Source organism: Sturnus vulgaris, chromosome 3 (genome assembly GCF_052056855.1).
Source record: "Sturnus vulgaris isolate bStuVul1 chromosome 3, bStuVul1.hap1, whole genome shotgun sequence".
Taxonomy (NCBI): domain Eukaryota; kingdom Metazoa; phylum Chordata; class Aves; order Passeriformes; family Sturnidae; genus Sturnus; species Sturnus vulgaris.
Window position 1 is genome coordinate 103,786,668 of NC_142245.1, and position 72,089 is coordinate 103,858,756.

The 72,089-nt window shown below is 36.8% G+C and overlaps 2 long non-coding RNA genes across 2 annotated transcripts; one reads left to right on the forward strand and one right to left on the reverse strand.

Annotated features, from left to right (window-relative positions):
- Positions 1-3,900: 3,900 nt before the first annotated feature.
- On the reverse strand, positions 3,901-12,531 carry LOC148224512 (uncharacterized). Its single transcript, XR_015802745.1, has 3 exons — positions 9,290-12,531; positions 6,710-6,852; positions 3,901-4,626 (listed from the first exon to the last, which is right to left on the reverse strand). It is a non-coding gene; the product is annotated as an uncharacterized LOC148224512 (long non-coding RNA).
- Positions 12,532-28,793: 16,262 nt separating this feature from the next.
- Positions 28,794-46,505, forward strand: LOC148224513 (uncharacterized). The gene is made up of 2 exons (XR_015802916.1): positions 28,794-29,156; positions 43,846-46,505. It is a non-coding gene; the product is annotated as an uncharacterized LOC148224513 (long non-coding RNA).
- Positions 46,506-72,089: the final 25,584 nt, after the last annotated feature.

Consider the following 72,089-nt stretch of genomic DNA (forward strand, 5'->3'; position numbering starts at 1 on the left):
TTTTTTCCAGGATTTTGGCAGCAAATATTTTTCAATTTTGCACCTTCATCTGAAATAGATTTTCATGCTCCAGCATTCCAAACGGACATGGAATTAATTACTACTTGACAAACCTCCTGCTCTTTCACTGTCCTAGAGCTAATCAGCAATTTCTGCCAACTCATTTCTGGTCACTTTAAAAGAAAGATTGGTTATTTGCTGGGAGACAGCTCAAACACTGGGATTTCTGAGTTTGTTTCCCTATTGGTGTGATTGATGATATTGATCCTAAAGGCGACATACTCAGACTCCCAGACATCTTTAAAGGGAGGGTGGAAACATCATTTGAGAATGCATGTGCTGTTTCCAGCTCGTCTGGCTCTTCTGCACTATTTCCCTTCAGTCTGAGGGGAGACTTCTTGGATTTGTGACAATGCAAAGGTAAACTGTCTCTCAAAAAGTAAAATCAATTACTCTTGGGATTCTCATTGTCAATATTATAGAAGACAGTAACTTCAGCTAATTTTTTTCCCTTTTATTTTTAAATTTTTCTTTCCCTTTAGCATCAGCTTACCTTTTCCAAATATTGTTTAATCCAGAAGACTAAAGCAAGAAATAGAGGTGAAATACTTGAAACATGCCAGATGAGATGAAATTCTTCTCCAGTATATCACCATATGCTTGTGCACTCTCAGGTACCACAAAAAAAAGAATGTGTGCTGGCAAAACATATGTTTTAAAGTGCTAAGATAATCAGTGTATGTAGTTCAGTAGGGTTAGGTATATTCAAAGACATTTATCAAACACATGACAAAACTCACACTAAAACCAGATTTACCCAGGAAGAAATGCAAATTACTGCCACTCCATCTAAAGATATGTGATAAAGTTCAACATCTGGCATTCTAAATAATTTTGCAGATAATACTGTAGGGGACGATTTCTTCTAGATTCAGTTGGTAATTCATAATTTTCTGGGGGTAGAAAAGTGTAGTTAATAGTGGGGTTTTTTGTTGTTTTGGTTTGGTTTTGTTTGTTTGGGTTTTTTTGTTTTTTAATATGGATATTTTGAAAACATTTGAAATAGGAAATTAACAGGTGATGAGTTTGGGATGATTTCTCTACTTCTAGAGCAGTAAAAATATCTTAAAAGCCTGCTGCACCAAAACCAACGTTGTTAATATGACCCTGTCATTTTTACATGTGTACTGTCAAATTTACTTTATCAGTCAAAATGCCCACTTATCCTTCAATGATATTATATTGAATATTTATTCATAAAACTAGCCTGAAACCCAAAACCTGCTCATATTATGTCAGGAAAGATAGTAGTTCTGATTTATGAATAGCTAATTTTTCACTTGTTAGAAGTACGCAATATATTTTGTTTGCAGCCCAAAGTTGTTTTCATATGGAAGTTAAGCCATATTACTCCATCACATGTGCATTTATTCCATTACCTGTTTGTTTATTCATGGAGTATTTATCATTAAATCTAGAATAAAACCTCAGAAATACTTTGATAGTCTCAAGAAAGTTCAAGCATAACCAAAGTCATGGGACAATGATTTCAGCAAGAAACACTCTAAAACAAATTATTTTGATTGAAAACTTTCAAGTGTTGAGGTATCTGCCATATCCCATGACACTTATTCCAATTAGGTTACCAATGAGTTATTACAGTAAATAATTATTCTGTTTGCTACTCACTGAATGCTCTTCCTAAAAATAAGCACAACACACACAATGTTATAAAAAATAATGTACAATTGATTGACCAAATAAAACCAGACGTTTCTACACAAAGCAAGCCAAAACAAGAAAAGACCCCTTTTATAAATTTTAATTCTTCTCAGAGAGAAAAAGGGTCACAGATTACATATAAGACTGTAATATATTTTTTTAAATTATACTTAGAATGCTCTAAGATGGAGAAAAAGAGTCCAAGCTTCCACCAGCTTGTTGGATGATTTTGTAAAAAAAAAATTACCTGTCTCCACTTACTCATGTGAAATGACATCTATGTTAAAAAGAGGCTTTCTCGGTGAAAATGAAAAAGACAGAGAGATCTTTAGAAAATGTTAAAAAATTTAAAAATGCACAGTTGATAACTTGCAAAATATAAGCAAGTCGTGCTTGAAGTTAACTGTGTATGCTCACAATAACTCACAGTGGTTTTCATATTTTCAAGAGAAATATAAAGAGTGAAATATGTTTTTCATCCTCTGATATTATTACTTTCTGTCTCAGTATATCTCAACTGATATACTGCTAGACTTCCACACCTGAAAGTTAAGACTCAGGAGAAACAATTTTTAATTCAAAGTTCCTGAGATCTGTATGGAAAATTTCAGAATATCTCAAATGCCAGATAAGTTAACTGCTTCCTTCCATGTCAAATGCCTCTGTTTGACTAGAGTCCCTCCTTGAGGCCTGACATATTTTTATTTTCAGACTCAGTGGATGAATGATCAATGTTGTTGATCAAATCTATGAGTTCCAAACAAAAGCATGCACGGGCTTTCAAGTACTGGCATAAAAACATGTAGGGTGCAAGGCTGCCTTCACATGAATTGGAAGTTCATTCTTCCTGTGTCCTATCCTGTCTGTGATGCCCAGTGAAACAGAAGTGAAGCTGCTACACATGACTTCAGCCAAGCTGCACCCCAATCCCCAGAGGCTTCTTTGTCTCATTTCTGAAAAAAGTGATGAACAAAACCTGCAGATGAGGGAGTTCACAGTGTATCATGGGCAAAAGGTGAACATATTTGTGACTGGTTCACATTCATATCTGCATTCTTGAACCAAGCAGTTACAAGGATTCCAGTCAGATCCATCTTTTTCCCTGCTTCAGGGACCTTAGTGACAAGTTTCATGTGGAAGTTTGACAGTCTGGCCATTTATGGGATAGAGTGCTGCATTTCAGTGGGTTTCTTTAAAGCCCATACTGAATTGCAAGGATTCCCTTGAAAAATGCTACAGGTTTCCAATAAGATTTATTCTTGCTCAGGTGCTTCTCCAAAACTGTTTCTTTTCAGAAGTTCAGTGTTGGTGTTATAATTTCTGAACATGGATCCTGCAGTTCTTGTGTTGAAATGAGATATCATGGTCTCCTACAGGTATTTACATGGACCTTACCCTTACAATTAGCTCTCATTTTTCTCCAGGGCAAAGGGCAATGAAGACTAAAATAATTGCTAACTTCAGAAAAGGTAAATTTTTTGCTCTGCTCCATAGCCTTTGTCAAAAAAAGGGGAAACTTTGAAAGGTTATTTTTGTAAATTTCTTCTCCCACAGAGTGGAAGTCTCGAACAGCCTCTTGAGGGTTAATAGATGCAAATGATTTCTCAAAGGACAGCTACTGAGGTTTGATTTGCAAGAAACTGAATGTGTTTGCACCTTGAAAGGCTGAAACAAGAGTTGTTGGTCAGTGAATCCAGGGCAGTGGAGCTTCTCCTGGTCAGGTTTGATGTGTCCCAGGTTTCATGGGAAAGGCAGTTGTGCAAGAGGTGCTCCCTTGGCAAGGTGAGGAAGAGGAGGGAGCGGGTGCTTGTGTAGGATTGTGGAGATATTGGGCAAAGGCCATGTAGGAGTCCCTCATGGGAGAGGCTTGTTTCTAAACTGCTGAATCCAGGATTTAATTCTAACGGAGCCCAGAGGAATAGACAGAAACATTATTAACTGTCTCTATCCATACTCAGAGGGATTCTGTGCCTCTTTCACAAGAGCTAGAATAATACAAGTTGCCATAAACCCATCAGAAATAGCAAAAGCATAAAAGAAAACAAGTCCAGTATGTGCATGAAAAGTGGTGCCATCATCGTAATGCTGAGGCAAGGAAGATGAGATTCAGCAATAAAAATTTCTAGAGCAGTTTTTATTAGTTTTAGATATATATTTATTTTTATTGACTGTGTGAGAATAAAATTTCTCCGAGACATACAGTATACAGAATTCACAAATCCTCGTGCAGAGAGTTCTGCCTACAAAAACATTACACTAATGAAAGGAAGTCCTCAGAGAGAAGCTGTTTAAATAATTAAAATATCTGACATGGTTAAGAAATTACTTCTGCTGCAACTTGCCATTTATTTTTCATCTATTCAAAGCAATAAGATATTTGCAAGAAATTACTTTGAAAAACTTAAGAGAAGAATTTATAAAAATTATCATTAGTAAGGTGATATTAAATTTATGAATAGTTCTCTTATAATTGCAATCATGGAAAAAGATAAATACTTCCAGGTGATGAAATGAGCATGGTAGATTCTCAAAATGGATGAAAGGGGACTTGATCCTGGTAAAGATATTTGACAACATTAACAGAGTCTCATTGGGTCTTTCATGTTAAGTCCATATTTTTCCTCTTGTAGCTATAGCTACAGGAAAAAACACATTATTTTTATTTAACTATGTTTGATTGGGATTTGAGGACATCAAGAAAGAATATATTTCTCTTGTAGCAATTTAATACTGCAGAGCCTGATACAGGCTAGTTCCAATATATCAGCTGGTGCTCAGAACTGGATTGAGCCTTATTAGCAGTATTGACATGTGAACCCATTGCATAACTCAGTGAGAACAGGAGAGCTGCTCAGAGCTTCTTTAGTAACCTGCACTTCTTTGCATCGTGCCCCACAAGCAGATCTGAAATGTGAAAGAAAATATGCTGTTACACTACTGCAATACTGCATTAAGTTTCTCTTATTTTGAAGTGGAGATGGCAACAAAAAAAAAATGAAGGGAAAAAATAACTTGCTGAAACTCCTTTAGTTTCTGCAAACAACGCAAAGATTTAAAACCTTCTTCCCGTTCCTACATAGGGTAAAAAAAGTCTTGTAATTGAAAATGGGAAAAAAATAGAAGGTTGAGTAAGAATATGCTCTGCACTGTTATAGGCAACTTGCAGCATAATGATGTCATTACAATTTTTTTTCTGCTGCTCCCAAAGCAAGTGTCTCTATATGGTAAAACAAAATATTTAGAAATTGAAAAGGAGACACCAAGAATCACCAAAATGACTGATTATTTTCAGCTGATGTCATGTGTGGGGTTTTTTTTTGCATTTTGCAGCACAGAAAACCTGCACTATAGACTTTTATGGTGCCTGTGTACAGCTTTGTGTTGTGCTCACTCTGGCTGTACTAAATTGTAATTAAAACCATTACAGAACTTGTACCAGAAATTCCTATCATGGAACATACTGAATACATAACTAATGAATACAGAAATACACAAAATCTGTGTAGTTTTATTTATATTTTCAAACAATTATTTTTCCACCATTTGATATACTTAATATTATTTTTTTGTTGCTACAGCAGCTCTTTTGACAGTACGGAATTTCTCACTTTCATGTGAAAGGGCCTTTCCTATATTTCTGATGGAACTAATATGAAAATCTAGTGTGCATATCTCAAGGTGACAGAAGATGACACCTAGCAAGCTCACAAATTGAGATGTTGCCTTTTCTGTTCATTAGAAAATACAGACAGTGAAATAATTTGGTTGCAGAGGTGCAATATAGTTTCCTCACAGTTTGCAAAGCTGGGAATTCATTTTGCCTAGTAATTACTGCCTAGGAGCTGGAGTCAGAAATTATCTTTTTGTTTGTTTGTTCTCATCTGTATCACTGACTCTGTTACATTAAGATAAGTAGTTTAATCTGTGTACTGTTTCTCTGTGTAAAATATTACCTTGTTTCACATCACCATAGCACAATGCAAGCATTGTCTGTAACATACTCTATATCCCTTATCTAACTGATACAGGAGAAGTACTAATGTGATATGCTAAAAAATTAATTTGTGTATTCACCTTGTTACACAAGTGAGTTCTTCAGTAACTAGTTTCTCCATTCCTTCAAGACCTGACTTTTTTTCTCTCATGAAGTATTTTGTTCTCCTTTCAGATGTTCTTTATAGTGTTAATATATTTTATAATTTGAATATTTATAATCTGTGACCAGTTTTAATATCTTAAATTAATTTATAATTTTCTGATAGTTTGTCTTTAGCTTTCAGTATTGTGTTCTCAAGATTGCAAATCATGATACATTTTCTTCTAGTAAATTTACCACAAAGTTGATCAAAAGGTTGGAGTACTTCTGCTATGGAGGCAGGCTGAGAGGGTTGAAATTGGATTTAACCATTTTTTCTCACTGAAAATAGGAAACAAAATGGATAAATTCACTGACAAAAAAATTTAAAATTAAAATGACATTTTAATTAGATACATGAGAAAAAAATATATCAAATATGGAGCTGTATAAGCTAAGAAGAATGGATAAACCCATTGTAAGATATAGCATTTTCTCCCATCACTCATTCATCAAGTTCTTTATAAAGCTAATTACTACCTAATTTATTGTAGATTGAATAGCAGGAAATCACTGCTCTCCTGTGCAACACAGCACATAATCCATTAAGGAGCACAGTAGGATAGGAGGCCAGCAGGAACCTCTCTGAGAAATAATCTTATGTCCTCGAAAGGCAGGCAGGAGGCTGAATGTTCAGAGGTCTGTCCTGGTCCAGTCACAAATTCCTGTTGCACTAATCTTAACCAAAACACATTTGTGATCCTGCAGAGCTGTAAAGAGTTCTGTGTCATTAGAGATGGACAATTTGTCCTCCTTTCCCTCATGCTGCCATTGATGATAAGCACAGACCCAGAGCCAGAATGCCACAGATGCAGAATTAAGGCAGTTTAGTTATTGAGTGGACAGATTAACCTGTCAGTCATGTTCCAGGTCGTGCTACTCAGGAGGTCTCTGTCTTCTTCCCAGATACTCATTCCCAGGAACTGTAGGAAATGAACCAATCTGAGAATCGAGAGGGGTTTTTCTTTTTTTCTTTTTCTGGCTAAGAGATTTATCTAGGACACAAACATATACCCAGTCAGCATGGTCATATAAACTTACTTTCTCTAGGAAATCAATCTCAAAATAGAAATAAACATGAAGGCTAAATTGTGTCAGTAAATGATAGAATAACTTTGATTCTCTGTCAATCAGGCTCGTGGTGATGTCAACAGAGGACAACTGTACCGAAATATTCCTACTATAGATTCAATCTGAAGGGAGGCAGAAAACTTTTTTTGATTCATGGTTGGGTTGTGTCTGTATAAGAACAGCCTCCAATATTTTCATGTATGCACTTTCTTTCCATTTCTTTTAGGGTGACTGCATAGGATAAATATTTAGCTGTAAAATTCTTGCTCCTTTTTTTAATTATAACTGTTGGAATTTGTAATAACCACTTCTTCCACTGGTGTGAGAGCCAGAGTCAAGAACTGTAACCTAGATAATAACAAATCATCTCTGTGGCCACAATTTTCACCTCTTCCCACATCTGAACCCTGGGAGACAAAGAAGAAAAAATTGCAAGGGAAAGTAAAGATTTTTGCTAAGCAGGGTATTTTCTTTTTTAAGAAAAAATTTTGGAAATTTGGTAGGGTTTTTTTTAAATTTATAAAAGAGCATGCTTCAATTCATATATTTAGCTGAATTAAGTACATTGCATAAAAATTGCTTAAAAATAACTAAAGTGTGGTGATGCTGAAAGTTTTAAATTTTTCCTCTCATACATATGATTTCTTAGCATACTATGAAATATTAAGTACACCTAATTAGACCGTGCAATCAAAATAATGATGAGACATGTATATATTATAAATTGAGTTCTGTATGTAAAGCATGTTGACATTGTTAGACACTCAAATCTAATCGTCTTCAAAGGAAGTGTTGCTGACCAATACAATAAGGCAAGATTTAAAAAAGAATGCTTAAAATTGGACTAAATTTGTAAAAGCTGCACTATGACTGTAACTGCCCTTCTTGTTTGTGAACTCTGTTCTTCCAGGGCGGTGAACCATAAAAAGAATTCATGTATTTTAACTTAGGTTAATTTGGAATATTACAAATTATATACATATGATAAAAGAGGTAATTTTTCCCATCTACTTTACTTCTGGTAGAAGACTCATCTGAAATAATTCTGCTCAGTCTGGGCACTGCACTTTTAAATAAAATTCAGGTAAAACAGGTACAATTTAGACAGCACAAGAATAACAGATGGAGAAGACACAACCCATGAGAAAATTCTGAAGGGTCTGGCTGTTGTAGATTATAAAAAAAAATCCTGAGATATCTTGTAATGCATGAAACACTTCTAGATAGACACTGATAAATATTTTTTCTCCTCAGTCACCAAAGGCAAGACACAAGGAATTTAGGTTTGATATTAGGAGACACAAAAGGAGTGCTGTCATTAGACAGGCTAAGGGTGGTGAAACAAACAGGGAACAGGTCAGATGTCTTTTCTGGGTGGATTTGGTCCTGAATGAATGAAAATATTTCTTGAGCCTTTAAAACCATCCTTTGCTGTGATTCTGGGAAGCAGCTAGTTCTTACCATTAGTGACAAGCTCCTGCTAAATTCTGGCAGATTCCATTTCCAGACTTGCTTTTCCAAAGTCTCACACTTAAAACTGCATCATGCTGATTAAAGAATAATTGTCCTCATTAGATAATCAGCCTGGTGAGCCATTTGGAACTCAATCCTGCTATTGCTAGTTAATTTTTAACTATTCACTAAGCAAGTAAAAATGGAGCAAACTAGAGCATTGACAGAGATATTAGCTTGTCTCATACAGGCACCAATATAATTTTCTTCAAAGGGAAGTGCAAGAAATCTTGCAGGGAGCTGGCATGAAAACATGCTTTCAGTCATCCTCTTCTGATTTTCTCTTAATCATTTGCAATTGAAATGTGGACATTCTCAACATTTATGCAAATCCTTAAGTTTTCTTACAAACCTTCTTAAGTCTTAGTATTATCAGCATTCATAGCAACCAGTTCTAAGTTTGATTTTTCACTGTTAGGATATATTCTTCTTACAGCTTTAAGTATTCCTGTCAGTTGTATTGAATCTCAATTTAGGTTTTTATTTCTTTGAATCATATTTGTTTTGGTTTATTTTTTTAAATTTTGAAAACAAGCAAATATAAAATCAAATCAATCAAACTTCCTATAGGTCCTTCTTTTCCTCGTCTTTCCCTGTATGAAATGAGCACCCTTCACATTTTCATTCTGTCATACAATTCATACAAATTGTCTGTTTCTGTGGTGGGTCTAACAGCTAAGCTCCCACCCAGCCACTCACTCACTCCCCCGACTTGGCAGAACAGGGGCAGACATTAAGATATTATGGACAAACGTGAGGGAGAAAACTCATGGGTTAAGATAAAGACAGGGGATTGTTTAGCAGTTACTGGCAAACGAGACTTGGGGAAAATTAACTTCATTTATTCACCATTGAAATAGATTCATTCCTTCACTCCAGACTCTCAGCCCAGACAGCACAGAGGGGATGAAGAAGAGATTATGGTCAGTTCATAGTGATTTCTCTCTGTCACTTCCCTTGTTCTGGCATGAGCTCTCTGCAGCCCTCAGTCCTGCAGGAAATCTGCTCCAGCATGAGTTTTCCATGGGCTGCAGGGAATATCTGCCCACCTCCTGGAGTGCTTTCTCCTCCTCCTTCTCTGATTTCAGTGATCTCTGTTACTTCTCACTCTTTTACCGAGTCCTCTTTTCTCTGTTGTTGGTTTTGGGGTGGTTTTGTTTCCTTTTCAAAGCCTGTTTTCACATACATCACACAGACCCCCCGACAGGCTCAGCTTTGACCTGCAGTAAGTTCCTTGACACTGGACAGCTGGATAGCTGGACATTTAGGAAACTGATCTGTGAGAAGCCATCCCTGCAGCTACTCCTCTTCCCCTGCTAAAACTTTGCCATCTACCCCATGAATGTCATCAGTTACTTTTCAGTGGGTTGCTGATTATAGACCATTTATTTTGAATGTAAATTATTTGGCATTTTACTCCCTTTTATTACAGCCACCTGAAACCTTTTTCATAGCTAGCAGGTAGAACAATTCTGAATTTCTCAGAGTAATTTAGACAATCACGTGTGGCTGGTAAATATTCCTCAAAACAAAACAGAGCTGTCCACAGACTGATAAGGGTAAACAAGCAAATTTTCAGAGAATGCAGCAAGACTGCAATGGATGTTTCCAATGCTGTTTGGAGAAAATACACTTTAGTAAGATAAGACATGAGAAGAGACATAGCAAGGATATGTAAAGTGCAAGAGAAAAAGAGTCTGATAGTCCCTTAAAGACCTAGGTACACAGAATCCCATATGCAGCCATAGCTAGGGGAATTCTGGGAAAAAATTCTAGGATGGACAAACAGGCATGAAAATAAATGAAACATAAACTCTTATCCTGAATCTGGACATCTAGTCTTCTCTACTGGCAGATAAGGAACTCCCATAACAGGAAATTATGCAAGAGATCCTCTGTGAGGATGTTTCTTCCCAAATCCATGAAAAATACTCTAGAACAGTGTACTGGAGAAAAAAGTTTATAAAACATTTTTGAGCAGTGTCAACAAAGATATTGTTGACAGAGCTAATAATATTTAATTTTTCATTAAAATATTCTCAAGTAATATCTACTAGAATCATAGCATTTTTACTCTGTATATTAAGTTTGTTTTGAATGTCTTCAGTTATCTACAAAAAATCCTGGTACTTTGAAAAAGGACTTAGTTATGTCGTTCTTGAAAAGTCACAAGATAGCATTCTGTGGCTGATGCAACTCCAGTATTTATTTTTAAACTCAGGGTTCAAAATACGTGCCTTCGAATATAATAGAAAATTATGTTCTATTTCCCCATCAAATCTAAACTCTTTTATTTCTTTTGCTACATTTATCTTAGTTCTTCTGACTAGGAATATTATCAGACATGATGTTTATGAGGTAGCATTTCATTCCCTTTTTCACATTTCACTCAGCCTGAAAACAGTATTCAGAGTTTCAGCTTTGGGCAGAAGGCTGCATTCTTTTCACTATTTCAGTCAATTAACATAATTTACAAACCAGAATCATTTTCCTATAATAATAAACTCCAGAGCACCTTCAATTCCCATTTAATTTCTCAAATTTGCTGACTGCAGCTGCCCACCTCCCCTTTCCCCGCCCCAAGCTCTATTTTGGCTTGAATGGCTTCCATAAGCAATATGATTTTTGAATTTCCTAACTAAAGGCAATTAGTTCTCTTTTGCTGTACATATAGATTAAGCAACTTAGATGCCTTTGTCACACTGATGCAGGATCAGTCAGCAGAAACCGTTCTTGAGGTAGCACAGGAACTCATCTTAAGAAACCACCTGGAAAAGGAAGAAATCCAGTGATACATTAGCACTGAAGATTTTGCCGTGAAAAAATCAGCTGAAGTGTGAAACTGCATTGAAAAATGCATTTTATGATATCAGGTTAGGAAGCAGCCAAGAGCTCCTCAAAAGATGAAAGGGAAGATGTAAGGTTTTCTTTGCATAGCATAATACCCCTGCTGCTTACATTTGCAGAAGGTTAAATTTTGTTATATATATTTTCTGGCAGGCACAGCTGCACAGAAGAAAAGTCTATAAGAGATAAATACAGAAGTGAATTTGATAAAACAGAAAACCCCAGCAAATATTTAGTTGCAGCAAAGGAGACATATAATCAGACCTCTTCCCAAGAAAAGGTCAGATACAAGATGAAGACATATGAATTTTTTACCTTTGAGAAAAATCTAATAAAACCATCTGATTCCTTATAAAGCTGCATTGTTGTTACAGCATGACAGTCCGAAAAAATACCTGAAGCAAGTCTACTGTTGTCAAGTTTTACCTTTTCCCATCACTTTTCAGAGCCTCTGCAGCAGCCATGATTATCACTGAAAACCATGAATCACATCACCTTCACATCCTCCATATGTGTAAGAGATTTTAGTCTTTACTCTTGTTTTCAAAATACTGTTTGTATGAACTGTACTTACATAAAAATTGGGAGTGGGGGTGTACCAGAAGGATGCAATTAGGATGGTATCACTGTTATTCCAAACCTGACTGTGATACAGAACACAAATACAAATTACATTTTTTTAAGAAAAAAAGCTTGCTCCAGGGCTGGCCTTTAGGAAGGTTGTGCATCTGTCATACAGGAAGAAATTAAAGGTTTCTATGCAGTGCCTCCTAACTACCAGGGCAGCAGTAGTGGAAGACCATTTCTTCCTGACATTTAGTCTCATCAAAAAGAAAGTCTGCAAAATTCTCAACATTTATCATCCTTTGACAGCATAATGAGTGAAGCTGTCATATTCATACTTCACTAACATTTGTTGCCAAGTCACAATGTTGGAAGTTATTCCACTAGGGAATGCCTCACATTTTGTGGGCTGAACTCAACCCAACAAGCTAGAGCCAAGTCTAACTATTCCTAGATTTTTAGAAGTGAATTCTACTTCTGCAAGTGTTGTCAGATGTGTGAGAAATGCAAACTAAGTAAATAATTTATCGTTTTTATTAAATGCTGTCATGTTTCTGACTGCTAAATTGCTTTTCTACGTTTCTTATATTAAGCTGAAGGGACTCTGCTAATGGAAAGCTGTCCAGAGCCAGCAACAGAAAGTTTAGGATGGGACCCTCTTTAAAAAAGAGGTGAGGGGATAAGAGTAATCCCTGATTATTTTAAAATTCTATCTTTACAATAATTATCAAACACCACCAACATGAGTAAATTTTAGCTGCATTTCTTCTCTACTATTTTGTCAGGTACTAGATGTCATAACTTGCAAAAATGTTGTAAGGGTCAATATATGGGATTGAACTAAAATTCCAATATTTTATTTAAAATGTAGACTTAAATAGCATTAAGAATCTATTTACTTATAGATTTAGATTAATTTAATTCATTATAATTAATTTATATATTATAATTAATTAATAATTTTAATTGATCATAACGATTAAAATGTTGTAATAAGAATTTAGATGGATCTCTGGCAGAGAAAAATGCTCCATTAGAAAATATAAAGCATACAAGATTATATGTGATGTCCCAAGTTCACAAACTAACAAGGATTCTGGAGAATGCTCTGCTCTGCTCTGCTGTTGCATAGGTACAGTGCATGTATTGTTGGATAGCATCTAAGGTGGCAAGGGGCATCAGCTAAATAACTCAGATGACAATCTGAGCAAATTGGAATGCCCAAGGAGATTATCTGTTTTCACTGTGAGAAATACATCTGATTTTGTATTCTAAATCTAAAATTAATAGCTTAAGAAAATGTGGGAAATTGTGTGATGTTTCAAGATGTTGATTATTGATGAATGATAAAGCTATTACAAATTTTATGAGGAAGACTTGTTTGATTGTGGAAGCATAGTTTTCTTCCTCACCCTTATGCATTTTCCACATCAAAGCCATAAAGTTTATTTTACAAAATGCTTGCAAGCTTTTGAAAAAAGTTGCTCAGCCTTAGAAAAATATATTAGGCTAAAATTATGAAAAAATATCTGGGCAAACACACCCAAATGAGGCTAATGTGATAAGCAGAGGAGTAGAGTTGCTCCTTGTATAAAGCCCTTTGTCTTCAGTGAATCATATTTTCTACCATTTATGCTTTGAGGTTTACAAGACTAATCTGATGGGCATTGTCTCTTTTGACTTCATAACAGCTTACACAATTGATATCAGTATTGGCGTTGAAAAATAGGCAGAAATCTTTATTACTGATTTTTAAAAGAACAGACCTGAAAGAATTTGCCATGCTAATTATGAACCATGATAATTTTGTGCTCAGGATTTTTTATCTGTTTCAATATTCAATCTTCATTAGCTTTCAGATGGAAACAAATTAACAAGAATAATCCTATGCTCTTTGTTTACTCACTTTTTTTAATATTTTCTGAGGAAATTTTCACACATAAAAATGGAAAGAGCGAGGCTTTTACCGAAGCTAATCTGGCTCTAACTGAGTCACAGTAGTTTTAAATGCTGCATTTTTATTAATAATGCCTCATTTTCCTTGATCTACAAAATACTCTATGCACTATTATGAGATATTGCAGTTAAATGCACTGCCATGTAACTATCTTGACCTTAATTATATGAACTCTGTTACTCCTCATGAACCAACTGCTCTCCAACACTACCACTATTTTGATTTTAATTTTTCTTAAAAATAGCTAGTAAATATTCGTTGATGTCTCTCCCCATTTACTTTAAAACCTCTGATAATTAATGAAGCACTTTAGATAGCTTCTTCTTGCACTATAAAAGCTTCTCACAGAATTTTAGGCAAAATAAAGTCACTCCTCATAGCTGCACAAGATGCTGCATTTGATGCTGTTCACAGCACTTATACCAATCCTTTTCTTCCACTTCCCTTTATTGTGACCACTCCCATCTCTTTTTAGCTTTCTTAGAAATTGTTACACAAAGCATTCTGCCAGTATTTGAAAATGTGTCTGTATATATAGACAGAGAGTGAGTGAAAGAGATCACAGAAAAATATCTTAGTAAGCATTTCAGCCTTCTTGGCATCTGTTATTTGCATTCTTTTCTTGGAAGGATAATATGTTCATCTAGCAGAACATGATTGATTAACTGAGCAGAAGGGATATTTTATGTGTGTCACTATTTGGAAATGCCATAGTCTGTATCTATTCTCCTGCTAGTTCCTTTTCTCACATGGCTTAATGCAAAATGCCATCTTTGCACTGCCCAACCATATTCTCTCAAGTTTCATCATCATTATGGAATATTACCTTTATTTCATAGGATATTTATTTCATTTCAAGTATGATTGGTTACATAACCCAAGGGAAAAAGACATACTTACCATTTTGAAAAACATCTTTGTATGAAAGGTCTTAAAACATTTTCTTATCAAGTTAGTATTCACTGGAAAAGTGAGATGAAGCTGAAGCTGATTTGTTCATCAACAAAGTCCATATAGCACACAAGTAGCAACAGTGAAAACTTCTTCAACTAAACCATGAACATTGATCAGTTTCTGTCTAAAGATGTGCTTTCTTCAGGTTTTCTGAAATCTATTGAGTATTCTGGATCTAGGATAAATTTGCTACTAGTTGTCACTCTGTTTAACTCTTCTTGTATCATTTCTTCAGAGTAACAGACTTGAAAAAAAAAAAGTATATATGGATTATGAGTTGTTAATTCCCCTGTAAAAAAAAAATCACTATCATTCCCATGTAGATATGTGCTTAATCCCAATTTATATCATTCCTTCATTGAATATACCAGTATTAATATTTATTTCCCTTTTCCAATTCCAACTTAGATAATTCAAGGTTTTAATATAGTCATGCATAAAGTAAAAATTAATATAATTATGTATTAATTATTGTAACCACACTATGAGAGTGTGGGCCTACCTGCTATCCAGAGTCAAATATACCCTCTACAAGAAAAAAAAAAAGATAAATCAATTTGTGGTTAGTGCATTTACTTTAGAATCTTTCTGATTTCACAAAGTAAATAAAAAGCTTAAATATAAAAAATTTCTAGTTCCTATATTTCTTAGTTTTATCTCTAAGAAAGCATTTATGATGGGCTTATTTCTCAAGGGAAATGATAGCAACTCAGAATAAAATCGTAGGCTGTTTTCATTTCTCAGTGTTATAAGCATTGATTGTCAAAATTACAAACTATTCATATAGTTCACTCTATAGATTCAATTTATTTCATGTGCAGAGCTTGAAAATATATTTTTTTTATCATAATTGTTAGGTAAATTGGTGGGGAATTCACTTCACCTAATGTAAGGCAAGATAATTGTCCAAATAATCATTTGGGTTCCTGCTAAAGTCAATTGGAAAAAAAGGGTAAACCAGAGGTTGATTCATCCCATCTGTCTTTCTCACATATCTTAAAAGTGGGATGAAATCCTTCACAATGTGCTTATCACTCTTGCCTGATCTGCTGCAGCACTTGCTTACATAGTGTGACTTGTGGATCACTGAAACTGAGACAAATGTTTTAAACTTTCCCTCAATATGCCAGAAAAACAATATTTATATTGTTGAATATTTATGTGCTTTTGTTTTGAAACCTCAGCCTTTCCTCTCTCTCTGCAGTTTTATTTTGTTTGAAGAATAGGCATGGAATAAAACTAAAGCAAATGAATATGTCACATGAAACTCTTTGCTTGAATTTTGTGATATCTAGACTTTTTGTGTTCTGTCCCCACCATTTTTTTGTTTTATCTTCCTGAATGCTCATAGAAACCAAGCAACAATGACAAGTTTTATATGGATAAGAATTGCTATTATTGCCAGGGGATAGTACAGGATGGGTCTAGTCCTTCATAATTTGGATCCCTTTTGCAATTCATTTTTCCAGTTGTTTAAAAAAATCCAACCCTCAACATTGAATTATTTCTGTACATAGTACAAAATATTTTCAGTCTGACTAAAGCTTATTAGACCCCAAAAACAGAGGAGTGAAAAATTTCTAAATTTGCTTTCTTTTCCATTTCTTTCTGATTGCAAGCAGGGCTTTTCACATGACACGGGACTCCATGGTGGATTCACCTTCCTGTTAGACTCGGGAGGAGGTGATGGTGAGAAACACCCAATGGCAGAGATGAGCCCTTGCCACCATGGTCCTTTTCATGCTGCTGTAACTAAGCAACAGCTCACATTCCTCCTGTCAAGAGTTTTTCAGGCTGATGTGCTATTGAGACCTAAAGAAAACAAAAGTATATGCACACATCTACTCTCAGAAAAAGTCAAATAGTTTCAACTGGAAAAATAACATTAACCACCTTATATCTTGTTAGGATTTTAAAAGATAATTGATGACTTTTATTTTGATGAAAAACCAGTTAGATGGCTGCAAACTTTGAACATGATAGAAGCAAAAAGCTTGAGACACAAGCAAAATAATAAAATATTTTCTAACAAACAAGTACCAAACACTGTCACCAAGTTGTAACCCACAGACAGAATATACCACCGTCTATCCCATGAAGGAGTCCTGCAGGCAAATCTGCATTCAGCCACAGGTGAGTAGGAACTGTAACTGATGTTACACCCACAGATGTCTCTTTAAAACACAGCTAAGAACCTCTCTTGTGTTAACAATTCATAAATAAAACTGAAAAAATAGAATTCAATAATTTTCATAATTGATAAACCCTTAAATTTTACTTCTGCTCTACTAATTAGCTGCAATTGGTACATCTTTCTCAGCTCATTCTGTGTTATTTGGTGTCTCTGTCAGTAACTTGGATTAGATTGGAAAAGCCTTTTTGGTAAAAGGTTGGAGATGACACAGAGGTTGAGGCTGTAATAAATAATGAAGATGATGGATTACTGAAGAAGCAGCACTTTGGGATCAACAGTTATATGTAATGCTTTGTTTAATATATCCAAATAGATTGTTTAAATCAAATTTGTCATCTGAAAAACCATTTAATTTAAAGGATGAAAAACCACTCTGGAAAGAAAAATGTTAGAGAACAATTTAAAAGCCCAGGAAACCTGGATTTACAGAAGATCGGTTAGGACAAAACTTTTGACTGAGAGAGTGAGCTCTCTGTAAAGTATCAGGCATTTTCCTTGATGTAGGTACCACTGGGGAAAAACAAACAACCAAACAAACAAAATAACAAAACATTTTACTTATTTCATGGGCAGCAAAAATTATAAATTATTTTGGAAGAGACCAATGGGGATGAGGTGCCAGTGTCTTCATTTGAGACACACAGACTTGCCTGAGTTTGCATCTTCAAGTAGTAACATGCAAGTTGTAGAAATGAATCTGCAGAATAATACAGCTAGTGCTGGGCACCAAACATCCACACTGCAAATGGATGAGAGTTTTATCTAACACTACTTCCAATCTGGTCCTGTTTTTTCATGCTCATAAGCAACAGGGTCAAATCACAAAGTACCCTGAAGCATGCATCATCCAGATTTGGATCCATCTAGATCCAGTCTGTGCAATTAAAGGCTGTGTTATGAGGAGAAGCCAGGAGTATTAAGTGGGGATGACTGTTGATTTCCTTCAAAACAGCACTTTGTGTCAATTAAAACATTGGTGTATCTATAGAAACAAAAACATGAAATAGCTTGATGCCTTTAGAAGCAGCCCTTGTCGACAAATCATTTGAAAGCAGGAGGTTCTAGTGTATAATTCACCAGGATAATATGTCCAGTGCCTGGAAATTAAAATTAGATATGTTTAATATGGCAACAGCTAGATAGGTACGAGATAGAAATCTGTCCATGTCACCTGTGAGTGTAAATGACATACACACTAATTGGAACGGCTTCTACAGTGGATTCTCTACCACTTAAAAAGTTTTAGCTGGGTCGTCTTAAAAAGTACTGTGACTGAATTCTCATCTCCAAAAATACAGAGGTTTACAGAAAAACAGTGACAGACAGGGCAGCCATCATAACCAAGGCTGTCACAGGAAGGTGACACTGGACCAGTGAACAAGGGCCCTGCTGCCACCTGTGCTGGAAAGTGTTTCTCTGTGTCATATCTGACATATCCTTGTGCACGTGTGCTTTTGGGAATGCCAGCTCACCTTCACTGCCGGTTGGAGCATGGAGCCTCATGTTTACAGGCTGCCAGATTCAGCAGTCCTTAACAGAAAAAAAAATTAATTAAAAAAAAAAAAAAAAAAGAAAGAAAAAAGCAGTGTTGACTTTGACCCACATTTTAAGGATATATGAAGAGAGTGCTTGTATTAATATCTTCCCTCCAATTCAGGCCTGATGTCACAGACTTCAGTAAAAAAAAACACTAAATATCAGCTGCTCAGAAATGAAGGTGGAAATTAGGATGCATAGCTTAGAATTTCCAAAGGAATCTCAGTGTAATGTGAGCTGGTGATGTTTATGCAATCAAATGCTGTAAAAAATCCTATTAATTCCTTAGCCTCCCTTCTCTCTTGCCTTCCCTCTCTTGGCCATAACCAAATAATGAATGCCTAAAACCCAATAGTTTGTTTTCAGGTGGATTACTTATTACCACAAACTCTTAGCTTGCATTTCTCTTTTTTCCTATTGGGTTCAGAACAGACATTATTATTTGCAGGTAGTTTACTCTAGTTTGTATAATAATACCAGTTCTGACTACATTTCATTTCTTGAGAAGGCTTTAAGACATTTTTTTGGTTTCCTTTTAAGCTCCCCATGAACATAACATGGCATTTTGTTAAAAATCAGTGAAAAATTTAACATCTTTCAAAAATCCAGTGAAGTAGATAAGAAATTTGTGTATTTGTCAAAGGCAAGAAATAAATTTCAATACTCAGAATGTTCAGCGTACAAAATTAACACACCATGACATTTTTAAAAATTAAAAATAAAAAAAAAAAACACAACAAAAACAAGCAAAAAAACCCAACCCAAAATGAAACAAAGAAACAAAGAAATAAACAAAGAAAACCAAGAACCCCAAAAACTGATAAAACCATTCTTCTACTTCAAGCTTTATTATGGAGCTTCATGTCCTAAAAATATATTGGGGGGGTGGCGGGGGAAGGGCTGGCTTATGTAGGTTCACGAATCATTTCTCTTGAAAGTACTTTGGTGAAGCCATTCCAACATTCTGTCACACCAATTAGTCATGTCCCATAATGCTCAGTGCATCTGCAGTAACAATGTATATATGAAATAAAGAATTTAACTTACTATTTTCATACTCCCTTTGCAGTTTTGTAGTTTATTTTCCAAATCTAAAAGTCTGTGGCACCACCTAACTTTGTTTCTATATACATCATCATGGAAGAAAAAAATAGGGAGTAACAGACAGGAGATAATCTGAGCAAACTAAAACTGAGAAATGCAATTAGAAAAAAGGAAATTAAAATTTCATGCAACATGTATCACCCAGTCTCAGAAATTCACCAGGGTACACTAGAATTGCAAACTTAAGAGTCATGACATTTATACCCTGGCCCAATTAAACATGACAAATAATAGATTGGTTAAATCTGATTAGTTGTGGTCATACCAGTTTGAAGGAATATTGGGAAACTCCCAGAAATCTATCCATCTTTTCCAGTTTTCTTCTGATTTCTGTAGTCATTTATATGGCACTTTTTCTATTTGAAGAGAAAGTTGCTTTATGTTGGAATTTTACTGAGTGTAATGTAGAGTGATTGCTTGTCAGGATTGTTGTTGGATGGTGGCACATCTCAGTTATTACTGCCATGAGGTTTGTTTTCACATTCTTTTGAGTACTTGGAATTTTCCTCAAGAGATAAAAAAATGGGCCATTATCACAGCTTCTGTTATTGCATCTGGCACTATAACTACTGAAGCATCTCCATCAAGTTTCATCCAAAAATAGCAGAAACAAGAATTATATCCAGTGGCTTTAGATGACTTTTTTTTTTTTTTGTCCTATAGTTTAGGATAGAGAGCCTGAGCTGTCAATCCAGTGCTGAAGCACTGCACATCACCCCTTGTCCAGAGGAATGGTTGTGAAAACAGTCCAGAGGAGATACCTTAAGAACAGCAACATCTTTTTATGCCATGCTCCTCTTCGGTGGCCTTTCCCTGCCACAGCCTGCACAAACATGAGAAGAATGCATGACTGTGGCTCTGGGAAGGAAACCTGTCACTTCTGCACACCCGATTTTCTGTACAGCTGTTGAATGCTGAACGTGCACTGCAAATCTGCTTCCTGAGGACACTGGATGCCTGAGGCTTGTTCTGGGGTTCTGTCTTATACATACCTTAATACTGCAGCATCTGTGAGAGTCATAGAAATACACTGCACTTCTTGAAAGCTGTCTTATTGCATATGCACAGTGAATCCACCATTTGGTAGGAAAAACATGTAATACGTCTATTATCTATATTACATCTATTTGCAATACATCTAAAAAATACATCTATTTCATGAGATAAACACAAGGCATATGAAAGCAGACACTGCTGGTTGAAATGAATAGTGTTCGAAATCATAGCTGTATTATTAAAATTTAATAATTTAGTAGGAAGCAGAAAATTCTAATTTTGATGGATTTTTTTTTCTTTTTTTTTTTTTTTTTTTTTTTTTTTTTTTGTGATGGGTTTTTTTAAAATCAATATAATCCAGAACACTGGAATTTATTCCATACTTTGGCCAAAGTTGAAGTAGTCTGCAAAGAAAATTCTGGGGAAGTTCTGACTATGATTCTGTGAAAGGGAGGTATCCTCCTCAAAATGTATCCTGGATTGTTATAGGTATGTTCACAATTTGTTTTATTGGTTTGCTCACTGTATGTCGATTTTGGTTCTGCATTTGTTGTGGCTGAAGGGCTGCCAAGGTAGGAAGGAGTCCCCTCGTTCTGCCAGTTTCATTGAGCCATGCAGACTCCACAGAGGGAGGTGTAGATTGAATTTTCCAGGAAGAAAACCTGGGAGATGAGACAATGAGGGTGGTCCTGCAGTGCAGAGAGACAATTAGAGCAAACAGGGAATCTGGAGAATAAGAAGACACTGGTAGATGCTTGAGATGAAAAGATAAAACTTTTAATCTGTGCAAAGAAGAATATGGAACTTTAATCCAGAAATAATCAGACAAACTTTGAGGGGACTTAAAGGGAGCAAGACTCAAGAGAAAAAGATACCTTAGGGGATGCAGCTGTCAAGGAAGCATGAAGTGCTCTATAAGACCAGATGTATTCTCTCACCCAGAAAATCTGAGGATTTTTCTACTTGAAAATTATCTTTTTAAAATAAATAATAAAACTTAGCTTTAATCTTGGAAAAATGTTTTTTAGTGCTTCTTCTTTTAAAAAAGAGATGCAAGCAGACTTCTCTCAATTCTCTTGGGTGTTATCACAACCACAGAAAAGTTCAACACAGTGGAAAAGCTCAGGCTGTAATTCAGCACAGCTCTGTGAGCACAAGAGGTATTCACTTGACTTTCTATAAACCATTTGCCCACTTATGTTTCCCAAGAGGCACAGCATTACAGACATTATCCTGTGTGTTCCTGCCAGTGGAAAGTACAGCTGATCAGAAGTTAACTTTCCCGAGCAGAAATGAAACCTAGGAAAAGGCTTGGGCTAGTCTTTATTCATGTTTTGGATTAAGTAATTTTGAACCCTTGAAAATAATCCATTTATTATTTTAAAAAAGCCGAAGATACAGAAATTTTGTATGCCGAATGACATGTAAGAAATAAAGGGATATAAGACAAGAGTAAAGTCCTGAAATCCCTTATTGGATGCAGAGAACTCAAATGGATTCAAACTAGACCTTTTTTGCAGCCAAAGTGACAGCTATTAACACAGTGGCAGAGGCTTCTCAGATAAGCAACTCAATTATATCAGGATTATCATAAGCCAGTCTTAATAAAACTAAAAATGAACTCATGTCAACATAAACCTGACAAAAATGTCACTAAAGATCTTCCCAATGACATTTTAATTAATATGCCAGGAAGTAAAGTCAGACTAAAAAAAATTTGTGATCAATTTTATGGAGAAATAATTGCAGCTGTTCACATGTAATCCTTTGAGTTCATAAGACAAGTAGAACAGATTAAAAGGCTGGTGATGGGATCTGTGACTGCTGGTAGACTTTTATTTACCAAGCAATCCATCCTTCATGAGTCAGCAGGCAGGTTTGATTCCAGGACAGTGAAGCAAACTTGCTCAGATGGGCTTGAATAATTTCTTCAGAGTGCTGAGGAAGCTGTGTGAGAAAACTTGGGATATCTCAAAGCAATGCAGCTACTGTACTAACAGGTCCATTTTTTCCTGGGAGATGGCAAAAGGAGCTGTTTCCTACTCATTCTTAGGGAATGTATTTTCCAGGCTATAGAGTTGTCCTCCCCACTCCCTATTCCAGATGACAGATGAACCTGGCCACTAAATCACCAAACTGAAACAGGGTTTTATGTGGATGGAAAGCCACAAGACTAGAAACATGGAGTGCTCCATATCTGTAAGACTGAGCAAGTGTTTTCAAGTAGAGATTATAAAAAAAAAAATGAAAGGAAAAAGGATAAATCTCAGTGAAGTCAATGGAATTACTTGTCCTTAAGTACTGTAAGCCACTTTAAAAATCTTCCTGTTCATGACCTAAATTTCTAAAGTTAAGTGCACAAGCTGAAGAAGGGAAGCTTTAGGGATAGTTTTGCAGCTTCAAGCTCTTAGCTAGAAATGTTATCACTTAATTTAAATGGACAGAGAAATACCCCACCTTCTCTGGTCTAACTCTGACAGACCAAGTGAAGCTTACCTGGGAGAAAATGTGTGATTTACATCTTGATCTCAAAAGAATGCTTGGGATTTATTTGATTGTTCTTCTGACATGGTTAAGTACAGAAGGATAAAATAAGTGAGCAAACTTTTTTAAGGTAGGATTTGTATAACACCAATGCATGATAGTATTAAAACTTAGTAGACAACAGTATATTTTATCTGCACTAAGTTCTCCTTGGAAAGGAAAATGAAGTAGGATGATAAAGTGCTATCCCAGAACAACTCTACTGAATTAAAACTGATAGCTATGTAACTGCTCCCTGTAATTGTTCATTTAACAGATACAGGCAATGTTTCCAGAGAAGTGTGGTTGAGAATCATAACCAAACTCCTCACAGAGCTGTTAGCTACTTGAAAAACAAATTTATTGTGGGGTGTCCCACAGACTGCTGTCAGCATCAAAACCCTCTTGAATCAAGTACTCGGAGAAATCTGTATTCTCCAGGAAGATTCCAGATTAAGAGGGTTAAATGCAGGAAGATGAGAAACTTATATCTAATTCAAGACCTTTACTTTCCCCTTATATTTTTTATTTATTCATTATTAGCAGAGAGATGCAAGATAGTGGAGGAAGTTTAAAAGAGTAGAAAAGGACCAGTGCACGGAAAAGAGGAATATCCAAGTGAAAAACCTGGGACATTATCATGGAATCACAGGCTCAGAGAATCATTTGGATTGGAAGGGATTTTAAAGGTCATCTAGCCCACCACCCTGCACTATGCCAAAATTGTCTCCATCTAGAATCAAATGGGAGAGGCAGGGCACAGCTAACCAGTGACTTACCCATTGCTTTAAATATCAACAGAATAAATTGTCCTAGGCCTATTATTTTAAAGCAACCAAAGACTTGCATCTACATGAACTATGGAGGGATATAGTAAAGGAAGGTTAGACAAATTTTTTGTAATATTTAATTTTATTTGTTCTTGCTGGGAGTTGAACCTGGAGGTGCTTAATTTCCTGATTCCTAAAGATTCATCTATTGCTACTCTTTCTTTCCAGTGGAAAATTTAGATTTTGTTTTCTTCTCTGAACAGGATCTCAGGACAGAATTTCACAGGCTAAATTTGTATTAGAGGAAATCCATATTTCTTCTTACAGTTTTATGCCATATTGCCTATTTATGAATAATTCTCACGTCCTATACTCTCAGTTTGACCACTGCTGAGTCAGTTTTCTTCCTTTTTTATATAACTCTAACCTCATTAATTAATTTGCAAAGAGAGTCAGTAAGTAGTTGGTCAATGGTGTGATGGTTTTTATTTTAGTATCATAGTTTACTCTCATGTGAGTGGCTTTAACTTAGCCATGGGAACTCTGTGCAGCTGACTCTCCCTCCTTTGCAGCTGCAGCTCAGAATTTCTGATGTTAGTGTGTAAATCACCTCACTGAAGAATGGAAACTTTTTTTTGGTGTGCTCAACATGCCAGTGATTCGTCTTCTCATGTTGTCCAATTTCACAGATAAGGTTTAATCGACTTTCTATGGTTTGTAATGACCACATTCAACAGGCCCAGGGTCCATCTGCAGAAAGCCAATTAAGAATAAAATGGTAGAGTTTGCCATGGACCACAGAAATTCCATCTGCTTTCCACTAAGTATTTAGTTTGGAAAAATATTCCTGAACAGTTTTGTAGCTGCAGTTAGTAGGCTATAGCATATTGTGTTTCTTTTCATGTGGGAAGAATTAGTTTTTCTCATAGATGTAAACCACATAACAATCCTTTTGATGGCTGGCTGCTCTCAATTTTTAGAATGACCTCATATGAAACTTCTAGTTACAATAAATTCTTGGTCTGGAATATCACATGAGAAAATGTAGAAATTATGTATTTTCTAGCACAATCAACAATATTAATATTGGCCTGAATTCTGATTGGCCTAGAACTCAATTCTGAAAAGTTATGACAGTTTTCCCTGCCTTTCATAATGTCCTAGAGATTAAAGGACTGATCCATTTTATTTAAAAATGTTTTAAGGTTACTGTAATTGAAATCACCTCTCAATGAATAAAATAATCGTGGCTAAACAGATCATATTAGCAAATAAAATCAACCTTTTTTTCAGGAAAACCATCATAGTAGTGCCAAAATTACCATCGTTGCTACCAGTTTCATTAATATTTCTGAGATATTAAATTAAAGATTTTGCAAATCGGTTGAGCTCACTACAGTTGGATGACGCCAAGATGGTCTGATATCTCTTTTAGGAAAACAATCTTAAGGAACTCATGCTCACTTTTGTGTTAAAAAAATAAAGTATATAAAATGTGTCACAAAGTTTAAGCTTTCCTATCTCCTTTTTCTCACAGAAGTATTTTATGCCTTTATGCCTGTATGCATGACAAAGTCATTTGAGGGGTCACCATCATATGTGTATTTTATGGTTAGCTGATGTTGATTTCTAAGTATGCTTGTATTTTAAAAAAGCAACATTCTCTCATATGAAAACATAATAAATAAATTATAAAATAATTACTAAAGCAACCATATGACACATCCTCTTCTGCTTCTCTTTAATTTTTTCCCATCCAAAAGATTCATCTCCTAAAGCACAGTCTTCTGACCTTTAGGAAATTAAATTAAAATGAGGAATTTCCCTCCTCCCCTCTTGAAGGATGAAAAATTTGCCCATAATATAAAGTCAAATAGATTAAAATCCTCTTTAATAAGTTATCAAAACCTCCAGAATGCTTCTGACAAAATCTCCTAAATGCCTTTTCCATCACTTGGAATTCTGTGCAATTAAAGAATACTAAAAAAGAATTAAAATTTAAAATGGATTTCTTAATGGTTACAGACCAAATCCATCATTAATATACACATCAATGCTTTTGTTTTCACCACAGACTGGTCTTTCTGACATAATTTGATGATACAAAAAAAATCTGTAATCCCACAAAGATAAATCAAACTGCATTTTAAAAATTGTTTTCACTGAATCCTGTGATCTGTCTCCTGTGACTGGCATGAGCAGTGCTGCAGCTTCCTTTTAGGCTGGTTCTCCAGAGCACATCTGCCCTCCATCACTAAACCATTCACAGCCCTCACAAAACATGTTCATGCTTCACTCTCTTGCTTTACATGCTAAGACTGGAAAAAACAAGTTAATTAATGGGCTTGATTATCCTTCTATGGATCCCATTTATGAGGATCTGGATAATTTCAAAATCTACTTTTCAAATACATTAGTACAGAAAATGTTGTCTCTGTAACTTTTGGCCGATACTCAGCTGAGCTGCTTGTGGTGACAGAGATAAAAGAATACACCTAATTAACAAAAGAAGGATCTTCAAGCTCCTCCAAGAAAATGTAATAAGAGAAAAAAATAGAAAATAAAAAAGAAGGGAATATTAGTGAAAAATACACTTAACGTACTAAAATATGTGTGCACTCTTCAACTTGCAGAAAGATGACCAGATTTTGAAGTAAGACAGTTCAGGCCACTATCTATCATTAAAGTTTCTGCAAAAAATAAGAATTGAAACAGGAATATGTTGCTGTATGCAGGAATGAAATCCCTCTTCTTTTCTACTGTTGAATGATACCTAAAGCCCACAGCAGAGATTTCTTTTACCAGCATTAAATGATATGGATTTGTGCTTTGAAATCAATAGGATGAGGAAACAGCATTGATTGTGTGGATTCACTGCCACTTGACTTCTTTTTACTCCCAAAAAGCTGTGATGGGCAGAGAGATTACCTCCAGACATATCTGTAAGACATAACCTTTCATCTACAAAGAGGGCTTCCTTAAAAGGATCCAGTGAAAACAAACCAAAATGGTACTGCTGCCTAGGGAATTAACCAATGTGTCATGTGTGAAACAGGCTCTCCTCAAAATGGAACAATACAAGAAGCATGGAGCCTGAAGTATCACTCAAAAGTCGCCTTGTGCCTCGTGGAAGGCAGCTTGAACATATGCCAATATTCCGAGTGGGATGGATACAGTTCATTCACATCCACCCTAAAAATATCATGCAGCATATTGCTGAGGAAGTAGTAGGAGAAGAGCAGGCAGAAGCAACATTCAAATCCCTGCACTGGGAACTGTTGAGAAGCTGGGAACTGAGAGGAGGTGATGAAAGTGGTGGTGTCACCTTCATCTGCTCTTGAGTAGATGAGCTTGGGGGTGGGTCCTGGTCCTGCACTGCTGCCACCTCCCCTTTCCGCAGAGGTGAGCATCACTACTGCAACTACTGGTGACCAAGGGATCCCTCAGGGGGACACACACAGAGGGTCAGATGGATGACATTTGCTCTGTGTGTCCTTAGAAGACAAAGATTATAGCAACATTAACCTTGGCAACATGGTGACATTAACCTTAGCTTACAAAAATGTCGTGTAAATCTTTTAAGCACAGTATTGAGAGGGAAAAATTTTGTTTTTTTCCTCCCAGCAGTTTTGCAACAGGTGTTGTTAGCTATGTTTTGTACAAGCATGTTTCATAAACAGGAAAATACTGGGTCCAGGAAAAGACTCTTGGCTGATTTTTTATTCTTTTTGTTCTCAAATAAGATTTATGATTTCACAGGTAACAATGCTGAACTATGGCTTGCACTCCCCCACTCCTTAATTCTGTCTTATACCTAATTTATATATGGCATTACAGGGGGATGTATTCATACACTTTTGAATATTACCATTCTGCCTCCTTTGCTTGAATCTAGATCCAGAATCTCACAAAAAACCCCAATCATTTTCCAAAACAAATAGTATTACATCCAGTTTACAAAGAGTGGGAGAAGAATTACTGGAGCTAGTTGGGACTGTATCTGTATCCCTTCTGAAGCTTGTATTTTACTGAAATAATTGGACACTTTTCTGGGTTGCAGGTCTTCTGAAGATGCTCCTGGTTGCCTATCTACAGCTTTCCCCGAAGAAAACTTCAGACCTTATGCTCAGGTGAGAGCCTCCAATTTGTTACATCCAGTTTTCAGGAATATGATGAGGTTGTGATGACCAGGAGTGCAATTGAATGTGCAGCCATATCCACACAGTGAAAATGTGTCACACAAAAAAGGACAGCATCCACAGATCTGATTAACTGCAAGCACCCTCAGGGTGGCTGAGGTATTTGATTTAGATGCATTTCTGTTATTTTCTTCATGGACAAACTGGAAAAAAGTACTGAACACCCCCAGTTGTCTTTGCCTTTCCTCTTGCTCTCTTCCAAGATATAATGTTGGGCATGGCCCGTTTGAAGTGCAAAACGTAGGACAGCTCGTTTGCTTTGACCAGCTGGAAGGAGTTCTGGCTTCCTTTGATCCTCAACTTGCCACAAGGCTTCTGAACCAGGGAATCTGCCACCAGCTCCTTAAAATTATTCTCTCTTCCATAATTATTGAGCATCTTCAAAATGCCTTTATTTGACTCTTTCATATTTTTGTATTACTAAAAATTACTGTAGATGCTTTCATATCTGTTGTGGGTTGCTTCTCCTGGCTCTCTGTTTAATCCCCACATTCCTTTTTATATGGATAAATCAGCTACCACGAGACAGATATGTTAAGCAGAGTTTTTTTATTAGAAAAATGCATTTGAGTTCTTGAATTGTGTTTCTTTTGCAGCTCTGATAAGGAAAAACACCCGCAGTGTGGTGAGAATGTGGGAAAAGCTTCATCATCTGCTATTTCTCACTCCTTTGCTGCATTTAAATTATGTAAGAGTCTGCTTCCACCTCAGTCTACTGCACCCCGCTTAGCAGCCTGCATGACTCTGCACTTAATTCTTGCAGCTACTCTAATTCCCTCTTAAAATTTTTGGCAGCTCACCCTGCTGAAAAGCGTATATCTGGAAATTGCCTTTTCTGCAGTTTCACAATATCTGTGATTATCCAATTTATGCCCGAGGATCATACTTGAATTGAATTTCCATAGCTGACTACTAGCTCCTGTCTGCACTTTCATTTCTTGTGGGTTCTTCATGAAGCAGCAAATTTTGGATACAAAACTCTGAAAAGAGATCACTGAGGAATAGCTAAACTCAAATCAACACAAGCGCAGAGTGAAAACTGGACACGAACATTCACACCAAGTCTCATAAGGTAAAAATTTCTCATACAGTTCAGTATCTTCTGCAGGAAGACATTTGAACCTTGGGGTCAAATTTTCTAGATAATTAAAAATAATGTCAGAATAAGCTTTATCAAATCAGTTTGTGAGACATTGTGTGTGCAGAAGCACATGCTACTTTCCTCATTCAGAAGAAAAAGAAACTGTCCAAAATCACCCCAATGAAATTAAACAGAGAGTTTCCCAAAGTTCAAAATAAAAAAAGACTGTATTTTAGAATATGTTAATTGCACTTCCTCCTTCTTTTGTGATTGCCACAAAAGGTATTAAGGTATTAACAAACATTTTAACATTTTCAGTTAGATACTCAACACAATTTAAGGAAAAAGTTTGAATGTTGAAGATTTTTTGCAGTATGGGAAGATAATAAGGAAGCTTTTCTTGTGCTATTCCAAATTGGTTTGTCCTTTCATAAAGAATCCTGCATTTGCTATCACAAGTTTTCAACAGCATGTTATGTTTGCTGTCCTAGTAGTCGAGACAACTTCAGACAGTGGATTAGTATCTTTTTGCCTTGTTTTTTTAATTTGCAAAGACTTTCCAGTCCTGCTGAAATTCAGCAAAAGACTTTTATTGCTTAGGATCATAATGATTAATTATTATTGTCTTCTCTGGAAGTACCCAGCTCATGGTTCAAGACTAAAGTTAGTTGTGACAATTTCTTCTTGATCTGGAATCATGATGGGGTATAAGAAAAAGAGATCCAAAAAAAATAACCAACTTCCTTATTTTTTAACCCCAATCTTGCCCGAGATTCCATGTTCAAGCAGAAGGAAAGGAACCATTTCTGACAAATTCTTGCACCAGCTGTGAAGAAGAAAGAATTTATTGGGAAACATATACTCTTATCTCGAAGGCTGCTGCACATCTTGCAATGTGCTAAGCACCTTCAGTTCCCATAGAAACAAACTGGGATCAAAGGACACCCAGCACCTCGCTGGCGCAGACTGTTGGCTGCCGACCAGGCTGGATGTTAATGTGCAGGTGTGCTACACCACAAACTGCTTTCAGGAGAGCTGTAAGTTTTCCATTACATAGACAAGACTGAGGACTTTTCAAGGACACAGTGGTTTAAAACTTTTGAAATCTGTAGGGCTGAAATAGCCTCTCAGATGTATGTTCAGCTCACAATAAAATGATAAAGGAGCAGCGCTGCTAGTGTGGATACCTTTGCTGCACCTATTGAAAGGAGCTCTCTCTTTTTGGAGAGGGTTTTTTTTTGCAGCAGTGTTTTACATACTGGCCACGAAGAACACTGCACCAGTCTGCAGAGCTATCAGAATCACAGGGAATATTTTAGCACTATGAAGCCAGTAACAATAGTAGTGGGATGCAGACTTCATTCAGTCCTCTGTAGCATCATTTCCCATATCATGTTGTTGCAAGATAAAAAATACGGAGTGTAAAATCAAACAGAAAAGCACCCCTAACGTCTAATCCCTGCTCAGGAATTATATCACAAATTATTCAAGAAATTTTGCAATATGAGGCCGAAGTACCCCGAAGGTGCCAACAGAGAGTGGCTGACAGAGTCCAGCTATCCCTCATATACTGATGCACACAGATGCACCCATTCTTGCTGTTCTACTTGTTCTTTATTTGCTGTGGTGTAAGTCATCCAATCCAAATTTATGCCCTCTAGAGAGTCTTTTCAATGTGATTTTTGAGGATGTTAAACACCAGTAACTCCCAGCCATCCCAGTAGAACTTTAGGCACTTTATAGCCCTTTCAGTGATATTTTTCTGATAATATCTAGGCAGTTGCAGTATGGAGGCTCACAGCTGAATAAGTCACTATATAAAGGAGAAGAAATAAGCTGCAGAAGGGGAAATTCATTCTACTGTGAAACTGATATTAAAATCAGTGAGGAAAATTGTACAATATAATAAAACCAAACCAAACAATAATAGAATAAAACAACTCCCTCCAAAAACAACAATAAAAACAATCCAAAAGCAAAAAAAAAAAAAAAAAAAAAAAAAAAAAAACCACCCAAAACCCACCGAAACACCTCCTCATCTCCATTTCTTCTCATTGAATACAAAAGGTATCCAAGTGGTCAACAAAGCTGTAGGTGAGTACCTACAAATTTTCTGAGATTACATGAATCCCACTTCACAGATGTCTGAGACAGGGCATCCAAAGCCATCTGACACTTCATAGCATGCCCACCCTTGTCTGTTTTTGGTGTGACACATTTTGGTGACCCACGGGTGTGCTCCTCAGCAGGAGCTGCTGCCTGGTGGAAGATCTGTGGCGTTCCCGAGGGAGGCAGCTCCTGCATCCAGCGGCTGCCGCAGTCGCTGCATCAGCAGCTGCTGCTCCCTGCAGGAAGGTGTTTGCTCTCTTACAGACACTCTGCCCTGCAGCAAAAGAAGCAAGCTGCTCTGTCCTAGGGAATATTTGCTCTGTTTCCTCCTGTATGAGGTAAAAGGACCCAAACCTCACTCAGTTCTGCAAATGGGAGGAAGATGCTCTTTGCATGGGGCAGCTGGTCTCTTTGGAAGGCAGGGGTTTCCAGGTCTCATATATTTCTTGCTTTTCTTCCCCTACTTTGAGTGCTGTTTGTCTGCCTTGACAGACATTACACTGCTAGCAGGGCACTCTGATTTTTGGTATAATACAGCCATGGAATAATTTAGGTTGAAAAGAACCCTCAAGGGTTACCCACTCCTTGAAGCAGAGCTAGCTAGATCAGCTTTTTCAGGTCTGTGTTTCACAGAGTGCTGAACATTTCCCAGGATGGTTCTTTCCACACATTCTCTTAGGGTCCACAATTTGACCCCTTTCAAGGTAAAAATATTTTTCCTTTTGTCTAACAGAAAATAATGTGTCTTTGTGTCCTCCCAGCACGTAGCTGCAGAGAGGACTAAGGTCTCTCCTGAGCCTTCTCTTCTCCAGGGAGAACTGACCCAGCTCTTCAGCCTCTCCCTGTACATCGTGTGCTCTGTCCCTCTCCCTGGTCAGCATGGTGGCCTCCACTGCACACATTGCAGTATATCAATATCTTGTACTGGAGAGCCTAAATCTAATATCAGTACTCCAAATTTGCCTCAGCACTGCCAAATAGAGAGGGGAAAGCTGATCTTCCTGGACCTGCTGGCTCTATGGGATTTTTTTAGTTTGGTGTGCAAATGAAAGCCAAGTCACTCTTTACCAAAAAAGTGTCCTTTATAACTTCAAGGTGATGATAAAGCTGATGATAGTCTTCACTTCTAGGGCTCACATTGTTTTCAGCTTCAGTACCAGGGATTTCACACTTTGGTGTTAATCCCAGAATGGCAGAATGTGCTGAGTTGGAAGAAACCCTGAAGGATCATTGAATCCAGCTCCTGGCCCTGCACAACATTGTCCCCAAGAGTCACACCATGTGCTCAACAGATTTTTCTAATTCATTCCTCTGCCTATGCTGTCACACATCCAGCTCTCACACAGCTATCTTCCCTTTATTCTTTTTGTCTTATCCCTTCCGTCTTGAGTACCTCTAAACTGTTAATTTCCTGAATCATGCAGCATCCCCCCCCCCCCCCCCCAAATAAATAAGAACAGTGGAATAGCTGTATTGTAAATAAAGGTTTTATGAGATTTTCTCATTTTCTCATGCTGGGTTTCATGAATAAAATTCAATTTTAATTAAAATTTTTTCTGTATTTTCCTTTGTTCTAAACTTGAGGATAGATTTGAACTTCTTACCAAAATAAATTTAAGCAAACTGCCTTTGTAATCATTGACACCCTAATCCACTGACAACCTTTCATAAAACATCTTTTTCATTCTTCTTGACTGTCATCTCAGCCATCAAGCACCTTATAAGTACGCATTTCATTTTTTAAAAATCATAAAAACCTATGAGAGTTTAGCAACAAAGGCATAATGACATTTGTTATTTAGTCCCAGGAATAAAGAATGGTCTCCTATGTCACCTAATCAGGAGGACAGAAGCAGCAGTGAGTCCTCAAGGAGAAGGAAGTGTCATTATAATCCAAGTGGCAACAAGAATAACTTTTCCAGGTCTTTTCTCTGCCTTAAAATAGCCAACCAAACAATCACACAGAAAACAAAGTAGGTTTACATAAACAATGAAACTGTGATGACATGGTTTTATTTATAGGGCAGCTTACTCTGAATGTGTTTCCACAAATTCTACAATCAGCCTTTATATCTGTTCTCAACTCCCTAATAAGCAAAATCCTCCAACTCTGCTGTTTCACCTGCTGGTGCTGTTTGTCTTTTCCCCTAAATGAATAAGTTTCCAAGACTGTTTTGGGAGTTTCCCTCCTCTTTCTTTTCCATTTCGGATTATTTCAATGATGAGTCAAAGCGTCTTTTCTGAGTTCATTATTCCCAACTGAGAGCAGAATCTGCCTGACAGAACTTGTGATTTTAGAGCAATTATTATAATTTTCGGGTCACATTTCGTAATCAACTTTTTAAATTATCTTCAGTTTTGCTACCACCTTTGAATTTTTACATGTTATTATGATAGTACCATAGAATAGTTTGGGTTGGAAGGGAGGTTTAAAGGTCACCAATCCACTCTGCAATGAGTAGGGACATCTCCAACTAGATCATATTACTCAAAGCCCAATATAGCTCAGAATGTTCTCAGAAATGGACCACCTACCACCTCTCTGTGCTACCTGTTTCAGTCTTTCACCACCCTCATTGCAAAAAAATTCTTCCTTTTATCTCATCTGAATCTCACTTCTCTTAGTTTAAAACCATTATCTATAGTTAAAAATCGGATTTGTGTACATTGATTCATAGTTTAAAAAGAAACTTATGAGAGGTAGCTGGTAGGAGACAAAGAAAAAAACGTATTGAAAGCAAAACGCAGCAATTCTTACTTAGTAACATGGTCTGCTTGGTCCGTTCTGAAGACTGTCACATATATGAAATATATAAAGAAATTTACATGAGATACATTTCCCTACAGGGAAAAAAAAAAAAAAAAAAAAAGAGTGGGGGAAGGAATGTAATTCCTAGTGCTGACAATGGAGTGTAACTGTAAAATTCAATTGGAGGTCATTGACATAGTTCAATAACTATGCTAGAGACAAAATTCAGTACAAGAAAGAGGTGAAAGAAAGGTCATAGCTAGCACTTAGAGAATAACCTGTCCAAAGGCAAGTTTCCTTTTAATCAGTACCATTGATTAAATCTTCAAAGCACAAATGTTTTTACTACTTTGTAAGATGTGCTTTTCTGTTTTAATCGTGTGTATGGACATTGCCAGTTTAAATATAATAGCCATTATGTCAGGCCGTTACCTCAGCAGTGATCAGCAGCAACATTTATATAATTACTTCTATGTTTTCTTGTCTTTTTTTGTTTATTTGTTTGTTTTGGTGGGGTTTTTTTTTTAAAAAGGACAAAAATTATACTCTGAGTAAATTCTGTTTATTGCATACTTTGTTTAGCCCAGTATTATCATGTCTGCTCTCACTAATTTTAAAGGGAGGACTAAAAATCATTGCTGAATTTTCAGCATCACCCATAAAATTTTCCTTTTTATTTTTTATCTGAAAGTGAATTCTTTTTATCTAGATGTGAGTTCTCTCACCATTTTCTTGAGAAGCAGCTATATTTACTTTCAGCTCTTTCTCCTGTGAAGTAATTCACAGCTACTGAAGAGTAGTCATGGAATATCAATTTTCAAGTGTGATTACTTAAAAGGTAAAATTTGACAGTTTCATAGGTACCAATCTGACCTTCACAGCTGCTTTGCAGAGAACTTGACCTGCATATGAAACCAGATTTAAAAACAAAAACTAGGAGTCAGATTGAAAGCTACGAATTTAGCCTCTGGAATGGGCAGCTGCCAAGTTTAACTCTTTACTGCAGCTGCTGTTAGAGGTAGAACAGGAAGAGAAAAGGGCACTAAAACACAGCCTGCCAAACTAATGAGAGATGGCAATAGCACAAATGGAGAAAAATGTATCTGAGCTCTGGGTAAAACCCAAGAATTACCAGTGCTTTACCCTACGCAGCAGACTGTACAAATGGAAAGAGTGCAAATGTTAATGGAATATGTGATGAAGCATTTAATGAAGATGTCAATCCTCTTTAAAAGGGGAATCTCTACCCCTTGTTTATTTACACATCCTTTTTTTTTTTTAATTTGTATTTCTTTTCATAGTGTCAGTATTGTTTTATCTCTCCAAAACATACAGCATAGTTTAAATAAGACAGAGATGCAAACACTAAATGACAACTATTATTTTTCTTTTTTTTTTTTTTTGCTTAGCTTCTTTTGTATTTTCCTTTTAGTTTATACACAATAGAATATTTTTAATACTTTAAAGATTTTATGGTTTACATAAAAGATCAAGTGAAATACTCCTCATGAGAGGAATGAAAATTCTCGATTGACGATTCTCATTTCATTGGAAGCATCAACTCAACATCTGCATCCATCACATGCTGTTCTTAGGGTCTTCTGAACCCAAGTGAGCGAATGGGGAGCATCAAGATTAGGGGCAGCCTGGGCTGCAGGGATGATGTGTTTGTGGAGTTTGCAGTCCTGAGGGATATGACTCAGGAAAGGGGTACAATTAGGCCCCTGAACATTAGAAAAGCAAACTTCCAGCTCTTCAAAGATCCCCTTGGAAACTGTCCTTGGGGACAAGCAAGTGGAACTGAGCTGATAAGCTGAGCTTAAGAAAGTCTTCCATACAGCAGAGCTAGCAAAAAAAAAAAAAAAAATCGATCAAGGAACACAAGAGACCACCATGATTGCTGGTCAAATGAAAAGGAAAGAAGCAAATGCACAGGCAGTGGAAACAAAGATGACCTGGGTTACCTGGGAAGAGTATAGAGATGATATTCTCTTTTGTAGGAATTGGGTGAGCAAAGCTGGAATAGGCAAAGATGGAACTGAACCTGGCAATGGACATAAAAAATAACAAAAAGGGATTCTCCAGGTACGTTAACCAGAAAAGGAAGGTCAAAGAAGGTGTACTCCCCCTTCCCAATAAATGATGCTGGAAAACTGACAATGAAAGCTGAGGAGAAGGGTGAGGCACCCAGCAATTCTTTTGCCTCAGTCTTCAATGGCAACCTCTCTCCCCACAGCTTTTGGGTGGACGGACAGCAGGATGGGGACTGGGGGAGCAAAGTCCCTCCCACTGTAAATAAAGATCAGGTCCATGATTGCCTGAGGAACCTGAATGTTCATAAGTCTACAGGAGCAAATGAGATTGATTCCAGAATCCTGAAAGAATTGGCTGATGTAGTTGCCAAGACACTCTTAATGATATCTGAAAAGTTGTGGCAGTCAGGTGAAGTCAGGTAACTAGAAAATGGGAATCAGTGTATCCATCTTTAAAAAAAGGCAGAAAGGAAGACCCTAGGACATTCCAACCTGTCATCCTCACCTCTGTGCATGGGAAGATCATGGAACAGCCCCTCTGAGAATCTGTGCTAGGGAACACGGAGGACAGAGAGGTGATTCAAGACAGTCAGCATGGCTCCACCAAGGGCAAGTCCAGCCTGACCAGCCCAGTGGGCTTCTATGATGGAGTAAGTACATGAATGGACATGGGAAGGGCTACAAGGGTCATTTATCTGTCTCAGTCCTGATGACAATGGGGACAGGTAGTGTCCCCCAGGGGTCTGTACTGGGAGCAGTGCTACTTAATCTCTTCCTTAATGATATTGACAAAGGCATCTAGGGCATGCTCAACAAATTTGCAGATGACACCAAGCTGAGTGGTGGGGTGCTATCCACAGGGACATTACAAGCTTGAGAACTGGTCCCATAAAAAATCTCATAAAGTTTAACAACATAAAATGCCAGGGGATGCACCAGGGTCAAGGCAATCTCAGGTATCACTCCAGGCTGGGGGATGAACAGATCCAGAGCAGCCTGGCTGAGAAGGATTTGGGGGTGCTGTGGGTGAGAGGCTGGACATGGCCCAGCCATGTGCCCTTGCAGCCCAGAAAGACAAAAGTGTCCTGGGCTGCTTCCAAAGCAGTGTGGGCAGCAGGTGAGGGAGGGGATTCTGCCCCTCTGCTCTGCCCTGCTCAGACCCCACCTGCAGAGCTGCACCCAGCCCTTGGGTCTCAGCACAGGATGGACATGGAGCTGTTGGAGTGAGCCCAGATGAAGGTCACACATGGGATTAGGGGGATGGAGCACTTTCACTACTAGGAACAGCTGAGAAAATTGGGATTCTCAGCCTGGAGAAGAGAGGGGTCCACAGTGACCTTAATACAGCCTTCCAAGCAGCCCACAAGAAAGATGGCAAAAGACTTTACAGGAACATGTAGAGACAGGGCAAGGGGAGATGTTTTGTGGTGAAAGAGAGCAGGTTTATATGAGATAATAGGAAGAAATATGAGAGTGAACAGACTTTGGAAGAGGTTGTCCAGAGAAACTGTGGATGCCCCATTCCTGGGAGTGTTCAATGCCAGGTTAGATGGGGCTTTAAGCAACCTCTTGTAGTGAAAGGTGTTCCTGTCCATTGCAGGGGAATTGGAATTGGATGATTTTTAAGGTCCCTTCCAACTCTGTGATTCTATGTCCTGCAAAGATAACAGTGCCCATAGGCAATATAATCACCCCAGACAGATAACTTACTACAGGCCTCTAAGAAGGTTGCTGAAGTTAGGTGAGACTGATTTACCTTTTAAATTCTGTTTCAAAGGACTTAAGCTAATTTTCAGTTCAAATCATTTTCAAAGCTCTTTTTATTTGGAGAGAATCTGACCCACCCCTCTGAATATTAGATCTTTTTAAACATAATTGACTGTCATCTTTTTATTTGTAACTACCATCTTATGAATTTTAAAAAACACACATTCTTCCTAGACTAATTAGTTTGAATAGCCTACTTAATTTCACTACAGCATCATGTTCCCTAGCAACCTATTCTAAGCCTGCCAGGCATGCTGCCTTACCAAAGAAAATATGGAAGAAATTAAGTCAGCATCAGCACTGCTGCTCCAAGTTTTATCTCAAGCAATGTTCTGTCTTTCAAATAAATCTGCAAAATGGTCTCACAACTCCTAAACTGTCTCCATCAAAAGGTGTGTTATCACACAGTATGCAATTAGATAGCATGCACTTGCTCACCTATAGCTGAGCCATAATCTAGAAAGACCAGTTCCAGAGTATCTAATCATAATCAGTGGATCCTTGTATGCTTTTTGTATAAATTTAAATACTTTGGTGGCATGCTCAACTGGTCTATCATTAAAAAGCATTTCATGACAATTCAGGATGATACTTTTTCAGGAAACTTTGGGTGTGCCCATATTTCTCATTTGGTACCCTGAAAGTGTAGAACTGAGGTTTTTCCTGGTGCTTATCTTGTGGTATGGCTTTTTCTCTCTTGGTGAAACCACAGATGAACTCATGCACAGAAATACCATCAAGGGCTTCCCATTTTCACTGGCGCTGTAAACACCTTGTAAACATCTCCCTTTCTCTGAGGACTGGAAAGAATTTCAGTGCTGGCAAAGACACACCCACAATGCAGATATCAAAGTGTATCACAACAAACTGAAGCCCTCTTCTCACATCCCTGTGCCCCACCAGTTGGTGTAGGCACACACGGTGTGTTTGGGGGTCAAGTGAAATGGAGGAGAACATCACCCATACCCAAATCAAAACCTGGAAACTGGAAACTATACTTCCCCCAGTGCTTACTCAAAAGTTTTGGAAGCTTTTATAAATATCATCCTCCTTGCTTTTCCTTGTAATTTATAAAGGAAAAAAAATTCCATCATTAAAATGAGAAATTAATGTTAAGAACAGCCTCAACTCAACTGACATTTCACTTTAACATTTACTGGAGGCATTCTACTTTTTTCAGAAAACATGAAAAAAAAATCATTGTATTATATATTTCTTCTACAATGGATATTTTCTGTGTGAAGGACGATTTCTCATGTCATTAAAACTGTTATTCTGCCTTTGCTATCCTTTGCCTGGCATTAACAGGGAATTAAAGCACACCTCATTTCTAGACTGACTCATTGAGACAGGGAGAGCCTTGAGGTGCTGCACCATTGAGGATTCATCACCAGACAGGCAGCACAGGCTGAACCCACACCTAGTCCAGAGGCTGCCCCTTCTGGGAACTGCAGACAGGCATGGACTTCCATGGGAAATGCACTGCTGAGACATGGTTAGCAGTTGTTCCCAATGTGTTGTACAAAGTCCTGATGGAAACCCTGATGTGCTACACAAACAAATTCATCCTATAGTTAGTTTGAGGAAAGGTTATAGTGTTCTATTTATATTCATGTTTTAGTTTCTTTTCAAAATATAAATTTATTAACAATTTTTCATTGTTCCCTAATTCTTTCCATCATTCCTCAACAATCACAATTCCCTTATTTTGTTCTCTCAGATAACAAGATAACACCCAGGACATTTGTACAATGTGAAATACTTGACTCCTCTCAGGCTGACTATTTAATAGTAACAGAGAGACACTGTATTAACAGCTTCTTCTGAAATCTAAAAAATTAGAGCTGTTTTATTCTTTCAGAACCACATTAAAAAAAAAAAAAAGAACAAAACAAAAAACAAGAACAAAACGTTGCCTTGAAATATTTATTTCAGTCCTTCCCAGTTTTTATCCTGCATCAGATTGTACCAATTAATCTTTTGGGGTATATCTAACCCTACAGTATTGAAAAGCATCAGACTCAAGGCCATGCCAGTTTAAAGTCAAACTATTAAACTATGGCAAGTAAAAGGTAGTTTAATCTTCAGCAAAAAAATAAATACACTTCCATTTGCTATTGAGGACAGCAAAGTAATGCAGTGGAAGTAACATCCCATGAATCCAAACCCTGTCTTGCCTTAATTAAACAAAATAGTTCAGCCATAACCTGGCCCTTTTTCAGGGCTTTACTGAACCTCTCCACTTCTGAACTGTGTCAGATCCTTTTCTCAGCAGTCAGAACTTTGATGAACAGGAACTGAAGGACAAAAGTGAGGGAAACAGATAGTAAAGATTAATCCTACAAGGACTGAATTTTAGCATCCTCCAATGCAGGGTCTAAAACTTTTCCATATTTTATATGTCAAGTCAGGATTCTAAATCTAAATCTGTTTATTTATGTTGCAATAAGCACCTCTGGGAATAAAACAATTGCCTTATATTTTGCAATTGCTATTCCAGAAGCTATTCCAGTGCCAATAGCAAACCCCAAGCACCTGTGATTTCTCAACACTAAGGTGGCTGTAAATTAAATAATTAATTTTGTGAATGTAATTGTTATCTCAGGAATCATCAGTGACACTTCTTTTAGTCATTTGATTTAGTTTGGAGGATAGTCTTTGCAGCACAAATCAAACACAAACATTTCTGGCCTGAGATTAATAATGCAAAAATGAGCTGGCTTAAGGATTTAACATATTATTTTCAATTATATATTGACTATTTTTCATTTTATTGTCATTGCCCAAGCAAATTAAAGGTAGGGGAAGCAGAGCTAAACTGAAGTAGTCACATTTTAACGTTGCTTCCATTCCTACAAAGCGTAATTATCACCCAGAGATTTAAATCAGGCTTCTCCTTCTGTTCTTGGGAAGGTCTGATGGATGATAAACTTTTAAAAATGTGGTTATTTTTACTGAATAACATTTCTTTAAAAATTAAAGTAAAACATTGTGCTTCTTAATGACATTTTTTACTTCTTAAAAAAAGAAATACTTCAAAAACCAGATGAAGTTGTCACTAATTTCAATTTCACATTAAACATTTTTATGTTCAACCAACTATAAACAATCTTGAGTGCTAGAAATGTTTTTTGCCTCTGAAATGTGGTGTTTAACTGAAAATTAGTTTTCTGTGTAAGAGGTAATTTTTAATTAGCCTTTGCTAACTTGCCATGCAATAACAATGGCTTTCCTGCCATCCTTCCCATGCCACTGTGACCCAACTTTTGGCCTTTTAGTTGTTGACCCAGATTTGGGCTTATCCTGATAGACCAAACCCTGAAGCAGTTTCCATAGACATTGCTCTATGTCCTACAGTCTTAGTATACCAAAGTAATTATTCTTCTGATGATTAATAATCTTTTTAGATTTTCCTATCTAGGAGGGATGTGTGATAGAAAATGAGCCAAAACTGTACAGGAGGGGGAGTTTCTGAATGGGATCTGTAGATTTCAAACCTCATTAGCTGTCAGACATCTGCAACAGCAACCAAACATTCAGCACTGCCTAATGAAATCACTCTGAAACTGGGATTTCAAAGGATCATGCCATTTTTCAAACACCTAATAGGCTCTAATGCTAAGTTGGGAAATAAAAAATGTAAATGTTAAGCAAGTTAAGCATCCAAATTTAATCAGAATTTCAAGTGATCTAAAAAGAAACATATTCGTCTAAAAAAATTAATTATAAGTTTGCGTATTTTTAAAGATTTTATTTCTTTGTTCATGTAATAAAAGGTCATCAGGTTTTTAGATCTTTTTAATGCTTCAATATTGAAACAAATCTTACTGCAGAAGCCATTCCTCTGAGACTTGAAGGCAGCACTGGGTTATGTGGCCTCTTGCCCAAGTGCACATTCTAATGGATGGGAGGACACTTGGCCTTATATTGTCTCTTAGGTCATTACCCTCAGATTTTACCTCCAGTGGTGCTTATATGAGACCTTCCTTCCTAAATCACATCAGCACATCAACTTCTTGATAGGCTGCTCTCTGGTTTTCCAGTGAGAAATCACCTCATACCCCAGGAGTCTGAATCCTTTCAGAGAACTGCTGCAAATTTGGCACATGAACCTCCTTTCTGACAGGATAAATAATTCAATATTCTCTGCATTATGCATTCAAGAGAGTTCAAGTCATATCTATTATTCATTGGGTGCTATTTAACCAGCTCTATCATTGACTAACTTACATTCTGTCACTTACCTTAACATTCATTCCAGCATTTAATTTATTCCTTAATGGTTATCTCATAATTACATTAGCTAAAGCTGTTATATAAAGCAATGATTGCAATGTTTAACATTTTTGTTTTCCCCTCCACCATCAATATATTTCAAAATGTTCTTCTGCAATTTTCTAGCCATGCAGAGATTCTTAAAAGTCCAAAAATGACAGGAGAGTCATCAACATTTGCAACAGAGAGAAAATGCCAGGAAAATTATAATTTCAAATAAGCAAAAGTTATTTACAAAATTAGAGTTGAAAATTACTGAAAAGTGATATTGAAAAAGGCAACAACTAAATTTCCTTATTTGAATTCTTCTTCCACATTTTGAGATGCAATTTTTCGTGTTGTATTTTCATGCTATAAGTAGAAAGAGAGAAAAATAATTAAACTCCACTAAATACCTTGAAAATAAAAGATCAAAAGATGGAGTTTAATGGGGGTTATTTTATAAAACTTCATGAAGATAATATTTTCTAAAAGTAACTGTTTACTAGATCATTACCAAAATTTTTTCAAAGGAAGGAATCCAGAGTATCTAATCCTATTAACATTTGAGAAACTGTTTCATGGGATAGTGGAAAACAGTCATCTGCAAAGGTCAAATTTTAGCTGCATTCTTCCCCATATATTTTCAATAACACAACTTTTGCCAAGTGTAGACTTGTGATAGCTGTGGGCTGACACAAGTTTTTTTATGGCAACTACTGTGTTAGTCTTAATCTGAAGTCAGGCAAGAGTCTCCAGATCTTGCCCAAGAACCACTGAACTTTTGCTGCCTTGTCTTAGACCACGGCCCTGTCTTGTTGGCAGCACAACATTTCAGTGACATTCAGCAATTTTCAGTATGGAAAAGTGTCCTCCCCCTAATCACCAGACTCAGGGCCTTGGCAATTAACTGTTCTGACTCAATGAACAGACAAAACCTCCTGAGAGACAGTTCTTGCTATCCTCATGACAGACTTCTCTGGAGGATGAGTTACTCACTGAAGATGCCTCTCTCTTCCACAAACTACAGAGAAAATTTAGGTTGACAGCTTAAAAGACACCTTATTTTAATTGCACATTCTTGTAAAGGACTGCATAGCACAAATTCAGCTCTTCTGTGTTTCTGCCCCAGTGACATCACAGCTTCTGGAAATCTCTCATCTTAGTTAGGAAAAAAAGATTTCCTTTTAAAAATTCTTATTTTAATGATATTCAACATAGTTGCTTAAATCATACATAGAATATTCAACCTTGGTGGGAAATATTAATGACTATTAAATTTCAGCTTATAAAATTTGTAACATTCATCAATTTATACAAGCACTGCACCTTTGGTCACACCAAAACCTCCCTGAGATAGTCTGGTTACTCAGTTTTCAATGCCAATGTGGAAGTTTTCAGTGCCTTATTAGCCCATCTGTGCTGGTCACTGTGAATGCTAACTTGTAGTCACCCGAATCATACAAATATATCTAAAGGGATAAAATACACCATTAACTGACTCTACAAAAATTGTAAGCTTCAAACATTTTAAAACAGCTCCTTTTCTGTTCAATTCAAGTATAGTTTTTATATATCCCCTTTTATATTATGAATACATTTTCCCCAATTGCTTTATAATTTATTCAAAAAATACGTTCAGTATTTTTTTAAGTAACTATATAGAGCATCTAAGTGGAAAAAAACACACCTACAGCTCAGCTGACAAATAATTTTCCCCTTCGCATCATATTACCCTGAAAGAACATTAATTTCTATTTACTTGCAGTGAATTTTGCCATTTGCTCAGAAGACAAAATTGTCCTGCAACAGGAGCTCTGTGCCACTTGGGTGAGTAAAGGGTTCAGAAAGAGGTCAGTAGTGAAGTTCAAAGCTCCATTATTAAGGAAGTTAAAAATTTGGTGAAACCTGTGGCATGAGAATTAGACTTTCCTTGCAGTCAATTTTACAGCTATAATATGTACTAAAATATTAATTCTTATAGTCAAAAAAGTAGGGCTTATAAAAAAAAATTATTTTGAGAATTTAGAAAACAAAAATGTTACCTGTGATTGTCTGATGGTTCTGTGACATGCAGCAGGTAAGTACCACTTGTGAAACAGCACTAGTTCTTTAAATTGTGCAGAGATTAATTTTGATTTTTTATTAAGATCAAGAAGAAGAGTTTAAAATTATATAGTCCCTTATTTTGAGACTGAGGATGTGGAAGACACTGTACAGAGATGTAGAAATAGGACTCAGTTCAGTGGCTTAAATATTGGTATCTCATATCACTTGGGGGATCATGACTGGGCTGATCCAGGGAAAGGTTTCCAGATACTGTGGTCACATGTGGGTGCCTTGTAAATCCCAGGATATCTCAGCCTCCACATATGGACAATTCAGCCTCTACAAGTAACTTCTTCCACCTGTTTTAACACCCATTTTCACAGCTGGTCCCATCGCTTGCTGTGGTTCTTAGAGGGATTCTCATCGGTCAGTTGGAGTTAAATGATTCAAGTTAGGTGAGAAAAGCCATATCCAAAGTGATATAGAACAAGAGGATATTTCAGTGCAATCTTGAGGCCTATATCATCATTAAAAAACAGGACATGTCATAGGGGTAGAATATCTTCATTACATTTCATGAATTTAAATTTGTATATGGAAAATTATGTGTTTTAAAAATTTATGCAATACAGCTTAAGATTAATCTACAAGGATAGAATTTTAAGACTAACATTTCCACAACATTGGATCTTGGATTAAAAGAATAAATTATCAAAAGGCAAACATTGCACTGAAGATTCTCTCCTCATTTCCATTAGGTGTAAATTTCTGTGGTCTTCCTTGTATCCTTGTTTACTCCCTGCAAATATTCATGTAATTTAGATTAGTTGTCATGAACACAAGCAGGAATTTCAAATTTCCACAGTCAAAATCTGGTTTTATGCATGGAATAAGCCCAGTTTTTTTGGAAAGTGAAGATTCCCTAAATCTGGGATCTAAAGGATATAAAGTGGACACGCAATCCATCCTCTTGAACTTTGAGCGAGGTCTGAAAAGCAGATCTCTGGTGATGCTCATCAGTTCATCAGCTACCCAGTATATCAGACAGACAAGCAAAAGGAAGCTAAACAAAACACCCTAGATCTCAATTTGGGATCCAAGCATCTCCAAAATTTTCTAGCATTTCAGACTTGGAAGATGAGATTTGGAGGATGAAGTTGTTTCTCTCCGTGGAAAAATATAATGTTCTCTTTAAAAAAATAAAAAAATAAAAAAAAAAAAATAGGGAGGAAAAAAAAAAAGAGAGAGAAAGAGAAGAAAAATAAAGCAATTAACAAAACTCCAACAAGGGCCTTAGCAATACAAATCCAGCATCAAAGCTCAAGACATGTTTGATGCCAGTGGCTTATCTTCCACACTAATTTATTAATTTTGAATGCTGTGCATGTTTTACAATGATTTGTTCTGTGGGGAAGCTATCAAAGCTTAGACACAGATCAAAGGAAGTCTTTAATGTAAAGGAGCATGAGCAATGTGCTGTTTCTCTGAATGTTTATGTCTGGCTCTCTAGTTTGCAATGACATTAATGTAAAGGATTCTTTAGGGCACAAAGATGTATTTTCTTTAGGTTACCTCCTATGTCAAGTTCTTGTTGTGCCATTATTAAGAGTTCATCTTCAAAGGAAAAGCAAAGAGGTCTTTTTTACAGGTAACTGACATCATGCTTCTTTAAAGTTTTGATATCTCTAAAACATGATCATTTACTCCAGTATTGTATATCTCAAGCCACTTTGCTTCTGGACAAAAGTTTTAAGCAGACACATTAAGTCATGACTTTATATGTCTATTCTTGCAGTTTTTTAATTTAACAGGAATTGTTTTCTGACCTTAATAGAAAATATATTGAAATTACTGAAAATAAGGACTTTTATTCTGAAATTAATCACTTTAACACCATAGAAAGCTTACAGTAATTAACAAATTGCTGTAAAATGTTGTAGATTCAAAAAATTCCATTTCCTGGCCACATGTGGTCAACTCCTTGGAGAAAAAAAAAAGGTACTCGCATTTATTTTTAATGTATGCTACTTAAAATAAGCAAAATGCTGATTTAAGGGCATTGTTTGATACTGCAAGATTAATGCACATTCAGTCTTACAGAGATTGTAGTTATGGTTACTGAGGACTGCAAAGGATATAACTCAGTCTAACATGCTATTATCTGGCTTTTTTCTAGACTTCTGGATATGCAGGAAGGAAAACAACCATTACTTTCAGTACAAAAGGTGTCCTGTAAGTCCACACTGAGGCTTTTTTTTCCCTCTTGGAGCTTTCTTCTGGCTGTAATGGTACATTTAAGCACCTAAGTTAAGCAGCTAAAAGTTCTCTTCTGAAACAGATCATGAAAAATAAATAAAAATATGTGTTCCCCTCTGAATATTTTGGATCTTTTGCCTCCACTTTAGCTCAGCTTGGTTTAGTTTCCTGATGTGTGTAATGGCATGCAGCACTGCTGAGCTCTCTCCAGACCTGCACTGCAGCACTGCTCGTGGTGTGTGAGATTTGAGAGCTGTGCTGAGCACAGGTGGGCTCCCCCACTAAAGCTTTATGATAAAATAATTCATCACTTCTTTTGGGCTTCTCCTATTCTTTCTGATGAGAGTGAAAGAACTGGTGTAGGTCAATAAGAAATACAAAATCCCTGCCATATCTTACGGTGCTTTTCCTATTCCTGTCTGGATCTTATTCCTGCCTGCCAGGTTTAGTGTAGTTTATTTCAATCAAGCAAATACAGTCCAGTATTGCAGAATTTTAGACCAAAGGTGCCCTCTTTAAAATATTGATGAATAAACTTCACTGTAATTTTAATAAGCTTTTTTTTTTTCCACTATGCATAAACATATTTTCAAAGAAGGCAAAACCAAGGAAGTGAAGACATTTGGTGTCACTCACAGATCTGCTGCTGCAGTGACATTTCCATACTTTATTTCTTCATTTTTTGCCCCTACATATAAGCATCCTCTGTAAAGATCCATGATAACTATAAACAGTAGTCACTATCTACAATAGACATCCCACCTGCATTCTAGATTTTTTAACTAAAATGAATGACTAAAATTAAACTGAAAGTCTTCTCATCATCCCTCCTTCCCAGACTCAACTTCTCTCCTAATTCTTCTGCCTCTTTCCCTCTAAGCAGCTCAGATGGCTGGAGAATAGGGGTTGTGTTTAGTCTAACACTTCATGTCTGCTGCTCCTTCCTCCTCACACCTTTCCTCCATTCCACCAGCGGGTGCCCTCCATGACTCCCAGTCCTTTGCAAACTTCTCCAATAAGGGTGCTTCCCACAGGCTTCAGTTCTTCAAGAACTGCTCCAGCATGGAGCATTTCCATGGGCTACAATCCATTAGGAACAGGCTGCTCCAGTGTGAGTTCCCAAAGGGCCACAGGTTCTGCCAGAAAACCTGTTCCTGTGTAGGCTCCTATCCACAGGACACAGCTTTGCCAGGAGACTGCTCCTGCATGGGCTCTCCAAGAGTGCAGCTTCCATCAGGGCACATCTCTTTCTCCAGGCTGAGGTCCTCCAGGGATATCCAGGGTGATGTCCTCCAGGGATACTCCAGTGCTCCACTGTGGCCCCCCATGGAGGGATCCAGCTGGAATTGGCTCTGTCTGACAAAGGGCAACCCCTGGTGTCTCCTCAGCCCCCTCCTCTGCTCCCAAAACTTTGCCCTGTAAGCCCAACAGGTTTACAGGGAATAGGCAGATTCTGAAGCAGAGGAAACCCTCAGACTCTCAGACCAATGTTTAACATAAGCTCAGAAAATCTTTCTGTGTGTTTTGAGTGACTCCAGCATGGGACTAGAAGAGATCAAATTATACTGTGCTTTAAAAGCTACTCAGTTGTGCCATACATTTACATTGCAGTTATATGTACCTATAGGTAAACACAATTAAATTATTATGAGTTTGAAACTTGTTACAGGCATCAATAAACAAATCTTAAGGCATAGTTATTCTTTGCAGATAAGTAAAATGTTTGTGCCTTGATTAGCAAGAGAGAACAGATGATCTTTTCAGATGTAGACCTCCAGTTAGAAATATTAATTACCATGTTTGAATCATCTTGATAGCCACTAGTGTAGGGGATGATCATGAACTTGTGGACATATAATGGCCAATTTGGGACTTGGACTACTTATATAAATGTCTCTAAAATGAAAAAGAAACCCTAAATATTTCTGAAATATCCCTTATATAAATGTTTCTGAAATGTACAGATACTCAGCTGCAATTTCTCTTTAAAATTGTGACAGAAGAAATTTTCTTTGGTTAAGGTTCGATTGGCAGCTGTATACAAATGTAGGAAATTGCCAGAAAGATTGTTTTCTGTAAGAAACTGCTGCTGATATGACAGCATCAGTCAATTTTGAACTGGCAGAGCTAACATGAGTGCTCTCTTCCACAGAGTCAGCACTTTCAGGAAGAGACCTTCCAAAGTGTAAGCAAAACACTTTCCCTGTATGAGTAGAAATCTCCCAACAAGACATTTATGCTTTTCCTTGGTTCAACAGTATCCCAAAGTGTTAATATTACGGAGGTTTCTCTTTAGGTCCTGAGAATGCCAAAACCTAAAGCACTATTTCAATTTATTTTCACACTTCCTCAGCAAGTAAAAGATTTGTGTGGAATCAATGTCCTTTGCTGTAAAACGGTTCAGCTTCTCCCGGTGGAGCAGGAAGACGTATGGGACTCATTGAGCGTGTTTTCTTTTGGCAGATTTGCAAAACCATGGAGATTATTTTCACTGGTTGTTTTCAGTTTGTCTTTGCTGGAGCTCTCAAACATACCAGGGAAAAGGCAATTATAGCTGTGAAGCTCTGGTGAGTTGTATCTGTCTTTTGTTTAATCAAACAAGTGAATTTCTACAGTTCACAGAGAACAACTGTATTGGAAAACAATCCCTCTGGCTACTTAATTTCCTGTCACACCTGCCAGCTCCTGACACTTTGCCCTGTCCAGATTGTTCAACAGTTATTCAAAAAATGAGACTTAATTCGCTTTCCCAGATATGATATGTCATTTCTGTGAGGCATCTTGTACCTCTGACATTTCAATTAGAGGGATGAAATATCAACATCCGACTTCACTCTGGAAAAATGGAAAACTCTCAGACTCTCATGTTCTGTTTTTTTCTCCTTAGCCTTTCCACAAAAAATGAACTTCTATAATATTCACAGACATTTCTAGAAGTAAGAGTAATGGAATTTTGCAGCCTAAGCTTTGTAGTCCTCGTTTTTCAAGGTGACCTAGGCTATCTGGAAGAGTTTAATGGGCCTGATACAAAACCTACAAGAAGTGCCTGCCTTATGAAGGTAGTGGGAGGACAGGAAGCTATCCTAGAGCAACTTGGCTAATGATAAAATAGAAACTCTCACTATTGAACAGCTACAGGTCTATGATATCTTTTTTTACCCTATTATCAGATTTTGTTTGCCCTCTCCAGCCATCAAAACATTTGGTCTCCACTGTTCTATTCCACATATATTATCCTCACACAGGAAGAGTCCCTAACTGAGTTTCTAAAGGTGCTCAGAATAAATAATACACAGAGCTAACATTTGCTGAAGGTGGAGCAAGAAGAGAACTCCCCAGTTGCTGCTCTGAGCTGCAGAAGGGCTTGATTCTCAAGGAGAACAAGGGGTGGAAAATTTTCAGTGCCAGCACCTGAGGAAAATGCCTGCATTAAATATGGCACATTAAAATGAGCAAAGGACAGTTTTGGAAGCACCTATAAGTGAAAACATCCACTCACAATTAGATATTGGTTTGTAACTGAAACTTTGAAAACATTACTTGTCACTGGTGCTGTTAAAAAAACTTCCAGTACCAAATAATAGCTGCATTTTGAGGATTCACAAGTAAAACTCCTAACTGAAATGTGAATGAAATTGAAAAATTTCTACCTCTCTAAAATAAGGTATCAGAATTTCAGATGTTTGGTTGATTTTTGAAAGTAAATAATAACTCACAGAGATGAAAGCCCAGCTAATTCCAGTGAAACATGCCAGTCATATCATTCTGCCTATCCTGTACAACAACAACAAAAAATCCATTGTCACATTTATCTTTAAAGTATTATAATTTTTTTCTTGGTGACAGCATCCTTTGGATGATAATAATCTTTACAGTTTGAGAAACTGGACATATTTCCTTCCAGCACCAGCAGGTCTCCCTGTTAAATTCCTCATTTAATTTACCTGTTATTATGCCATGCATCTAGTGGGTTACCTTGGATGATCTTCTTTGCATATTTGCACACTGCAGTCCCAAAAGAGATGAAGATGTATAGTGGCTTGTATGTAAAGCAGACAAAACATAGCAGGCAGGGATCATTTATGAAATCCAATTTAACTGCACTGGTTAATGTTTGGATGCTGCCTGACTCTGTGCTGCTCATTGCAGTCTGCTGTTTTTCATGAAGCATTTGCTTAGGATCTGCAATGCAGTAAGAGTCATTTTCACTTGACTGCAATTTTCTTGACATTTGTTTTAAATCCCAACACATTTCTTTCCATATATATGAAGAAAATATTTCCAACATTCTCTCGAGAGTACAATTTAGAGGTGTTAATTGTTAATAAAAAATGTATCTAGGGATATTAAAAAAGTTGGAAAATGGATCCAAACAGATCAGATAATCGGTTTTGACAGAAAGAATCCACCGAAGACACAGAGCAGCTTTGAGATTCATATTATTCAGATCATGCCCTCAAATGAACCATTGTAATGAGTTTTCTGATGGCAGAGCATGCAAAGTAGTTCTTGCCCCCAGATGATGTGAAGTTGTTATATCACAGTGTGGAAACCCCACCGGTCTGTTGTACTGTCTAAATGTAAATGATTTACAAACATAAATAATGAAAGTGTCTCTGTTTTGTCAATTTATGGAATGTGCTGACTCAGATTAAAATAGCCCTACGGTAAAAGATGATTGTTTATTTCCTGGGAATGTAGTCTCTTCCATTGCTTTAGAAAAAAATAAAAACACAAGCCCATGCATTTTTTCCAACTAGTTTACACTCTAAGAGCTAGATATTAAAAAAGATGATGCCAGAATGAAATAATTCAATGAAGCAATTTTCTCTGTTTACATACATTAGCTGAAGCCTCTAGAGTGCTTTAAGCTTGCAATCCAGTTGAGGATTCAATGACATTCAGCAGAAGAATGTGCTGGAATAAAGACACAATTTTGCACCTAGGGGAGGCGTTAGAAGAGCAGTTAATTTAAGATACCTCTCAACAAATCTATTTTTCACTTTTCACAGATGCTCAACTGCCCACTAAATAGTGTGATTCTTTTGGCTACAGGACACTTCAATAAAATTAGTGTCATATTCTATCACCATGTGAGTGTAGCAAGCACAGATGTTAGTGGAGGGGGTCAGACCACCTTCTGCAATCAACCTACCTGGATGATGCAGTGAACCAAAAATAGGTATCCGGACTGGTAGGGTGATTCAAAGCGAATTACCTAAGTAACCACTTTAGTCCGCAGCACAATCCTTGGAGAGACTTTGATTTCAGACTGGTAATCTCAAACTTTGGGAACAGTACTTAAATCCTGATGATGAGGTATATAGCAATGTGTTGCATCACTTCCTCTCCTTAAACTGAGAAAGAAAAGGCCATAAAACAGTTTGCTCCTTCCACTGAGGCTTCAGTGTCACGTCCTCTTCAAAAAGCACATGCATGCACAGATAGGGAGCAGCAGAACAGTTTGTGAAAGAACTCAAGGCCAACTGCACTCATCCACTAGGAATCAAATATATCTGCAACCAAAAGAAATTCAAATACCTGTTCATTTATACTTCAAAGTCTGTTATACAAAGGTGGAAGAGACAGGAAAGCTATTCTTCACCACTAAGCCTAAGGAACTCTGCAATCAAGAATGCAAGAGTCACAGCACAGAAGAAAAGCAAATAGGAAACTGTGGACACAACCTAGTAGGTAGGGCAATGAGCTAGAAAAGAGAGGATATAAACAATTTTAAGGAAGGCTTGTATTGACTTTATTTTGCCTATGCACATTCCAATAGAAGTTATTGCAATAAAAATCCTTAATTTATTGCCACAAAGCCTGGTGTCACTTTTAAATAGGACATTGAACCTTTCAATAGGGATTTGTCAGTGTAGCTTCTTTTATACATTCCACACGGAAGGATTACACTTGTTTTCTGCAAATGTGACATATTATTGTGCAAAAGGGTAAACGAACAGATGGGGGAATAATACATGGGCAAGTAGAGAGGATTCCTTTAGAGACAAGAGATCTTGAGGGATTATTTGTGGAGTTAATTTGTTTTCTGCAATAAAGGATGATGATTAAGCAGGATTGACAGATAATGAGAATTAGAGCATTAGAGATTTAGTTCACTTGAAATCAAGTGGAAATTAAATTTGAAACTGAATTCAAAATTACATTATGAGGTGAAAATGGAAAGAATATTTGGTACCGTATCACCCAAGCCCTATTTTTTCATCCATGCCAATCTGCTATAATTTGAAAAATAAAACTTATGAGTGTATTACATAACTCTACACCTCACCTGATATTGAGCTTAATTATTTCTTAAATTTATGTTTTAAATATGCAAAAATGACAAACTCAAGTGAACACAAAAAGTGTATTACACTTTCAGAGCAGGTAAAAAAGTGTCTTGATTGTTCTATGTATGAAATTATTTATCTCTTGAGTACTTGAGTACTTCTAAAGTATTTATAGAAAAAAAAAGCTTTAATGTGGGATATTTGTATATACACATGATCCTGAAGGCAAGGTAAAACAAAAACCTCTAATTTCAGTGTTTCTAATTCACCATAAAGACCAAAAAGTGTAGGAAGTACTACAATTGCTCCAAAATACTATTGGGCCAATGACAGCAGCAATTGAATAGCAAATAGTATATAAACTGCTAAAAGGTGGACAATGAAAATATTGTAACAGGCAAAATACAAAAAGAAACAATGTAGAGGTATGAAATATGCAACATTTTTTTTCCTTCTTTAGTGACTTCAAAAATATTTGCAACATGACCTGACAGTCAAATTTTAATTTAAAAAAATTAAATATAGTAGTCGATTTTCTGAAGTCAAAAAAATCTACTAATGTGCAGAATCCTGCACAAGTACATCATGTGGAGAGCTTGGGGAAGCCAAACATCATTCCATAGTTCTTCACTAACTTAATCTCAAACCAAAAATGGCAACAGTTTTATTCTCTGAGTATTCTGTAAAACATATAAATGTGAAATAACAGGAGGAGAAATAAAATGGGAAGAGGATGGATTTTTCAGATAAAAAAAAATCTTTTTTTCTTTAAATCTCAGAAGCAATATTTAATGAAACTATGGAAACTTTCGAGACTCAATATACAGACTAGACAATCATGGTAGGGAAAGAATTGTGAAAGAAAGGATATAGTAGCAGCCTAAACAACAGAAATAACAGAACATCTAGAAAAGTATCCTGTTTCTGGCACTGGACAAGTAGCAGATGCTGAGAAGGATTACAACCAAGAAAGCACCACACGAGACTTCCTTGTACATTCTCTCCTCATGCAGCAGACTGTGGCTCAAGACTGCCCAATCCTCAGCTATTCTTATTTAATGCCCTCTCATGTCTTTTCCCTCTATGATTCATAAACATGGTTTGAACCTATATTAAGCCTTAAAATTCTGCACACCAAAGGGAAGACTTGCAATGTAAGAATGTCTGTGAGAAGTTTCTCTTTCTGCTTGAATATCAAATTCTTTCTTGGCTATCTCATTCTAGCTGAAGTGTTCTAGTCCACTTATTGTTGGGTAAGACCCATTCCCACTTTTGATGCCTCATTTCATCATTCCAGTTGGGTTGTGCTTTCTCTCAGAAGTAGGGATCATACACCTGCCTCCAAATGTAGGTGCACCACAGAATTATACACCACCGCTGGGACACTTTCTGACATGCTGTCTTATTCTTTCCTATTAATTCATGGTTTCACTTGATTTTTGACTATTGTTGAGTAGTGAGATGATTTTTTTATGCATTGATGATTTCTGACTCAAAAATCTCATCTCTGGGCAGTAATAGTTAACTCAGGAGTCATTCCTGCACTGCAAAACAAAACAAAAAAAGTGTTTTTATTTGTCCTGTGTGACTTATTTCATTTGAGTTTTGTCAGCAATCTGTTGCCCACTGAATCAATATTACAAGCATTTGCAGTTCTCCAGCATTAACCATCAGTTTTGTTATCCCAATTAATCAAGTCTCATAAGAAAATTTTTTCACCTCATGGTTAATATTCATAAATATGCTGAACAGCACAGATCAAAGGTCAGACCTCCATGGAGTCTGGGAGCTACTTCCTTGCACAGTAAACTCTTTGGAAGCTTGTCAAAACTTGAGACTTTTCAGATTATGATGATTTTTTGAACACACAGGTAAGAGGTAATCTGAGTTTAACCTCTCTCAGAGTCTCAGAGTCGTCTTTGAGGGAACATTTTAGCCCTTCAAAGAGAAATGCCTAAGTTGCCTCCAGTCATCTCTACAGATCCAAAGGAGTTTTCTAACCCTCTTTACTGACTTCAGAGAACCTGAATGTTTATCCTAGATCAGAAGTTATAATGCAATAAAAGCAATTAATTCCTTCTATCGGCCATACATAGATAGTAATTTTAGTTTCCAGAAAACAAGCAAGAATATTGCTATTGCAAAGTAGGACATCAGAAGAATCTTCCACCAAAAAAAAAAAATCATCTTCTACCAGGTTGAGGAAGTTGTTTGAGGGGTTTTTTTGCTACTTACTTACAACTGAATGTGCACTATGTACATGAACATTAAATTATTGCAGATATGAATAATGCAATATAGATTTCCAATGGCTTTCTTGCTAACAAATATTTTATTATTATTATAGAGGTGTTTGGGAATAAAATGAGGAAACAAACCAGCCAACTTATAAAATATTCCAATGAAAACTAGAAAGCCTAGTAGTTATTATATTATTATACTGTTTCTCAGTATATTAGCTTATACAAGAAAGGTAATATGAATTAAGTTCATATTAGGTGCAGATGTATCCATATTTCAGATCCTTATTCCTGGTCATTTAGATAATGTCTGTCTGGATGAGGCAAAACCTTGCTTTGACACTTCAAGCTGTGTATGAATTTTTATCAGATCACCAGAGCAAAATAAAAAATGAAGTCCAGGAAGAAGAAATCTCTTCTCTTTCCAAGTGCCCAAATTCCCTGTCTGCATCTTGCTTCCCTGCTGGTCCTGCTGCTCATCCGCCAGGGAGCAGTTTGGGATGCTTCAGACCCAAAGTTATTTTGTTTCTCTTATCTGTCCCTGCATCTAAGTTCTTGGTAACTCTATCTCACATAACCCTCATTAAGCTGAAAGTTTGCTTTGTTAAGCATTAATGTTTCCAGAGAAGAAATATGGGAAAAATGTTTCTAAGCAGAAAGCACAAGCTCCACAAAATATGAATTTCTGCAGAAATGAAACTTGGAAATCAGTGTGGTTGTCCTACCTGCCCTTTTTTATTATTTTTTGTACTTTCCAGCACTTCCAGCAACTGAGTATAACATTTTTTTCCAGATGTTAGCCCTCTTCAGAGCAGCATTAGAACAGATCATCACTCAAAAATGTGTGCAGCCATGACCTTATCTTCTGAAAAGACTAGGAAGCCAACACTCATAAAGAAAGTTTTTGTTTGAAATTACTGGCTATATGTCAGAATTTATTCCAAAAGCTGGTTTTGTTTAACTGAATCTGGGGAGTTATTTTGGATGGGAAGATCACATTGAAGGAGAACTTCTCACTGGCTGCACTGATCTTTACTGTTCTGGCTCAACAAAACTTGGAGGTGAGTTGGAGTCTTTATAAAACGTGCTGACTCCTATCCCTGTATTTTTATTAAAAACAATCTCTTGCTGTTGAATTTCAGTGAAAACTAAAATAAAGAAGATGAAAACAAACTGATTAGGATGAGAGCACTTTAGTGCATTCTGCATAATTGTTAAACATTTGTAGAGTTAAGCCTTTCTGTTGGGAATGCATTAGCATTTAATAAATAAAGATGTAGCACTCTTTTTCATTTTGAAGAACCTTGAGCCATAAAAGTACATTGTGAAGCAGAGATGTAATTACAGTACATCCAGCAGCAAAGTCACTACACATTTGATTTCTTGTTCATAATTGTCTATCTGAAATACAGTGAAATTCTGACATGCCAAGTACTTTCCATTTCAATCACTTGAATTTTTGGTGAGATAATATTTAAGACAGAGTATGCACATCTTCTTGTTGCCATGGATATAAGAATACTGAATTTGAGCAAAACAACAGAGTTTGAAAACCTGAAATCAAAATGAAGTTAGAAATGAGTTCAGTTAGACCACATAACTTGAGCTCAGAATATATATAAATGGACAATAATAACAAAACATAGAGCAAGATACATGTAGCTATTGAGTCATTATTTTCTTCTAAAATCTACTGGCAAGAAAACGACAAGACCACTAAGTTAGCAAAAGCCTGCACTGAAATAAAATGCAAAAAATTGTAAAGATCATTAGCCTGACTTGTGTTTTGTAAATAGGATTAATACTCTGCCTACTTTGGTTTTGCTTTTGTTTGTGATAGCATTAAATAATCTTAGAACATATATATTTAGTATATGCTTTCTAAACACCTACTTGCAAACAAATGTCTTCCTTTTGCTTTCATATTAAATATTGCTAGAATGCATATTATATCATCCAAATGTACTGGTTTTCTTGAAAGGAGTTGCATGGAAATTTCTCTTGAGACCATCTGTAGGTACAGCCACACCAGAAACACCTGTCTGTGGAAGAAAGAATTTTTTTTTTAAGCTGATGCCATTTTTCAGGAACTGAATTTGCATGCTTGGTTTGCCAGATAGAGAAGAATATGCCTGCATGATTTCAGCTGCCAGGAAGACATCCCCCACCCCTTCCCACTGCTATTTGAAAATAGAAGGATAACAACTCTCTCTCCAACACAGCCAATATTTCCTTTGCTAATCAATTATGCTTCTAAACTGTGTTTTTGTTTGAGAGGACAGGTGGCTTTGTTGTGGATTCTCCATGTGGAGACTGCAAGGGCATCGTGCTGTCTCAGGTTGCCCATGACAATGACAAACTGCTTGACCCCAAGGTGCTGCAATTCTGACAGACCTTTATTGCCCATGCTGCCTCGGATAGTCATCTCACCTAGACAGCTACAGAGTGTCATCTCTTACAACCATATTTCTCTTGTCTTTTTATACCCTAAATAAAAGTGAGGGTGAAGAAAGTAAGAATCATACTGAGAAAAAGACTAGGACATTTAGTGGTCTACGTTTTTAAATCTCCAGTGCAATCAGTTGGCATTGAATACCTGTAGTCCAAGGTGTCCAGAGGGATCAAACTCACTGCACATGAAAGCAGAATTCATGTGTCTAAGGAAGAAATAATAAATAATCTCCTCCTAAGAAAGGAGACTGTTGCCATCTGACACATCTTAAAGAACCTAGAATATCTCCAGGGATCTTAGAAAATTTGCCAAATGGAGGCCCAAACAAAGCTGATATGTCAGGCACTTCCAATTTTTGTTAGTAGTCATTCTCAAGATTTTGATCTGGAACTGGTTTTACATTTACAGTGAATCTACAGCTATCCATTGCTTAGACCCCAGCCTATAGTTGCCTTAATGGAGGAAGGACAGAACTTGTGCAATATGTCACATTAAAAATATGAATTTTTTATTATTATTTAGCAACTCAAAATATGTTTATTTTTCCTTTGAACAGACTGGAGCAGTTCACTGGGCAGGAAGGACAATGCAAAATATAACACACAAGTAGGAGCCAAGAGTTGTAGCTGCATGCTGAAAATTGCTGATTTATTAAATATATCCCTTTGCTTTTAAGAAATCTGTGTTGTAACACCATATGTGAGTGACTGATAAATGCAACAGTTCTGTCTCTGTGAACAGAAGAGGTTTTTGTCTTTGCTGCAGAACAGGTCACTGAAGACATTTGTGTCACCCTATTCATTTTACTTATATCAGCTCACCTGAAAGATAGACAGTAAATGTATTCAGTCTGTCATTCTCAATTAACATAAATGAAGAAAAAAATCAATGGTTGAGGTAATTTAGGGAAAAAAAACAAAATGAAACAAAAAAAAAAGTGTAGGTGTCCTAAGTATTTTACATACTTGTAAAGGCATAGTTAAATTTTAGTACTTCAAAAAAGATTTTTAAATACTTTTTAGCCACAATTGAAGTACACTAGAAGTATTTGGCATACATATCCACTGGCAAACATTAAGGTTGCTCTATTTCCACATTCATATAATAATTTATTCAGCTCTTCAAGAACTGGTTTTAAAGTAACATTGTTTCTGTGTAACCATTTGTATCTGTGGCAAATGAAATAATTTCTTCCTAAATTTCATTAATTGAATAATGGTATTATTAGACTACACACACTAGATGGCAAGGCTTACTTAAGACAACTAATGTGAAGCAGAGACAAATGTAAGAATTACTGTTTTCTGAAATTCCGTATCTCTGAATAGATGCAAATATTTTGCTTGATCATGATTTTACATAAGGAAAGCCAGTGATTTTCATATTCAAATAGATACATTGTCTTCTCATGATTGTGAATTCAGCAATCATTCCTTTTGGGAATGTCAACAAGAATTGTTGAAGCAGACCACATTTGACAAAAATTGCAATTTGGTTTGTTTTTCACTTTTCAGAATAAATTCAATAACACTCATACTGCAGTGCCTATGCAATAGAAATATCTTGATGTGTCTTTGGTAATAAAAACAATAATAACGAGAATTAATAATAATAATATACACTGCATAATATTTAACAACCTTAACAATGGATGAAGGTCTGCAGAGCTTGAAAACTACCAGTGTAAGAAAAAAATACTGAGTCCTGCTTTTATCCATTCATATATGCTCAGTAAAGGAAGGCTTACAGGGTTGAGGAGAAGGCTGTAGGTTTCTCATTAGTGTTGATTCTTGCAGAACAATTTCTGCTCTATGACAGAAAAAAAAGTCTGGATCATTGCAGGTTTTTGGTATGAATAGAAATAAAAATTCTGTAAGAAATAAATAAAATAAATCATCAGTGAAACCATATTCTAGCAAGTATTCACCTTAACCTCATCATGCTCCCAGGATACCCATATGTGGCAGTCCCAGCTTCCAGTGCCATAGCAGGAAACAGCTCTCATATATTTGTTGTGCCATAATTGCCAACCTCTGCATTTGGTATCTCTGGCTAGGCAGACCCGAGCTGGTTAGGTAATTGCTTAACAGCTTAAGGAAACTGAATAATTTATTAGGCTATTGGTCAGCTGAACCATCTCCTAAATCCACTGATAGCACAGTTATGGTTTCGTTTGGCAAAGAGTGTAGACACCTATAATACCATAAAGACAGCTACATACATACATACACACATGCATATCGAAATGTAGGCATTCTAACATTCAACTGAGTTCTGTCTCTAAATTTAGGTGAGATAAGTCACCAGAGAAAACCCTCCTCCCTTCTTTGTAAATGTTGAATTCAGTCTTTCTGATGCCTCCTAAGTCCTGTGGTAGGGCTGTGCTGGGAAATTTAGGGGCAGAAAAGCATGTTTATAAAAAAGAGGATTGATCATGAATATATTTCTTACATTACTTAACAGTTATGTCCTTAGTTTCAGATTTGGGTATGACCCAGTTAGACATTAAACTATATGTTTCTCAGCAGGTACTGGCTTATTTTAAATTTACATTGAACAAGGTACAGCAATCAAAGCATTCACAAGCCCAGTGGGAAGCACAGTGTTGTTAGTTTGGCGTTTAAAGAATATTTTTTTCTTTCTTTTCTTTTTTTGCACTAAAGGACCATTGGCCCCTGGGGGAGTCTCACAAATTTCCAAGAAATATTACCCAGCTGATGTCAATTACCAGTTACAAGAATAAAACTCCCTCGTGTTTATGTCTTTTTTATTGTGAAGTTTTTTCTTGGAAAGGAAGCTAATCCTTATATTAACAAGGCATTCAAAATGTGATCAGCCTGGTAAAAGTTTTAAACTAGGAAAAGTTCAGGAGAGATATGATGACCCAAAATTAAGTGAGGAAGTGAAGACCAGATTGGCAAGCAAAGGACGTGACGTGATGGGAGGGAGTGGAGACTTTGAAAACCATACAGCAGGGTTGAATGAAAACAGCCCTAGCAAGCAGATAAAATAAATTATCCTGAAAACAATTTAAAAATGTATGAAGAACAGACAAGAAGGTGATTTGGAGTAGTCAGAATGGATTTATGAAGGAGAAATCGTTTTTGATCAACCTGATGGCTTTCTAAAACAAGATGAATGACTTGGTGGGTTAGTGGAGAGCAGTAGATATTGTTTATCTCAACTTTAGCAAGGCTAAAACTGCAGAAGTACAAATTAGATGAATGGACACCTGCAACAATGTGCCTCCTCAGCAATTTTAGCAATGGTACAAAACTGAGAGGTGTGGTTGATACACCATATGCAATATTATATCATGTACATACCAGTGAATGTGCCTCCACAGGTTGAAGGAAAGGGTTGACAAGAACCTCCTGAAATTCGGTGGAGAACAATGCAAAGTCCTGTATCTGGGCAGGAATAGTCCCATGTGCTTATATAAGCTGAGGATGAACCAGGCACCTACACAGAGAATGACCTGATGGTCATTTCACAGGACACTGTGCACTCCTATGGGGGGGAAAAATAAAAAAAAAAAAAGGAATTAGTCCTGGGCTTCATTAAGTACCTCAGCAGATAGGGGATGAGATCCTTCCCCTCTGCTCATCACTGGGGAGACACACCTGGGGTCGAGTATGAGAGCCACACTGGAGTGAGTCCTGCTGAGAGCCATGACAGTGACAAACTCAAGTGTCTGTCACATGATTACAGGCTGAAGAGTCACAGCTGCCAGCTGTGGGGCTTAAGGTTCAGACAGAATCTTACCAATCTATATGCATATTGGAAGGGGGGAAATGCAGAAGATAGAAATTAGACTCTTAGTGATGCCCAGTGGCAGGATTACAGCCAGTGGGCACAAACTGAAACACAAGAAATTCCATTTGCATGCAAAAATTGGGGGTTGTCAGACACTGAAACAGGTTCTCTGGGAGACTGTGAAGCCTCCACTCTTGTTGATGCTCAAAACACAACTGAACACAAGGCTGAGTAGAAATGAAGATTCATTAGGAGGACTTTCATTACATGAAGTACTTCTAACTGTACAGTTAAAACTGAAGAATTTTAAAGAAGAGCAAAAATTCCAGAGAGAATACTCTAGAAATGAGTAAAAGCTGAATTCCAGATATTGATCACCAGTGGGAAAGAACTGGGGGGGAGTCCATAGCCTATATGGTCATAAATTACTGAAGGTTTCTCTAAAATTATGTTCACTCACATTAAAAGACTTGGAGGTAAATTCCATGTGACAATATTTGAAAGTAAACAGCACAATAATTTTAAAATCAGAGCCATCCCATTGTAGGAATGTTTTGTTGGGGGATGAAAATACCAAGGCGTCCAAACTTACAAAAAGATTTTTTAAAAAATGTTTCAGGCCCTTGATTCATTACCTACTTTTTTCCCTAGCTTTTCTAAACTTTGAACTGACTTTGAACCTGTGCCTAAAATATCTGTTGAAAATTTCAGCACTGTAATTTTATTCAATTACACTTTGGGTTTATTTTGGCACTAATCCTGAAGTCATTAAAATGCCTAAACAGGATATTTATGCCAATCTAAGTAGAGGAAAGGTCAGCAAAGTCTTTTCTGTGTTAATATAGTTATATTTTCACTGAAGGGATATTCTAAAACAATAATTCATGATTATAAATCTCTGAAGATATCTAATTGCAGTCCAGGCCATTTGTAGCTTATTTCCTAATGGGATTTTGTTTATTTGTTTCACTTATCTGAATCTGTAATCACAACAGTAATGCTCTTCCATCTCCTGCTCTTGGATAGGCAGCTTTGTGGGTATTATGCTCCTGCATGCAACGTGTGGTGTCACATGCTGTGGGAGAGGGCCCACACACACTGGAATTCAATCTCAAGGTAAGGCTCAGTTGGCTCTGCTGTAATAATTACCCTGCTGTACTAATTACCCTGCTGTACTAATTACCCCACTAGTGGCTGCCCCAGAATCACAGAATGGGCAATAAGGCTGGAAGGCACCACTGCAAACCTCTCAGCTAAGCACCCTCACCACACAGTTCATTGATCATGTTTGTCAAGAAATTGCTTTACTATATTTCAAACACCTTATGCATTGTTTGTGCTCAGACTTTTTTCTCTTCCAGCAGGTGTTGATGTGGTTAAAAATGCCAAAAATGTATCAAAGTCTGGGGTTATGAGGTTCCCTTCAGTTACCTCAAAAAAGCTTCAGCTGCCTCCTCTTCCTGATAATCCATCCTAATCTAGTTTTTAAACTCTCTCTGGAGTTTAATTTATTCTGCTTGCAACGGATATGTATGTTAGTATGGCATGATAAATTACCTGAAGGTGCTTTTATTTCATCAGTGACTCTCACTAGGGTTTACATATATAGTTTATCTTAGAGATTTCTAACTTCTAGTCAGGCAAATTTTAGCTTTGGTGAAGTTAAATGTGATCAATTTAACCACAAGCACAGCACGAAATAGATTATGGTACATTATGCTGCAAATGCACAGCTATTAATCATTTACAAGCTTTATTCTTTGTATTAATTTTCCATTATAGAGTCATAGAATTTTTAAGATTGGAAAAATCTCCAAGATCAAGTCCAAGATTTAATGGAAATCACAGAAAATATATATTATGTCTCATAAAAAGCTTATATCTAGGTTAAAGATTGGATTGATATAGCTTATTTTCAGTATATTGAAAAAAGCTTAAAACAAAAACACACTTGAAGTGGGATTCATCCCAGTTTGGTATCAAAAAATAAGTTTTAACTCCAAGATTTTAAGTCTGATTTAGCCACATTTTGATTCATTTATAGTCACAGGAGAGAAGAGGTACCTTCAGAATGCAGTTCATGTCACCACGACCTATGCCAAGGACGGCTGAGATGATTTACCCTCCGGAGCCTCCATCTCTTTCCATTGACCACAGGAGGAGCTAAGGGCTTAATGTAGATGTGTCATTTTTAGCTATCTTAAGTAAGATGAATCTCAACCTTCCAGCACCGTTCCTACATGTTACCACAGATCCCCTCATCTGATGTCAGTTCTGCCATCCTTAAAGCAAGTGTAAAGAGTTTTAATTTAAAGAGCAGTTGGGGGTCTTTTGTATTCTAATGAGCATACTAATAGTCTTGGTAGGGGTGAGGAAAATCCTTTTCTTGTGAAACAGCCTCGGTCCACAGCCCGTTTCTTTAGCGGGAGCTTCACCACATTCAAAACATCCTTTAGCTGACAGAACCATTGCTGTGTAGCTCCTCTGCTTATAACAGAAATCAACACCTGACATTGAATCAAGTGGATCAGCTGGAAATGGCTTATTACCTATGGCTTTAGAGAAGTTTCAAAATTGTTAAGTGATCTTAAAAGACACTATTTAAAACTGAGCTGCCTCACGGCAAACAGTAGCACAGATCTGAATGCAGAAGTGTGGTCCTCCAGAATCACTTACAAGGGCCATTTCTGTAGCTTTTTCCTGCCACTAGATACCGTGGGATCCATGGCATCTGTAACACAACTGAGGTAATGCCATAAGAAAACATCATCAACATTTTTGCAATGCTTTTCATCAGCTACTTTACCTTAATTTTTTGTAAGGATTCACATTATTCTGGACATTGGCCATCTTCATGAGGTTATGTTCCTTGGAAATTAGGCTTCCAAGCATTTCAAAGCAGATGTACAGTTTCCTCAGAAAAATGGTTTCATAAAGCAAGAAAGCTAAATCATATGGGAAAACATTCATTTTCTAAACAATCTAATTAAAAATATTATTGTGGAGTTCAAATATTCCAAGAAATTTTTTTGTCATAGGTTTTATAAATCATTCTCATAGACAAGCTTTCACAACTCTTCTATATAACCTGAAATATTCAGCTCATAACATGTAACTATAATTTTTAACATTCTGCTATTTTCCACACCATTTTTATTGGAAAATACATCATTACAATAGTATGTCCCTTAAAATTTAAGTTTCTATGGCAACTTGCTAAGGAGGTGAAATAACTGTAGCAGCAAAATAATAGAAAAAAAAAAGCAATACTAAGTGTAAAGAACTTTTCACTTCACTTTGGATTTTGGTACCATTATGCCCATTTCTTATATATTTATTTCCACTCTGCACAAAGTAGATTGATTCACTTAGAGAAGCATAGCCAAGAGGGAACACAGAAAGTGTGTTAAGAGAAAAATCTTTCTAGTAAGGAGGTATTTTGCTTGGTTTTCTATGAATTGTCCTAAACTGCCTCTGTTTTCTCAGCTCTGCAAGGATAATTGAGTTTTGATGCCTTGAAGATAAAGTCTGGACTCTTCTTACAGTAAGAAGAGCAGAAATAGTAATTTTTGCTTCTGAAAACTTATTTACACCTGGCAGAGATTATTATGAAACTCTTGGCACAGCAGCCCAAGTTTCCTGGGACTTTCACATAGCAAGGACAGCACCAAGACCAAGATGTTTGTTCTACCCCTTGTTACAGCAAATTGATTGTTGTCTGCATAGAGGACAGACTAACACAAAATTGTCAGGGATACCCTCCTGCTGAGTCATGATGTTCAGAAAGGATCCTGTTTTCCAAACTCTTTTCCAAGTGTGGTTTAGGTGTGGCTGGATCCAGACTTAGTCCTAGACTTGGTTAACAGTTTAGAGCTGAAGGATTATGTGTGCACAACCAATTCTTTATACCATCTTGCTAAGGTTTCAATGTCCTAGTGTGCTCTTGGGCACTTTCTGAGAATCTACCACAGCAAGGAAATGCTCATCCTCAAGGAGTAACTGGAGAGGCTCTCTGGCAAGGGGAGATCCCAGTGTGCAAAACACTGCCCTGCAGGGAAGCTCGAGGCCCTGTGCTGGCCACTGTTATTGAGTAAGATAATTTACTTATTTTGGGTTGGCATATGCTCAATGAGCCCTAAGCTGCTGACCAAGACTTATGACCCTTAATTCTCATGTGGTTATCTCTGAGCCAGATGCAGCCATTATGACAATCACTGGTGGCTCTTGCTCAAGCAGAAAAGGGAGAAAGGGATCACACAGACACTGTCCTTTCCAGCTGAAATGGTCAGAAAACCTTGATCTAGGTAATATAGGGACAACTAAACTCAGCTAAACACAGTGATTTATAAAAACCTGTTATGACTGCCAAAGGAAATGAGGGAATTAAGCATAGAATGTGTGTATTGACTGTCACGCTAGAGCAATACCCCTTTGGAAAATAAAGAAAAAAAAGAAAAACTTTATGAAATTACTGGTGTTCATTTTACTTTGTGGATTGTGTCATTTATAACATGTACACAAAGGGCTGACAGAGATGTCAAGCTACTTTTAAGGCTCATAAAGTCTTTTAGGTTGGAAAAGACCCTGAAGATCACTGATCCCAACCATTAACTCAACATTACCACACTAGTTCAGCACTAAACCATAGTCTTAAGCATCACATATACACATCTTTTAAATACTTCCCTGGGCATCCTGTTTCAATGCTTGACAACCTTCTCAGTGAAGAATTTTTTCCTAATATCCAATCTAAACTTCCCCTGGCACAACTTGAGGCTTTTTCCTCTCATCATATCAGTTGTTATTCAGAAAGAAAGAGTCACATCTTGCTACAACCACCCTTCAGGTAGCTGTAGGGAGTGATAATGTCTCTCCTGAGCTTCCTTTCCTCCAGACTACACAGTCCCAGCTCTTTCAACTGCTCCTCAAAAGGTATGTTCTCTAGACCCTTCACTGCTTCATCACCCTTCTTGGTGACATGCTTCAGCACTTTGTTGTCCCATGTGTTTCTCCCAAGAAATCCATGTGTTTTTCAAGTGAGAGCTGGAGGCAGGGTAAATTACACTAGGTAACACAAAATCACCTGGAGACATGCTTAGTTAACTAGATCACATCCTTACTCAATGTACCTGATTCAGTTATCTACATATTAATGTCAACTCTTATTTGCCATTTACAGAGTTTTACAGGAGTGAAAAAATCCTTTCACAGGTGGCAGATACAACATAGGCCACAGGTCTGATATCTATCTGGAGAGGGTATTTCGGGTGGGAATGGACCTTAAAGATTACCTGGTTCCAATCCCCCTTCCATGGACTGGGACACCTTCCACTGACCAGGTTCTTGAAGCCCCACCCAACCTGGCCTTGAGCACTGCCAGGGATGGGCACCCACAGCTTCATGTTGGCATTGACCCACTGACTCCATTAAGTCATACTAAATTTGTAAATAACAACAGCCATTTCAAAGAGGTGGATAACTCAAAATATAGTTCATCACTTTAAAAGGTAGACATCTAGACCAGATGAGACAAAACACCTCTGGGTACTGGCAGGACTACCTCTAATGTGGACATTTGCATATCTGTGATCAGCACAAGATACCTGTCTAGCATTTAGCCCTCCCTTGTCATTATTGACTGATTTCCCTGCATCAAACTGAGGGCTTGTTCTCCTTTCAGTCTCTAGAAGTATCCCTTGAAATTATTTTTCACCCCCAAATGTAACAAAGTGATTTCACACCACTGAACAGCCCAGTCACTCCAAATCAATATCACCATTCAAACAAGGAGAGTTATCCAGACAAGGGATTTGCCTAGAAAATACTCATATGAATTTTATTACTTTGCTGTATTTTTAAAAATTCAGTTGACAATCAAGAAAAATAGGGTAAAATACAATTCCCTATTCTTTTAAGACAGGGTTAGTTTGCTTAATTTTTATTTTTTAAAGATGCCAAAAGGACAACAGTGTAGCCAAAAAGGCAATGTTTTCATCTGTCCTACTTTTTCCAACCAATTTGGTTGTTCCAGTGCTAAGTCAGCCTTTCATTTGAATGCAGAAACGCAGCACATATCATGTTGGAAAGTTCTCACAAATTCAGAGGGGTTTTTTTTGGAAGGAATTAGGTTAACATTTAAAAACTTGTTAATGAGTCTTGGCTTATTCTTTTTTTCTGACAGTATGATATTAATGTCAAGATTTGGTCTGCCAGTTCCAGCACATATGGAAATAGGATGTTGCACATTTTGAGATACTAAGGGTTGTAGGTAAATCTTCCACCACTTATAGCTTGTGACTCAAAAGTCTGCATAACTTCAAGAAAATATGTAGTCAAGACAAAACTGATTTAAATTGTATGAACTTGAATTCATCCATTGGGATCCAAATATAAATTTGGGTCAAATTACATTTTCTGAGAAAAACCTACCAGAGAGGGAAGAATTGGTTATTGGATGACATTGGGGAAAAAATCTCCTATTAATTTCACTTCTCTCTACAGGGGAAGAAAAAAAGCATAAAACAAATAGGTAAATGGTTAAGCAAAAATATAATATAGAGTTACTCTTTGGCCTCAATCAAAGCAACTGGAATTTGTTACTGATGAGTGCTGTGGGAACATCCCTGTTTTCCTATTGATGTTATCAACAAAGCTGTCAGATAGACTTCATTTCACAAGCATGTAAGAGTTTTTTATTAGGAATAAAGCTCAAAATATTTCTTAGAAATAGTTGAGAAAAGCATAAATACATACTTTAAGCTTATCAGCAATTCATACGAGGATTTTCTTTTCTAATATATACATATAGGATGCACGGAAAAAGTGCATCTGAAATGTAACAGCTTTGTAAAATTTAGTTCACCCTTTACTGAGTTCTTCATAGAATTAAGGAGTTCATGTGACATTTTCATAAGGGACTAATCATTCAAATTTATACTAAACAATATTGTTTAGATTCAGTCTTCAACTATTGAAAAACCTGAAAATTCACAGAACATCAATAACTGTTTCTGTGCTTTTCCTTTTCAGGTGGTCTCATTTCTGAAGTGTGTTCCTGGTAGGACAGTAAAGGTACACTGGAAAACTTGCACATTTCTGTATATAGAGGCTTCTTAGATAAATCTCATTCAGTTTTTAGGTTATAAGACTGCTCTTTTTGTTGTTGTTGTTTGGATTTTATTTTTGTTTATTTTTAAATAACTGCTTGTTTTTATGAGACTTTCACAACTGGGTTTTCCTTCCATGCTTTCAAACTTTACCAGAATGAACTTTATAGCTGACATATTCCCATAACAGTGAAACTGAGTTTTTTTTAGTTCAGCAAAACTGTAAGAAACATTTTTGGATTTGCATCTTTTTTTGTTTCCCCCACATGCACCAGGTCCATCAGGTGATCTGCTCGATGTGCAAACCTTCCCTCTCTTGTGGTCTTTGTCGATCACAGTCACAACAAGACAAGCAATACTTTGGAAGTATCAGAATTTCATAATAGTCCTCTGCAGGCAGCAACTGTTGTGGCCTCAATGGCAATAACCCAAATGGCTGCAGCTTTTTCTTCAGGAACTCACTGTGGTCCTGTAGAATATTCTAGGCACTTCTTGAACACTTCTTTTAGAGGAAAAAAAGAGGAAGAGTAGCTTTTGTAGGGATCTCCATTCTCAAGGATATTCAAAACTCAATTTCACAATTCCCTGGGCAACCCAATCTAACTTTAAAGCTTTGCTAACTGCAAATTTGGCACTGGTCTCATCAGAGGCTTGGACCAGATAACCTTTAAAGGTCCTTTCCAAACTAAGTTTTTCTTTCATAGTAAATATCAGCTGGATACTTTCTGTTCTAATTCTTAATTTTAAAAGGGAAAAGCATACAAAAATACCCCAAACCAACAGATATTATTGTCTAAATTTTTTTTTTCACTATAACACAATCAAATCCCACTTTTCTAATGTTATCTAACCAGTCACCATCTGCCTCTGGAGACGTTTGCTGTATATCCGTATATAAAATATATAAATGTATATCTGTATATAAAATGGGAATAGAGGGCATCTGAAGAGTCAGACATATGTACAAAAGACTAAATATTATTTAGGTCTGGGAGGAGTGTAATACAACCAAGAATTTCAAGGTTTCCTAGTCTCCAGAATAAATTTTTAAAATAATTCCAACACATTTCAACTAAATTTTGCTCATCAGCTGTTTGTTTCTCACCTCATCCCTGAGTACCAGATTAATTAAATTGAAATTATTTGTAGGAATGGTCCTTGCTATCCCATGGGCTTGAACCATGTCTAGCAGCAGTTAAAATCTCATCAAGAACCATGCTGACAAACTTACAGCTCAGATAAAGCTACCAATGCTCTAACCTGTGCACGTGCCCTGTTTAATTTACCAACCTATTATAGTTTAGTAGTCCTAGTTATTGTATTTAAAGCATAACTAGACAAAAGCAAAACTAGGATGAGTATATCTGAATATACAATAACAGATAATCTTTGCTTATTCATTCCTCTGAGTTCATCTTCTCTGCCATCAATATTAAATCTCAAGGGTGGAGGCAAGAGGGAAGGCTGGGCATGGTCCCCCCTGCCTTCCACTGCTTCCAAGCTGAGGAGTCAATGCTTGCAATTCTAATTAGCTAATTAGATCACAAATTAGTAGTCTGAAGGGGGTAGTCTTGTATTAAAGGAAATTAGCTACTCTTTTTAATAGCATATTTTATATATACTTATAAACTACCTGAAGAACTAAAATATTTGATATAAGGAGCAAGGGCAACATTTTTTATTCTAGACAAAAAATGTACTGAGCTGTAAAATAAGTGGTTTCCTTTTCTTTCTTCCTCTTCAGGCCTAATTGGCCTGAAATCGATAATACTTTTTTTTTATTATAAATTTTGCATATTTTTTTTGTGCTGTCAAGTCTACAAGAAGCAAGATTTCCAAAATTCCTTTATCATTTAAAAAAATGCAAAAAAAGTACTTAGAGTACTTTCTTTTAAAGTGATAAAAATTATTTAATTTTTGTTTTATAATCCTCCTTTATGTCCTTAAATAAAAAACAATACACAATTCCCAAAAATTGACTATGTAGTACTGACATTTCTGGACCTACTTTACCTATTCACTTTAGAAGTTGCAGACTAGTTTGTGTATTCAGTTAAGGTTCAGAACACCTTTTCCAAGGTCATCTAAACAAGAACATTAAATTCTCTCACTTCATATAAAATCTGTTTGAGAGGCAACACACAGTACACTGACTGTAATGACACTAATATTTCAGTGTCACTGTAGTCACGCATTCCTATATTTTCACAAGGTTTTCTGCTTTGTCTGAGAGTCTTGTGGTACTTCAGAACTTGTCAACAAGTGAAAATTTAAGTTGTTTTAAGTACAGTTTTAATGTCAAAAATGTCTGTGTAAACCTGGCACCTGCGAACTTGGACAAAAACCTCTTCAGAATGCATGGAGACTGACATTTGCTACATCCTAGAATCCCAGGGGAAAATCCTCTGTATTCAAATACAGTTGGTAAAATACAGCTATATTGAAAAAAACATTCTAGTACTAGTTGATGATAAATTCTTAACAAAGTCCTTTGTCAATTAATGCAAATTTGTCTGGAGTGAGAAAATCTAGAATAATCACTGAAACATTTCATTTGCATTCTGCAGCAGCTTGTCCTGCAAGGAGTCCTGGTGGCAGTGACACTCAATGGACCAAGACTTGCATTCTACATCCTTTGGTGTGATGAGAAAAGGTAGTATCTTTGCAGCTCATTTTCTTCATTGTTCAGACATCCTCTATTCCCCTTTTTATTAGGAAAAGGTTGTAATGGAGGTACAGAAAAACATGTCTCCAGAGACAGAAGGTGACTGGTTAGATAACTGTATAAAATTAAGATATAATTGTGACAGGTTAAGGCTCAAGGACTGTCAGTGACAGTATCTGACTGCAAAAAACATATTCAAAGAAACACACAGACAAGGTGTAATCCCCTGTGGGAAATGCAGGCACAGAGATGGAGATGGATGCAGTGTTTGACCTAAGACCTTGGAGAAGGTTTGGAAAATTAGAGAAAGTGAAATAGACATAAAACAAGAATATGAGTTTATAGTTTAAGTAGAAATATGTTTTAAGCAAACAGAAATAGGTATTATATAAGCAAAGCAATATGTTAAGTAAGATAGTAAAAGATATTAAAGTCTAGCAATAGAATCTGTGTAAAAAGACACTAACAAACCTTGTAGAAGTATTTGATTGGCCAAAAAAACTAACATAAGGCATTGTAACTAAGAATTAAGCAGCTTCTGATGTTATGGCATTGGATCTAACATCTTTAATGTCTCACCCTTCTATGAGACTGATAAAGTAAACAAACCATCTTTATAACGTCTCTCAGTTGCCCCGTCTCTCATAATATTAATAACCTGATAATCCCCAATAAAAGCATTAAGCACACACAGAGTAAGGCTCTTACTCAACAGGTGTCCCTACAAGGGAGAAGACACTTTGATCCCAGCAGTGACAATGGAGCCTTCCCTAAATTCTCCCAGTTCTCTACTTATATTTATACTGTTTTTTTGTGTTCAGGTGGAGCTTTTGACTCTAGGCATCCATACCTTTGTTGCTGATTGGTGTAAGGTTCTCTCGCTTGGCTTTGAAAGATGCAGTCAATAAAACCCAGAGCACAGCCCAGTGAGGAGTGGCTGTGCCTTGGAGGTTGTACCTTTGGGTTGGAGGTGTGTGTTAACATTACCATTAGGTTATAATGAGCCAAGGCCATTTGAGGAGAGTGATTTCACCCCAGCTCTTGGCTCAGCAGCAGGACATCTCCTCCTCTCTCCCTGGCTGACAGGTGCTATGTGGTTTTTCAGCTGCAAAGTACCATTGAATTCCCCTCCCTGCGAGGATTTCAGCAGAGCCTGGTCGTGGTGTCTCTACTCTGCTCCACTCTCTGTTCCATC